This window comes from Lutra lutra, chromosome 4, assembly GCF_902655055.1.
Source record: "Lutra lutra chromosome 4, mLutLut1.2, whole genome shotgun sequence".
NCBI lineage: Eukaryota > Metazoa > Chordata > Mammalia > Carnivora > Mustelidae > Lutra > Lutra lutra.
This window is the reverse complement of record NC_062281.1, coordinates 91767595-91832749: the sequence shown is the minus strand read 5'-3', so window position 1 is coordinate 91832749 and position 65155 is coordinate 91767595. Positions and strand designations below refer to the sequence as shown.

The 65155-nt window shown below is 42.8% G+C and overlaps 4 protein-coding genes, 4 non-coding genes and 1 pseudogene across 12 annotated transcripts in view; 6 read left to right on the top strand and 3 right to left on the bottom strand.

The window, feature by feature from the left end:
- Window positions 1-1978, bottom strand: part of ANKRD34A (ankyrin repeat domain 34A) — a 4629-nt gene extending 2651 nt beyond the window's left edge. Inside the window, exons 1-2 of one of the 2 annotated variants that reach the window (XM_047727804.1) lie at window positions 788-1978; window positions 241-304 (exon numbers count right to left, since the gene is read on the bottom strand). The gene's annotated coding sequence lies outside the window, so the exon portion shown is untranslated. Of the gene's footprint in view, window positions 1-240; window positions 305-405; window positions 747-787 lie in introns of those variants that run through there. The other variant, XM_047727803.1, reaches the window with a different exon arrangement.
- The window catches only part of POLR3GL (RNA polymerase III subunit GL), a 12710-nt gene extending 435 nt beyond the window's left edge, over window positions 1-12275 (top strand). The window contains exons 2-9 of the mRNA XM_047727805.1: window positions 2635-2759; window positions 8754-8921; window positions 9237-9366; window positions 10205-10273; window positions 10853-10909; window positions 11150-11223; window positions 11355-11468; window positions 11772-12275. Coding sequence (XP_047583761.1) covers window positions 8796-8921; window positions 9237-9366; window positions 10205-10273; window positions 10853-10909; window positions 11150-11223; window positions 11355-11468; window positions 11772-11858 — 657 coding nt within the window. The 5' untranslated portion in view covers window positions 2635-2759; window positions 8754-8795 and the 3' untranslated portion in view covers window positions 11859-12275. The remainder of the gene's footprint in view (window positions 1-2634; window positions 2760-8753; window positions 8922-9236; window positions 9367-10204; window positions 10274-10852; window positions 10910-11149; window positions 11224-11354; window positions 11469-11771) is intronic.
- A 9787-nt stretch (window positions 12276-22062) lies between these two features.
- On the bottom strand, window positions 22063-26229 carry TXNIP (thioredoxin interacting protein). The gene is made up of 8 exons (XM_047726135.1): window positions 25693-26229; window positions 25135-25207; window positions 24866-25013; window positions 24570-24672; window positions 24171-24427; window positions 23920-24076; window positions 23668-23819; window positions 22063-23522 (listed from the first exon to the last, which is right to left on the bottom strand). Exons 1-8 carry the CDS (start codon window positions 25940-25942, stop codon window positions 23487-23489), a joined length of 1176 nt encoding a protein of 391 aa, XP_047582091.1. The 5' UTR covers window positions 25943-26229; the 3' UTR covers window positions 22063-23486.
- Window positions 26230-37997: 11768 nt separating this feature from the next.
- On the bottom strand, window positions 37998-42307 carry HJV (hemojuvelin BMP co-receptor). 4 transcript variants are annotated; one of them, XM_047726131.1, is made up of 4 exons: window positions 42148-42306; window positions 40707-40878; window positions 39732-40312; window positions 37998-39254 (listed from the first exon to the last, which is right to left on the bottom strand). In XM_047726131.1, the coding sequence occupies exons 2-4, from the start codon at window positions 40786-40788 to the stop codon at window positions 38634-38636; spliced, it is 1284 nt and encodes a 427-aa protein (XP_047582087.1). In that variant the 5' UTR covers window positions 40789-40878; window positions 42148-42306; the 3' UTR covers window positions 37998-38633. The 4 variants fall into 4 exon arrangements, with proteins under 4 accessions (XP_047582087.1, XP_047582088.1, XP_047582089.1 ...); XM_047726132.1 differs by having other exon boundaries at window positions 40707-40896; window positions 42148-42305; XM_047726133.1 differs by lacking the exon at window positions 40707-40878.
- A 2498-nt stretch (window positions 42308-44805) lies between these two features.
- Window positions 44806-45163, top strand: LOC125097921 (cytochrome c-like; annotated as a pseudogene).
- Window positions 45164-59572: 14409 nt separating this feature from the next.
- Window positions 59573-59644, top strand: TRNAE-CUC (transfer RNA glutamic acid (anticodon CUC)). Its single transcript has one exon. It is a non-coding gene; the product is annotated as a tRNA-Glu (tRNA).
- Window positions 59645-60707: 1063 nt separating this feature from the next.
- TRNAG-UCC (transfer RNA glycine (anticodon UCC)) lies at window positions 60708-60779 on the top strand. The gene has a single exon. It is a non-coding gene; the product is annotated as a tRNA-Gly (tRNA).
- Window positions 60780-61524: 745 nt separating this feature from the next.
- On the top strand, window positions 61525-61596 carry TRNAH-GUG (transfer RNA histidin (anticodon GUG)). Its single transcript has one exon. It is a non-coding gene; the product is annotated as a tRNA-His (tRNA).
- A 995-nt stretch (window positions 61597-62591) lies between these two features.
- On the top strand, window positions 62592-62664 carry TRNAK-CUU (transfer RNA lysine (anticodon CUU)). The gene has a single exon. It is a non-coding gene; the product is annotated as a tRNA-Lys (tRNA).
- The last annotated feature ends 2491 nt before the right edge of the window (window positions 62665-65155 follow it).

Genomic DNA, 65155 nt, shown 5'->3' with positions numbered 1-65155 from the left:
CCCAGCGCATGCCTGAGAAGGTGGGAAGGGTGCACCCGCATTGAAGGACGAGCGCGCGTGCAAATGCGTACGTGCACGCGCAAGGATACCGCAACCCCACCCTCACCCCACGGCTTATCAGACCTTTCCAGCATCCCCCTTTTCTTATCCGCACTTGGAATACCCCTTTCTAGGATGCTGAACGCCACCCACCCACACACATGCACCCATACATTCACACACATAATTCCCATTCCTAACCTCTTTTAGGTTGCCACAGCCCCAAAAATTGAATGGGGGGAGGGAAGCAGCTTGCGTTTGGGACCTAAAACGGGTGGGGGAGAATTGGGGGGTTTCTTTTGCCCCTGCTATGTTCCCCATCACTCCTTGCTCTTTCCCTCCCAGGCTGTGCGCCCAAATAGATACCTGAATTTCCGCAGGATCTCCGCCGGGCCAGGACTGAGGCCAGGGCCATGGGGCAGCCTGGGTGGCGGAGCTGGGTTCCCGGGGGCCCACATGGCGTGGGGAGGGGCACTCGGATTCCCTTGGTGTCAGTATCTGCGCCCGGGCACCGAATCCTGGTCCCTCCTCCCGGTGCGCCCCGGGCAAGGCGCCGGCTCGGGAGGAGAGAAGCTGGGGGGGGGGGGGGGGGCGGAGCTCTGCCTTGCTATTTATAGCCTAGTCTCTGCGGGTGGGGGCGTTGGGCACCAAACCGTTCCCCCACCCATGCACACATAAAGCCTCAAACCCTAGAGGCTCCAATCCTGACTTCTCTTGCTCAGCTGACCTCCCCTCAGCCCCAACAAACCTAAATGTTTCTTAGGAGACTCCTCCGCGACTCAGACTGGGACCATCCCAATTCTTCGTCGAGCAGAGCCTCATTCTCCGCGATAGGTGTGTTTATGCGCGCCTATGCGCCCGCTCTGACCTGCCACACACAGCACATGGCACACTGTGCAGAGGCGGAGAAAGGCGATTGAGATCCACAGCCGGAGTCCATACTGCGCAGAGAGAAGCAAGAGATCTGGCTGCCTTCTTGTAGTTTACATGTCAGGGAGAACTGGAGCCAGGCACAGTGGTACATCCTCACTCCACCTCCGCCCAAACGGAACACACAGCACACGTAAACTTGAACCTCAGATCCCTTGTACAGACCTCAGATAAGTATGAGGAGAGTGGATATACTGGGTCATTTTTAGCTACACCAGGGAGCATTCCCAGATGCCTTCCTCCCCATATTCTTGGAGGGTGAGAGGGAGAGAGAAAAGGGGCAGAGAGAAGAGCGAACCTTGTAATACATCCCTTTCTCATTGCATCTCTTTACACTCAGTCTTGCTTAGACTCATTATTTTTCCAGGTTGCTTGAGGGTCTCTGTCCAATCGCTCCTTAAGTCTTCTCTCTGCTTATCTGTCGCAATCGTAATCGGTCTCTCGGCTGCCTGTCTCTGCCTCTCCTTGCCACCTGCCTTGTCTCCATGGTTACCATGCTTCCATCTGCATATTTTAGGAAGGAGTTTGTGTCCAGCTGGAAGGCATGAGGGGAAGTGGAAGATGAGGAAAAAATCCCAAGGATTTAGAAAACTCACCTGATATAATTCAGACTGGAAGCCACCAGACACAAGATACTAAAAATAGTGTTTCTGGAGAAGGAGGGGGAGAAATATTGCAGGGAAGCTACCCATTTGCACCAGCTACATTTGTTGGACACCAGCTATATGCTAAGTACTTCACATTCGTTATTTCCAATCCTCAGAACAATCTTGTAAGATAGGCATCTTCTTGTTATCTCTTGTTATAGATGAAGAAACTGAGACTTACTAAAGTTAAGCAAGTTCTCCAAAGCCTCACAGCTTGGTTTCTGTCCTTTTCCAAAGACTGGGCACTTGCCACTACACCTATAGCCTTCCAAGTCCAGAGGCTTCACTCCCAGGGCCATTTTCTCAGACATGTGGGACAGTCTTGACTGACTCCTAGGTTTTATCACCACTCTGAATTATTTTCTCTCTCCTTTTCTGGGGTTGTTTTTGTGGTGTGTGTGTGTGTGTGTGTATGAAAGTAGGATTCCTCTCCACCACCACCTCCCATCCACCCCCACCACCGTGCCCCCCTTCACCAAGGGCTAGGAAGAACTGAAAGGCAAGCGAAAATGCAGGAAACACTGGGCTCCTGTCCTGCCCCAACTCTGGTTCTCTGATTCCTAATCCTTCCTTCCCCAAACTTTTCTCCCAACTTCTCATAGACATGGCAGCAACCCACAAAGAGGGGAAAAATAGAAAAGAGGTATTCATTGGTGGTGCTGGAGGGAAGCCGTGTAGGATTAGAGGGAAGGCTGGAGTAATGGAGGGGCCAGGCTGTGAAGCCCGAGTCACAAAAAGACTGATCCTAACGAACAACAGTTTCATTTTTCTGTGGGAGCTTCCTCAACAGAGTCCCTCGGTGAGATCTAAGTGTCAGGTTCCGTCTGCGGACTCTCGCTAGCCAGCAGATCCCCCATCTGAGATGAGGTCGGAAAAAACCGACCCCTGGTTGATTTTGCAACCCCATCTTCCTTCGCTCCGCCGGCTGCTTCCCAAGCCCGGGTTCAGGTTGAACTCTCCCCCTCCCTACGTCTCCTAGGCTTCAAGTGGGCGGATCTCCCTCCTGGTCTTCTCCTAGATTGGCCGGGAGAACTCACCAATGGGGAGCTCTGAGAGGCGGACCTACAGCGCCACCAGCTAGAGGAAGACCAGCAAATTTCAAGTTGGCTGCGACGTGGGCTCCGCGTGGGGGAGGGGCAGCAGGTAAGGCTCGGTCCGGGTGGCCCTGACCTGGTTCTGTCCCACACCTCTCGAACTAGTTCACAAGGGCCAAGCTGCGAAATAGACAACGCTTTCCCGCAGCCTGTTGGATCTAGCCCCCTCTAGTTTCCTACTCTTCTTTCCCTTTCTCTCCAGGGCTCCCATTGCTGGACTGTTTATACACCAGAAAACTGCAGTTTTTCTTTCGTGCATAGAGAGATTAAAGCACAAAGTGAGGAATGCTCACTCTTGTATCTCTGACTCTTTGCTGTGGCATCAGCCTCCCTGGAATCTATTCCTGTTATTCTCTTGTCTAAGAGTCTGACAAACTCCTGTTATCCATCAGGACTTAGTTGAAATATTACCTCCTACCTGTAGCTTTCCTGGACTACAATCTTCTTCTTCTTCTTCTTCTTCTTCTTCTTCTTCTTCTTCTTCTTCTTCTTCTCCTTCTCCTTCTCCTTCTTCTCCTTCTCCTTTTTTTCCCCCCTAAAGAATTAACCGTTCCCCAGTCTGACGATAGTGTTTTATGCATATCTCCGTTAGAGCCCTTAGTGGGCTCTCTAATGTTTCTGTTCTGAGAATATAAGGTTTTGTAAGCAGGTTCTTGTACTAATAGCAAGTGCCCAATAAAGGTTAATTGAATCGAATGGATTGGGAAGGCAGAATTTAAACTCCTAACGTAATTGGGGAACAAGTAATAAAAGACAAAATACAACACAATATCTAATTAAGATATCTTAAATTAGTGGCTTGTAATATAATTGCTCCCACAATCAAGAGAAGGGAGAAAGCTAGGAGGAGTGGGACGGTAAGGGGAGACTTGATGAATCACAAGGTCTTAAGTTTGGAAGAGCTCTCAGAAATCATGTATTCATTCATTCAACAGATATTTATTGAGCACCTACTATATGCCAGACATATGCTAGACAATGGGGATCACAGTGAATCCTCTACTTTAGATGTGCATCCTTCCTCTGATAAACTGTATTTAGTAAATTGTTATCCAGCTTCTGTTTTAAAGAGGACTCCCTCTCTCACTTCGCAGGTCATTCCATTTTTGGATATTTGTTCCTCAGTTAATATCCAACAAATATTCTAGACAAATATATAGCTCAATGTAATGCATTCCTCACTTTCATTGTAAAAGAGAGGGACCTGTCCTGATTAAGAACATGGATTTGAATTCCAGTAGTATTCTTAAAAATAAAGAAAACCATCCCTTATGGTTTCTGATTAAAGAAGTAATATACATTTATTCTAGAAAATTTGGGAATACATTAGGGTGTAAATCAAAATGCCTATTATTCTAGAAAACTTGGAAACACATAAAGGTATAAGTCAAAATGCTTTTTATTTAATGACCATGATCTAGTGATAACCATTATTATTACTTTAATATTTATCCTTTCAATTTCTTTTCTGCATACATATATATGTATATACGTGTGTGTGTATGTTACATAAAACAGGCTATACAACAAATACAATTTTATATGTTTCCCTCCATTTTATACTGTGAACATTTTTTTCCTTTTTTTTTAAAAGAGATTTTATTTTTATTTATTTGAAACAGAGAGAGAGAGATCACAAGTATGCAGAGAGACAGGCATAGAGAAAGAGAAGAGAAAGCAGGCTCCCCGCTGAGAAGAGCCCGATGCAGGCCTCCCGATCCCAGGACCCTGAGATCATGACCTGAGCCGAAGGCAGAGGCTTAACCCACTGAGCCACCCAGGCACCCATTTTTTTTTTTCTTTTAAAATATTACTTGAAGTCATTTTTCTTTCTATATAACAGTCTAAAATGGATATTTGATTTTTTTTGACCATTCATTGTTCATTGGACCATTTAGGTTATTTCAGAAGTTTTGCTCCCATAGATAGCTCTATAATGACCATCCTTGTATTTACAAATCTGATTATATATATGATGATTTCTTTGGGACAGATTTTTTTAAGTAGGGTTATTGGATTAAGGATATGAACATTTAAGAGGCTGTCGATTCAAATGACCAAATTGCTCCCCTGACAGACTGTGTATAAACACAATCCTTCCAATCAGGTATAAGAAGTTCCACGTCAAAAAAACTGGCAGCCTGATTATTTATTAAGTCTTTGTCAATTTGATAGGTGAAGAGTGGTTTTATTAATCATTCTTCTGTCAATTACCTATTCATGTCCTTTGCACATTTATTCTATTGGTATGATTTTTTTTCATTTGGATTTCCATGAGTTCATATAGTTCATATAGAACTGTAGTTCATATAGTACTCATTTCCATGAGTTCATATATATATATATATATATATGTATATATATATATATGGTTAACTCCTTGTCATATTAATGATAAATATAGCAAATCCTAAATATTAGAGTGCTCTAGGCCTCAGTCTCTGGATCTCTTCTTTTCTCTGTTCACATCTACCCCATTCGGCATTCCACCCAGTCTTGTTGCTTGAAATATTTGTTATTGGTAACTCTATGAGAATGTAAGCTCCATTTCAAGTCCACGGGCACAGCAGTTTTTGTTTGTTTTGCTCACTGCTATATCCCTAGCACTTGGAATAGTGCCTGACATATAGCAAGCACTTAGTGAATATTTGTTGACTGAATTAAGATGGTATTATTATTATTATTATTCCCATTTGTAGATGAGGAAACAGGTTTAGAGATATTAAATTAATTGCTGGAGGTTGTGTAGCTGGAAATGACAGAACTGGAATTCAAATCCCTGTTCTTAACCACTACATGTACTGCCTTTCTGGAATTTGATGTAGTGGGTTTTCTGTATGTTTTGTTGAAACCTGCTTAATAATTTCCACCAGAATACAGTTACTACAGTGAGTATCATGTATATGAGATGTTGTTTGGGAGAAGGAGAGTACAAGGATGACCTCTAGGGAAGGTTGACTATAAGGAAAAGCAGTTTAGGTCCAGATTATAGAAGAACTTAAATATCCCCAAGAAGTTAGACTCAATCACAATCTTAAATAGAAGAGACACACCGTAGCTTCCTGACCTGAGTTTGGTAGATATGGGCAGTTTATAGTTTTCCAATCACAAGTATATTGCCTCAGTTAAGTAAAAATATTGTCTTCCTTTTACCCCATATCCTTGGGGGTCACTTGGTTAGTGTCTAGAAATGGAGTTCGATTTGTCTAACCTCAAAGCTCACAGACTTTTCTTGACTCCTTACTGCTTTGCAGTCAAACCAGCTCCCATCCCCACTGCTAGAACTGTGTATGTCAGGTGGAAAGAAACCTAAACCATTGGTTAGAGTGTCCTTCCCTTGAAAGGACCTGAAGACATGCTCACAAATTCATTCTTTCTCTAGTGTTTATGAGACATCCTTTCTCCCCTAATATGCTCTCTCTCTCTCTTTTTTTTTTTTAGATTTTATGTATTTATTTGACAGAGAGAGAGAGAGAGAGAGCGCGCACAAGCAGGGGGAGTGGCAGGCAGCCAGGCAGAGGGAGAGGGAGAAGTAGGCTTCCCGATGAGCAAGAAGCACCATGTGGGGCTTGATCCTGAAGGCAGCCACTTAACTGACTGAGCCACCCAGGTGCTCCTTAATATGCTCTTTCAATCAAATCACAGTTTAATCTATTAACTGACAGCCATTTTTCCTCACATTTTTTGCTGAGCCTAAAACTTTCCAAATTCCTCAGACACACATTTTCCACCCTCTCCTTCCTGCTACATATTATTAATCTCATCTACTATTCTGTTGCTATATTTCTAAATTATTTCTCTTATTAAAAAAGCAATATTCAGGGGCGCCTGGGTGGCTCAGTGGGTTAAAGCCTCTGCCTTCGGCTCAGGTCATGATCCCGGGGTCCTGGGATCGAGCCCCGCATCGGGCTCCCTGCTCAGCAGGGGGCCTGCTTCCTCCTCTCTCTCTGCCTGCTTCTCTGCCTACTTGTGATCTCCATCTGTCAAATAAATAAATAAAATCTTAAAAAAAAAAAAAAGCAATATTCAGGGGCGCCTGGGTGGCTCAGTGGGTTAAGCCTCTGCCATCCGCTCGGGTCATGATCTCAGGGTCCTGGAATGGAGCCCCGTATCCCTCTCTCTGCTTAGCAGGGAGCCTGCTTCCCACCCCCTCTCTCTCTGCTTGCCTCTCTGCCTACTTGTGATCTCTGTCAAATAAATAAATAAAATCTTAAAAAAAAATAAAATAAAATAAAAAATTAAAAAACAATATTCAGTATAGAAAACAAACTTTAAAATATACATAACCCCCCCCCCAAAAAAAAGCCCCACAAATCCCATCACCTCAGATTAGCCAGTATTAATTTTCGGTGTGTATCCTTCAAGAACAACTTTTTTTTCATCATAAATGTATATGTATATATAAAAAATGTATATGTGTGTGTTTGACAAAATAGATAACCTTATACATATTTCTAAATCTTTTTTTTTCACCAACTAGGGCATTTTGTTGAGCCGTATATTTCTTGTTTAGAGTATTTGTTGGATATTAATTGAAGAACAAATACCCCAAAATAGAATAACTTGTGAAGTGAGATAAGCAATCCTCTTACTAAAGATGGGTAAATAGAAACTATATAACAATTTACTAAAAAAAAAAGCAATTTACTAAATATGGTCTATCAGAGGAAGTCTACATGTCTAGAGTAGAGGATTCACTCTGATCCCTGTTGTCTAGCACTGTGTCTGGCATATAGTAAATGCTCAGTAATTATTTGTTGAGTAAATGAATACATGATTTCTGGGAGCTCTTCCAAATTTGAGACCTTGTGATTCATTAAGCCTCATTTCACCATCCCATTCTTCCTAGATTTCTCCCTTCTCCCATCTTATTAAGGGTATATACCCTTACTAGCAACATAATTTAATATTGTTGATGTTGACCTTGGTCACCAGACTGAAGTAGTGTTTGTCCATGTTCTCCACTATAGAGTTACTCTCCCCTTTCCTAAGCTGAATTAGACAAAATTCCCTATATATAGTCTACACTTAGGGAGTGGAAAGTTATACTCCCCTCTTCAGGGTAGAGTCTATATAATTTATTCAGAATTCTACGTGAGAAGTTTGTCTTTTCTCCCCCATGTATTAACTTACTTAGTCATTTATTTATATCAGTGTAGACTCATGGATATTTGTTTTATACTTCGGGGTTATAAGCTAATACTACTTTATTTTATTTCTCAAATTCTTCTAGCTTTGGCCATTGGGAGCTCTTTCGGTTGACTCTTAGGCCCTTTTGAAATAGCTCCACCAATGTATGTATGTGTGTTATTGTTTTGAGTACTTCTTTTCTTTCTGGCACTAGAAGATGCTCCTGGCTCCCCTTATATATTTTCTGCCCCAGCCCTAGAATCAGCCATTTTTCTAAAAAGATGTTCCTTTTGCTGGAAAATGGTATTGGAAACCAAGATCTGGGTGCTAGGTGTGCTCTTTGTCACTGGAATATCATTTCTTGCAAGTTTCATTTTCATTTGGTAACTTTATCTTCTAACCTATCTGCCTCTGACTGGCCCCTCAAAATCGATAACAAGAAGCAGAGTTCAGTAGTCAAGGGTCTAATCACTTACCCCCTTTTTAATTTTTACTTGAGAAAGAGAGAGAGAGTAAGGGGGGGTGCAGAGGGAGAGAGGGAATCCAAACAGACTCCCCACTGAGCAAGGAGCCAATGCAGGGCTCCATCTCATGACCCTGAGATCATGACCATGAGTTCATGACCTGAGCTGAAATCGAGTCGGACGCTTAACCTACTGAGTCATCAGGCACCCCCACTTTCCCATTTGTTCTACAGTTACACCATATTGAAATTATCTATCCTGTGGGACCATGTCTCATCCATGTCTGTACTTCCAAAAATATCCTGACTGGTACAGTGCAGCCTACCCCATCAAAATATGTTGAATTACACTGGCTATTTGGGTCCTAAGGAGAAAAGATTGAGTGTCTTGTACCTCTCTGGCTTCCCATGATTCTACTATACTTTTCATTTTGTTTTTGTCTTTATCAGGTTTTTCTCACTGGATCACTGAATACCCAGGCCCCTTCCACCATGGCCAGTCGGGGTGGGGGCCGGGGTCGTGGCCGGGGCCAGCTGACCTTCAACATGGAGGCTGTGGGCATTGGGAAGGGGGATGCTCTGCCCCCACCCACCCTGCAGCCTTCTCCACTTTTCCCTGTGAGTATCTTCTCCCCTTGTGTGCCCCTGGCTGACTGTATATGAGCCTGGATTCCTCATGGGCCAGCATAAAACTCAGCTTGCCCCTTTCTGTCTCTATGCTTTCAACTCACATGGGATGTTTTCCAGGCAAAGTAGTTTCTTACATCCCCAGCTCCCCAGCTTTCAAAATGCTGTGTTGTTCCCCCAATTTTTCTCTGGATTTCTGGTCAGTGGGAACATTGGATTGAATTGGGAGGAGAGACTGTTCTAAGTTTGTACTCTAGTGTTTGTTTTGTTTTTTCCCTGAACTGACCACTGCCCCTGCTTCCTTAGCCCTTGGAGTTCCGCCCAGTGCCTCTGCCCGCAGGAGAGGAAGGGGAGTATGTCCTGGCACTGAAGCAGGAGCTACGAGGGGCCATGAGGCAGCTCCCCTACTTCATCCGGCCAGCTGTCCCCAAGAGAGGTCAGTTGGAATGCTAGCATCATGTTCTGAATGCCTTTCATGAGTAGTGCCCTGTACACAGCACCACTGGGGGGCCAGAGAGGCCAGAAGAACCACAGGAAGCTGACTGTTTAGCTGGGGAGATCATAACAATTACCCCTGTATTTGAAATTTATCCATGGTTTGTTCTGAGTCTCACGACAGTCTCACGACAGTAGGAGATTAAGCATCACGGTGCTAATTTCATAGGTATAAAGGGAATATATTAACATGGTTGACAGGTTGGATATTACAGGCATCAAACAATCAGAAAGGAGGCTGATGCTGGGTGTGTGAGAAGCCCTCCTAAGGTTAACAGGATTCTAGAGAGGTCAGGGAGACCAGGAGGGACCAGAGAAGGGGAGTCACTTGGGATGCTTGGGATAGTGGACATTTACCAGCTGGTGTGGAAGTGCAGTATTTGAGGGTACTGATAAACAGTGCTTTCCAGCGAAAGCCTTAGAAGCTGAAGCCCAGAGGGATGAAAGACTTGCCTGGTAGCCGCCCCCCTCCATTAACTTCACAAAGAGTCCAGAGAAGACTGAAACCCTGATCTCTTGCTCTTTAGTATCCCTTCCTTTCCATACCTCTCAACATGGCTTGCCTTTGGGTTAAGGGAGATGATATTATAATTTGGGGTGACCAAGGGACAAGGTAGAAGAATGTTGAAGGTCCTCATGGAAGCTGACCCCCTGGGTTCTGGGTTTGGGGTGAAGGAACAGACAATGCCTGAGTATCGAGTGGGCTGGGCCCTCAGGAACAACCCTGTTCTAGGGCTCTGAAAGGATAAAACTTTGACCCTTGGCCTCTGACCCCTCAGATGTGGAGCGTTACTCAGATAAATACCAGATGTCTGGGCCGATTGACAATGCCATCGACTGGAACCCTGGTAGGTGGTGGGCCCTTTCATTTACTGCCCTTTTTTAAATCCTCAAAATGCCACAAGCCACCAACCTGTCCACCTTTCTCAGCCCACCCCCCACTCTATTCAGTATTTACAAACTGGAGCCCAAGATGTGTTCCAAAACACTCTCTCACTCTACATGGAAACCTATTAAATAGCCCCGCTTTCTGGAGGTTTCCAAGACACAGTTTTGTTCTAAGTAACTATGACCCAACTAACCCCTTCCTTCCTCACCATTATTCTGTCTCTTACCTCTCCTTTTAAAACCAGTTATTCAGGGGCACCTGGTGGCTCAGTGGTTAAGCCTCTGCCTTCAGCTCAGGTCATGATCTCAGGGTCCTGGGATCGAGTCCCACATCGGGCTCTCTGCTCTGCAGGGAGCCTGCTTTCTCCTCTCTCTCTCTCTGCTTGCCTGTCTGCCCACTTGTGATCTCTCTCTGTCAGATAAATAAAATCTTAAAAAAAAAAAAAAAAAGAGAGAGAGAGGAAAAAAAAAAAAAAACAGTTATTCATAGGAGACCCCAGGCAGGGTCTTATTGACGTTTACCTTCCCACTGTTCCCAGATTGGCGACGTTTACCCCGGGAGCTAAAGATCCGAGTGCGGAAGCTACAAAAGGAACGTGAGTGTATCTGGGAAAGGAGGCAGAAGAGAAATTTCCTTCACCAGCTGGAGGGCCCCCAAGGCAGTTGGTGGTCTTGCCTGCCCTCCCAGTTCCAACCCACTCCACCCACTATTGTAGCTGGATGCCATGGTGGCCACATGAGGGCAGCAGAGTGACATCATCTCTGGGAGAGGGTGGGGTAGAAAGCTAATAAGGAAGTTTGCTCTCTGATGGTTCACCTTTTGATTCCTTGACCAGGGACCACCATCCTAATCCCCAAGAGACCCCCTAAGAACACAGAAGATAAGGAAGAAACAATACAGAAACTAGAGGTAAGGGGGAAATGTGCATAGAGACCACTTGGACCCTGGACTCATTGCCTGTCCTTTGGCCTCTGTGTGCTTCTCTCTTTCCCTTCTCTGAGCTGAGTCTGAGTTTCTCCTTCTGCTCATCTCCACATAAGACCCTGGAGAAAAAGGAGGAAGAAGTGACTTCAGAGGAAGATGAGGAGAAAGAAGAAGAAGAAGAGAAGGAAGAGGAAGAAGAAGAGGAGTATGATGAAGAAGAACATGAAGAGGTGAAGGGGCTCTCCTTCCACCCTCAGTCCCCGTGTCTTCCTCATCAGCTGTGGGGGTCTCGACTCCATCCACCAGCGATGTTCTCTCTAGAGGGTTGGAGAGCCAAAGGAGATGTGCCCCAGAGGATTGTGCCCTCCACTTCATGTGTCCCTAGGGTCTTCTCAAGAGCAAACTGCAGCCAGAAGGGACTTCCCAGGCCCGGGATGGTTTTGTGGGGAGGGGAGTGGAGGGGCCTGACACACCGGGAGGAAGGAAAAGGCCGAAAGCAAGCCTGACTTGGATTTCTATTTGTTCTGTTTCAGGAAACTGATTACATCATGTCATATTTTGACAATGGAGAGGACTTTGGGGGTGACAGTGATGACAATATGGATGAGGCTATATACTGAAAAAGGACCCTGAACAGCACCCTGGGCCTTTGGATCTTTTTTTGATTTAAGATACAGAGAGTAACTGTCCCTATTATTTGGTTTTGTGGACAGGCAGATCATTTGCTGAGAGCCCAGATGAACTGTTTGGCCTTGGGGATAGGAATGGACAATGCTGACAGCTAGCTCTCTTTTGTACCCTTCCCCTCCTGACTTCCGTGTATCACCTCTGATAGCTTGGGCAAAGGGCAAAGGACCAATGGCTTAATTGTATGAAAGAAAGAAAGGAGGGTCAAAGAAACACTGGTGTCGCTGGAGCCGAGACAGCTGAACATATGTCCCCACCCACTTTCTTATAGTGAAAGATAATTGGGGATGTGTGCAATTAGGAGGAATAAGACCAGCTTTATATTTTTAAATAAAATGTTTTCATCCGTCTCTCTGTTCAGGGTGAGGCTGGTGGGAGATGCCTGGAGGAAAGAAGGGAGTGCCTAGCTGGGCCATTCTTTCCTTAAGCATCAGAGTCCACCGTGACACAATGGGGGTCACAGCCTTCCTGTCCTTTACCCCTCACCTCCCACTCCATTGGTGGGACACATACTCCCAATCTAGCCCTGCCAGGGAACAGTCAGGAACTCATCGAGGAGGCTGCGCAGAGAGAGTAGTAGAGAACAGCCCATTCCCTGAAGCTGGCATCTGAGCCTCTGGTCCTTGGGCCATGGGACGCCTGGGGATTGTCTCTTTTCACATGTGTTCACAGGGACATGGGCCCTCTCTTTCCCACACTTGACCTTAGCCTTGTTTACAAGGAAAGATTGCAGCTATTTTTGCGAGAGAGTCAAGAAAGCCAGGTACAGGGAGGGAGTGGGGAGGAGGTGCTGATTCTTCGTCATCGCACACCCTCTTCCAGGCCCCTGGGGACCCCACATTGAAAGCTAGATCTGTGCAAAGGGAACCCCTGTTCTCCACTTCCGGAAGCTGCTTTGTGGCTGAGTTGCAGTTTCTCTTTTGATTCTTCCTTTGTGGAATTTAGTTAGCCTTTCTTACTCCCTTCTTGGAGTAGAGGGGGTGGGTGGTATTGCTTTACAGGAAGTAAAGAGGGTGGGGAGGAGGGGAGTGACTTAGGGACACTCACATCTCGGAGAGAGGCTTTCTCGCCCACACAGCTCTCCCTGGGGTGAGGTCACTTCCCTAAGCTCTGATTGGCTTCCGATGAAGCCCTCCATGAGCTGATTGGTTTCAGCCACTTGCCATGCAACGGTCACGGGCGAGCTGCGTGTCCAGAATAGGGACTGAATAAGGAGGCAGGCACAGATAGCTGGCATGCTGTCATAGCGACCCTACTAAACATTTGAAAATTATAAAGAGGGGACGGAAGAGAACCTTCAAGAAATTCTCCAGCCATCTTCAGGCATAGTGACTGGCAATCTCCTGTTAGGTATTTCTGACCCCGTTGTAAAAAATGAATAGGGGCTGTGACTCCGTTGAAGGAAAGCACCTTGAAAGCCTGGTTTGTCTGTGGTAATTGGTATTAAGGTAGAGGCAGCCAAGAGAACAGAGGAAGAAGCAGGAATTGAAAGAGAACATTCCAGAGTTATTAAGCAATTTGTGGTGACTGTTATGTTTCCTTTTCTAGCTCTCCAAGGTGTTAGGTGAGTAGAATGGTGGGGGAGGGGCCGTGGGACCTGTCACTGGGGTTTCCCATGGTCACACTTAAGCCTGTAATTGTGGCTGTGGAGAAATCAGCACAAATGTCTTTCACAAATGTGAAAGACACTGAAAAATCTTTTGCCTCCTGTCCCCCTCTCTCACATATACCAGTCCTAATCTGATAAACTGTATCTGTGTCTATGTTGGGGGCATAGCCATCCCCCCAGATCCCACCTAATGCCAGCCTAGGACCTTAAAAGAGTAGGAGCAAAGAAGACTCTGGACAAAAGTGAGTAGAGGAGGACCGGGACACAATCCTCCCCCCTCCACTATATATATACATCTTTTCGCATGAAATGGAAGAAAGGAGGGCAAAGGTTAGAGTGATCACTTGGGTTCGGTTGCACTGCTTCAAAAACAAAGCGTCAGAAAGATCAGACCATTCTTGGATTCTTTCCTATCTGGCGTCCAGCCACTCCTGGCAGGTGACCTTGCTGAACAAAGCCAGAGACAGGAGATCTAGCAGCTTCCCCAGATTCCAGAACTGTTCCAGGCAGAGTTAGACTGTTTCCATTGACCTCTCCCCTACTTTCCATAGGTTCCATCAGGCAGGCTGAGGCTGAAGCCTAAGGTCTAGTAACCAGTCACGACTGTTTATTTCTCTGGAGGACCAGCTGAGAAGTTAGAGGTTGAGGATCCGTCTGCAGACATTTAGAGAGGACCCACAATGTGCTTGCTCAGCCCTCTGCTACCTGCCTGCTTATGTTGAACAGATTGCTCCCACACCCATAGCCAGGCCTATGCTGGCCTCAGGCAGGGTGGGTTCTCTGGCAAGAATCCTACCCTTCCCTGCTCTTCTGTTCCATCCTAGTAGCTCCTAGTGCCCTCCCACGTTGGGCAAGAAGCTCGAGAGTGGGGTCTGCAAACTTCACAGGGACTCCAGTGGTTTGAGGGACAGCTGAATGGAAAACCTGGATGCAACATGTTACTTAGAAGATTGGAAACCCAAGAAAATTGGAAGGTCAGCAATCAGGTGGATAGGGTGCCCATGGCTTAGTGAGGAAAAAGCAATTATTTCCAATTCATTTTTATTGCTGCGTAAACTTTGAAAGGAAGGAAGGGTGGCCTGTAGGCATGGGCTGGTTAAGAACTAATCCAAAAGGAAAGTCTGCCATCTCCACTGAGCAAAGCACTAGTTATGGTCTGATGTTTATGGAGTTACGGATTATGGAATTTCACCACCCCACAGCCTTGTGCCCTTGGAAAAATCATGACAAGGCTTCAAGCCTCAAATGAAACAGAATTTGGATTAGCGATCCACTAAGAACACTTCAGGCTGATGTTGATCCACCTGCAAGAGTCTAAATGGTTTTGAGAACAAAGGTTAGGACGTGTCCAGCTTTTCCTGAACTCATTCCATCCCCTGGATTTCCCCACCTATTTTCAGCCTGGGCAAGCTAAAGATACCTCAGGCATACAGCCAGTCCTTTCCAAGAAACAGCCTCAGCCCTGGTAGGTAGCAGGAGGATCAGCAATTTTATCAACTATTCAGGGAGATGACAACCCCTGCATCACAGGTCAAGGTCACAATCTGCAGGTCAGGACTCACATCAAGCAGTGTGGAGAAATTTCTGACTGAGGAAGGGACTGGTGGGGCAGGGCTTCTTCATCTCCCCAGACATATTATGTCTGGCCAGAGGACAGGGAAGAGATGTGAGCTAGACAAGAATAGCTCAGTTAGCTAACCTGGCCAGACCAGTGGTGACCCCTTCTCCGTTGACCTTTCCCCTACTGAGCCTCACTATCTCCTCAAGGTCATTTGGGATCAGAAAGCTGAAAATAAGAAGTTCTAGTATCACCTCAGAAAGGCCTTTGCTTTACCTCCAACAACTTAGTTTGCTGTTTTGCATCGTAAAGGGAAGGGAAGTTCCCCCCGGGGCACCCTAATGGGACACAGTGGGAAGACAGTGATCTAGCCCTAACTGCAGGACCTGAGAGGCTAAGGCCCAAGACTTTTAAGACCTTTTTAGGGTCCAAGGATTCCTCAGACCCAGATCTGACTAACACAGGGAGAGGCTATGTCGCCACGACCTTTGGGTCTGAGACTGTTCTCCATTCTTAAACCCCTCCTCCTCCCTGGATCCTCAGCTGTGAGATGGCTTCCCAAAACTTGGACCCCTGCCTCTCCCTGAATCTTCCCCATCCTGTGATTCCATTTCTCTTGGTACACAATGGTCAATGGGAAATATCCAATTCCTGTCTTTGACATTCTTTGTTACATTCAGGGTAGAATTGAAAGTACTGGAATAGGAGGGAGATTAGTTATACCTGTCTTTGCCTTACCAAAGAGGGTGGGGGTAATAAACTCACCCAAGTCAGGAACACTGATCTGGGGTATTTCCTATCTTGGGGAGAGAAGAGATGAAATCCCATTTGGACAGGGAAAGGAACCCTGGTACTCATCCTCCTGCTCTTGTATGGCGGAAGATGTAGCCATTCTGGAAAGAAGATTCCCTCATATAAGGAGGTCAAGGCAACTCTTTCACTTCATTTTTCTGAGGCAGGGGAAGTAAGAGGAAGTGAAACAAAGATGGGCTTAGTGGGAGAAAGGGCAAATGCTGACCAGCCCTTTTCTCAGCCCTCTGCTTCCTGTCTCCAAGCCTCTCTCCTGGCCCCTAGACAATCTTTCCCGTCTGACCATACTTGGCTGCTCTTAGCCCCTCACCTCTCCCTTACTTGGCCTGGCTCCTGTATTGAGACTTGCTTTTCACCCTGAGCCACCATTCCAACACCTGTCCAGAGATATCAGGGATGTCTACAAATTTCCCAGGAGCTGGCCTGGGCCAGGTCAGGAGGTATGACTTAGGGCCAGAAAGAGCTTATCACTCACTCATTCTTATTGTCTTTCATATTCTTTTCCTCTTGTTGACGCTCTCTCCGTGTCTTTTTTTCCATGTCTCTCTTTGCCTTGTGTCTTTAGCACTGTGGTGCCTAACTTGGGTTATTTATGGGTGATGTAGTGAGGAATATTTGGAGTTGCAGACAGTATATCTTCCAGTGTTTCAGTTTAACTTTTAGGATCTGGTGGAGGAAGATAAAATTATTTTTATGCTACACCACACAAATGTACTGTGTGGTATAAATCAAAATTTGCCCTTTTTAAACATAAAATAGGCGCTTCAACAGCATTTTTGGCTTCTGACAGGTGACTTTGGAGTGTTCCAGAAGCCCCAAGGGAAAATGGTTCATTCTCCCTAATCTTAGGGGTCCCTCAGAGGAAGTATTTGAGAAGCTCTCCTTAGAGGAAACAACTTAAGACAAACCTAAACACCAGACAGGAGTCAGGCAGACATACAGGGGTGAAGCTGGGGAATGTGATATAACAAGTAGTGATAGAAGCGAGCAAACGAGAGCCTGCCTGGTCCCTTCAACTCTTGCGGGTGGACACCATGAAGGAATGTGGGCTGCTTGTTACCAAATATAATTGCCTTTTTTTTTTTTTTTAGATTTTATTTATTTATTTATTTGACAGGCAGAGATCACAAGCAGGCAGAGAGAGCCTGCTGAGCAGAGAGCCTGATGCGGGGCTTGATCCTAGGACCCTGGGATCATGACCTGAGCCGAAGGCAGAGGCTTTAACCCACTGAGCCACCCAGGCGCCCCAAAATATAATTGCTTTTTAAGAGGAGCCAGAACAGTAGCTTTTGGTGAAATCTGATTTTTTAATCTTTACCACCCATTCAAATTTTTAGGAAGAAATTGTACTGGTTTCTAAACATCTGCAAGATCATTGCACCAATGGCCCCCTGGTTTGTAGGCCCTGATCTCAACTAATATTTCCTCAACTTTCCAAAGCTGTATGAGACTCACCTGAGCTTTCAAGATCTCAAATTCTATTCCCAAAAGTTGAGGGCAGTGAGGTGCGTGAGGTTGCAAGTAAATTTGGAGCTCTCCTACAGGATAGCTTGAAGAGCTAGGACTGAAGAGAAGCCTCTGGGTACCACTGACGGGCTTCTTTCTCCAAGAAAAGCAAAGCAGGCTTTGGCCACAATCCTACCACCCTTTCCTTGATCTACAGAGATACGGAGCTAAAAACATCTTGGGGACTTGAACAGAAAGCAAGGTCTCCTTAGAGTGGGAAGGTAAGACAAGCATGAAAAACTAGAAATGGAGTGAAATGGGAGAACAGGAGACAAAAGCAGGATTCACTGTGAATCTGGGTAGATGAAGGAGGAAGTCAGAATTTAGATATGTGAAGTGGAGAAGGAGGGTCTTTAGCCACAGAACTGTATAAGGGAAACATAATTCTCATGCCCCTGACCTCCACCTCCCCTCCCAACAACTGAAATCCTTCCTCTCTCCATCTGTCCAGAAAGTTAAAAATATCAAAGCTGGGCACCCAGCCCTGCCAGGACATTTCCAAGAACCCGTTTACCGACCCCTTGATTGACTTAGAGAGCTAATTAGCAGCTCCATCACACCAAAAAAGAATGAGAATGGACCTTGCTTGACATCCTAGGACTCAAGGCACATGAGAGCCACAATCTAGGACCCATGCTCTTTCTGCCTCCTCCTCCTCCCATCACTCCCGTTGCTTGGAGATGACCAACCAACTGGGAGTCAGAAAAATCCCAGCCTTCAGAACCAGTTCATTCTTTTCTCCTTACGGAACAAAGGGCCCAGGAAAGAATACAGCAGGGTCAAGTTCAAGAAGGACAGAAATAGACGAAATAGGCTAAACTGGGCCTCAACAGAGGGCTCACCTCCACTGGGTTTGTGCCACTCAGTGTAGACCACCTCAGGAAAAAAACTCGATTACATTCAAATAAGGAGTCTGAGAGTTCTTCATCGTGTCACATTGTTTGCCCAGGACTCTCTGTTCCCCAGTTTATGACTTTAAATGGTGGGAAGCTTTCTCCTGAAGTTGTCTACTGAAAAGTTAAGAAAGCTCAATTAATTTCCAGAAAGTGATAGGGTTAATCCAGAAGCCTGTGAGGCTCTCTGGAATTATGAGAGAGAAAACTCTAGGACTTCCTGAGCTATACCGTGCAATGCTGGCAGTGTTCAGAGGGCCTGTCCTGGTCCGAAGATGGGAGTTCCAACCTTTCCCCTACCACGATTAACTCCAGGCTGAGTCTGCGGCCATACATAGACCTCTTCTCAGACTGTTTTGTTCCCTTAACACAGGAAGGGAATCAAGAGGAGCAAAGAGAGAATGGCCTTACTTCTGCTAGGTCACAAAGGAGGGACCATTTTGGAGACATGCCTGGAACTGAACTAATCAGGGTGGTGAAGGATATGCCTCCTCTTTATTTTAGATAACAAGCTCTTGTTTGCCATTGTTCTAACACTTCACATTTATTTTTAAAACCCCGTCAACAGTCTTCTGAGGTAGGTATTATTGTTGTCCCCCATTTCACAGATATCAAACGGTAGCTCCAGAAATCTTAAACAAGTTGTCCAAGCTTGAACGGCTTGTTAAATGGTGGAATTAGGATTGGGGTTCAGATAGTTTGACTCCACACTGTATTATTTCTCCTAAATGGTATAGGAAGGCTAATCTCTGAACTTTTTCTAGGCTGTAGACTCACCTGTTGGGCCAGGACCTACAGTCCTGGGTCTGCAGCCCCTCTACAGGGTGGTTTTCAACTTAGGAAATGGAAGTGAATGAGGGTAAGAATAGAGAATGGGACAAAAATGTCTGCTCTTCTAGTACAGAACTGTTGAGGTCAGGGTGCTTGGGACAGGGGTTCCAGCCATTGGAGGGTCAGTAAAATATTTTCATTGTCTCCCTTATGAATTCCATCACCTAGACGTAGACAGTCCAAGGAAAATGCTAGGGAGGGTGGTCTATAGGCTGTTGAGGGAACTGGGCAAAGGACACTCCTTCACCCCACTCCGTACCTTTCAGTTCCTGTGTGATTATTTTTGTTGACCAGGTGTTCGGACAGATCTTTCCACGCTTTCCCTCCCAGAGCTTGACCCAAATCACACCCTTGTGTTTTCAGTCTGCTCAGAGGTATCGAGGTAGCCAAGGACCCTGGCTGTGGAAGTACCTGCACTTTTTTGTTAATTTTACTTTTTCTAGTTCTTTTCTCCCTTTAAATTGTTTTCTTGGGACGCCTGGGTGGCTCAGTTGGTTAGGCGGCTGCCTTCAGCTCAGGTCATGATCCCGGCGTCCTGGGATCGAGTCCCACATCGGGCTCCTTGCTCGGCAGGGAACCTGCTTCTCCCTCTGCCTCTGCCTGCCTCTTGGCCTACTTGTGGTCTCTCTCTCTCTGACAAATAAATAAATAAAATTAAAAAAAAATTGTTTTCTTGCTCTCTTCTCTCAGATCTTTGTATACCAGATTGGACCTAATGAATAAATGATACTAAGAACTAGATCTCCTCTAATGGCTGTACATGTAGGTTTTGGCTCTTTAAAAGTTAAAAAGCATGTGAGAAGAGCACGGGAAAGATTGGCCCCAAATCTACCCAGTTAAGTGGAGAAACAGGTAGGCCAGTACCCAAGGAAGTGCACTTAAAGGAGCCTATATACAGAAAATGTCCTGAGGTAAGGTAGAAGTTGTGTGTAAAAGACAAAAGGAAGTCTGAGGAGCGCCTGGGTGGCTCAGTGGGTTGGGCCGCTGCCTTCGGCTCAGGTCATGATCCCAGGTCCTGGGTTCGAGCCCCGCATCGGGCTTTCTGCTCAGCAGGGAGCCTGCTTCCTCCTCTCTCTCTGCCTACTTGTGATTTCTGTCAAATAAATAAATAAAATCTTTAAAAAAAAAAAAGGAAGTCTGAGTGGAGCCTTTGGTGGTCTAGGGGAAGGGTGAGTTTCCTCTGAGTGAATAGCTTCCTTCCTTCTCATATTTTGCTACACTGTTCAGTATTGTCATTTAATACTAGTCACACACAGAGCTAATTAAATTTAAATTAAACAAAAATAAAAATTTAGTTCATCAGTCACACCACCACGTTTCAGAGCTCAATTGCCAGTGGCTAATGGCTACTGATATAGTGAACATAGCAAACATTTCTATCATCACAGAAAGTTCTATTGGACAGTGCTGAATTTGAGGTATTTTGGTAACAAGAGGAGATGCATGTGCTGTGGCTGCTAAAGAATCAGATCTCTAGCAGAACTTAGGTGTAAGTTATCTACCCTCTCCCTGCTATCCTCTTCTTCTATCTTGTTACATTAGTCAGCCATTTACTCCCAACAGGCAGGCTTTCTCTCCATCTCTCTCTCGTGCCCTCTGGCCTGCTCTTGTCCTTGCTCCACCCCTCCAGTCCCTGGAAAACAAGCTGCACAAAAAACTTTCCATCAACTTTGACCTAGTTTCCTGGTCAAATTCAGTGAAGAGAGGAGGAGCCACCAAACTCTCTTCATACAGGTAAGAAAAGGAGGCAGCAGAGGTAGTCTTAAAGGAGAGAGTCACCAGGACTACAGGAAGCTAGAGCCAGACACCTTGGGAAGGAGAAACTAAGAGCCAAGAGAGGAGAGCTCCTAAGATTGAAAGACAGATAACAAAGACTGAAGTGGGAAAGAATCTTTTCAATCTAATTTTCTCCTCAATTCACATTGATTTTATGAACTTCCAGGAGTCTGAGATTTGGAATTATGTGGAAGTCCACAGAAAAGTCAACCCCCAAATCCCCAGTTAAGGGCCTGGATTAACTGTCTGCAAAAGTTTAAATAACCCAGAAACCAGAAAGTGCATTAACCTTCGAAGTCTCAGCGTTGCTCATCCTCATCACCCCTTTCAGAATAATAAAAATCATTTCAATTAGAGGGGGACTTGTGGTATCCATTTATTGTTCTCACCCTATAAAGAAGAAATAGGTACTGCAGAAGCCTATCCTAAGGGATGAGGGTGGGGTTAAATATTCAGCAAACATTTACTGAGTTACGATAATGTGGTTCTTTGATAGAAACTGCAATAGGAACAGAAGAGATTGTAGCTGCCTTCAACGAATACTCACACATCTAAATCCTTCAGTCTTAAATAATTATCATCTTATGTCTTACTGTATATAAACCAGGTTTAGCTGAGAAGAAACCCTAGGATGAAACCAAATGATAAAACAGGGAATCATAACCTTTCCTTTAAAACCTCCTCTCCAGTCTTAGTTCTGTGTATCTCAAGTGCTCATTTTATTTTCAAAAGATCTTATTTTTAATTAACCTCTATACCCAAGAAGGGGCTCACGCACACAACCCTGAGATCAAGAGTCACATGCTCTCCTGACTGAACCACTCAGGTGCCCAGAGAGCTCATCTTTTAAAAAGACTCATGCACTCCAAAATTGAAGGTGTTTCCTCATGAGTATCTACAGTTGTGGAAAACTAGTCTATACCACCAGAATATCCCACCCACAGTTCTTTAGTTAATTGGAATTAAAATGTAGCTCACATTCCTTCCCTTTTCACCCCAACCCCCACTCTGACTATAATCTTTAGGGTCCTGTCACATAGGTAGTGTTTTCCCCCAAGATATCCAAAACCAGGAACAGTGAAGTACGGGCAAAGCTCCCTCAGGCATACTTAGAAATAGCTTCAACAACATCTCACAGACAAGAAAACCATTTCTGTCATTAAAAAACTTTTATTTTTATTTTTTTTTTTACAAAGAATACCCCCAACTGGGGTGAAAATATATCTGGTTAAGTACAAAATATAGTTTTTATCATACAAAAAGATAAACAGTTAAAAAAACAAACAAAATGAAACCACCTTCAGCCCACATACTTTCTCAGTAAAGGATGGAGCTCAGTGCTCTGACACAGGACAGTGAACAAAGTGCTAAGGCTAAGGGTGACTGACCAAGTGCCAGGGGCTGCAGTGAGAGAGGACTGTTGATATCCCTGCCTCCTAACACTGGGCAGAAAGGGAGCTCTGGGGGTTTTGGTGAAGACCTGCCCTCTTGTTTCTCATGGCAATGTCTGGAAGCTCTGATCACAGTATCAGGGGCATCTCGATCTAGAGTTCCTTCTCAAGTGTGGAGAAGTCACAGTGGCCAAGGCTGATAGCAGCAACCCTTCTCACAGAATTATTAGAGTGTCAGAATGACAGAATTCTGTACACTGGGACAAAGTCTCAAAAGTGAGGAATAACATGATATATATATTTTTTGTCACTGTGCTTACCCCTAGAAACATAGTAGACCAGTTTTAGCTTACATTTGAGATCAGGGGGAAAAAAAGAAACACCCAAAATTTGACAGGAACTAAAGTGCTAAGAATTATCACCTCAGAATCCATTCCAAGGAGTCACATAAGAAAAACACATTCTCCTGCATGAAAACATTTGCCAACAGGAGAACACAGTGCAATAGGCTCTAAAAATGGCTTTTAAGACCTTTGGTGGGGCATAGTTACAACTGCTTTAAGCCAGATTGAAGTACATTCTAAGCAAAGACAACCGTAGAGCCTTTTCTCTTTAATTCACATGGGAAGTTCTCTCCAATATCAAACCAAATCAGCTCTGGAAGGTTTATGCTTTGTTTTTTCTCTCTGTAAGTGTAAAAACAAAGGGCAACACCTATTTTAAGAACCTTCTTGTCCCAAACTTTTGGCCATGATATTTTCCTTTTTGTTTTCCTCGTTTGCTAAATTGGCTCTGCTCCACATAACACAAAAGTTCAAGATACATAATCCTCTCCAAAAAACCTGGGGAAGACCATGTCAGGAGGCCATTTCTGCCCCTTCTTCAAAAACTACTAAAATGCCTCAGTTTTTAAGATCTGAGAAAACGGGATGAGCCCGAGTTTTTCTAGTGTGTTTTTAAACCCATCCAGCAAACACTCCCATATCACAACATCTCACTGCCTGAGGACGTGTGCGCACCATTTAAGGCCCAGGAGATTGCCTGATCACCTCCTACATTGTGGAATCAGAGGCTGGGGTGGGCCCATACCCCACTGTAGAGACTCTTGAGTCTCTGAAAAATTAAGAGTCCAGGAAGAGAGGTGAAAGAAACAAGTTAAGTACAGCTGCTTCTTTTCTTCCACATGTTCACTGCACATTGTTGTTGAGGATGCAGGGATCCACCTGGGGGAGGCAGGGCGAGAAAAAAAAGAAACGACCATTTTAGTTTGGGTAAGAACGAAAAGAACCACCCAGTTTAGCAATCTCTCCCACTCAACTTCCTATAGAAGGCTTAGGACAAATGCAGCGGTAAAATGACAATTCTCACCTCAGTATAAGTAGGTGGTGGCATGAACTTGAACTCGGGAGCATACATAAAAATAGGGCTGTCTTGGGAACCATCTGTGTCATCTAGCAGAGGAGTGGTGGGGCTCTCCAATCGGTGATCTTCAGGAATGATATCCATATAGCAAGGAGGAGCTGGAAAAAACATAGGCATAAGAAATCTGCCCATGAAATACCATCACAATTTCACAAACCCAAGCAGGCCAAAGAAGAAAAGACATTAGGTCTGGCTCACCTTCTGGAGTATCAGGGATGTTGAGATCTACCCAACTCATTTCAGAGCTGGTCCGACTGGCCATGCTGGATGTCCGGCTGCTCAGACCTGACCTGCTACCAATTACCAGGGGCAGATCAAGGATGACCTTCTTGGAGCCAGGGACACTAACATAGATCTACAAAGGAAAATGGTAGTTCATTAGACTAGAGGTCAGGAGAAACCACTGCTATTTTGAAAGATGAACAATTTCTCTGACTCCACCCACTCACCAGTAAGGAGTATTCAACTCGAAGGATGTTGCAGCCCAGGATAGAAGGCCTGATCTTCTGCACCCGAAGACTCTTGCCACGCCATGATGCACAGGTTCCTGAGATGATATGATTGCCTCTGACTGATGACAACTTCTGCGTCAGCACCTTGGTTTGGCCATTTGCAAGGTAAGTGTGGCGGGCTACTATGGCAGCTTTGGGAACCACGATTCGGGAAGATGTATTCTCGAAGTCAGCATGAATAGAAATCTCATCACCTAATAATGAGAAAGATGAAAACTTATTAGCTGATGCTTAGTACAATTAATGGCTTTTATTCTATTCTCTATCCCCTGATCTCATTCCCAAAACCACAGTTTCAGTTTCATTAGTCTACCATTTTAAATTCAAGGTTTTTACCTTCACAGAATCCTTTTCTGTCAATTCGGGCAGAGACAGACACTTGTCCATCCGGAATGAACATGCAGGAAACTTTCTTCTCCTTTTTAGCAGACACAGGGGCCTATATTCAAGAGGAGTAAAAGAAGGCCTTTTGAGAATTTCTAGAGATCCTTCTCCGCTTCTTTTTCCTTTCCACTCCTTACTGAGAATAGGCAACTTTCTCTCCCACCCCTGAGGTGTTTCAATCTGATGCCCAAGACTCTTGACTTATCATCCCTAAAATCCAAAGAAGAGAATTTTAAAATGAATCTCACCATTAAATCAGGAGTATTGACATCTACTAAATCCATCACTTCGAAGATTTTCTTTGTCTCTTGAGATGGCTGGCTGGGGCGATCAAGAAAAGCCTTCACCCAGTAGTTTACACACCCATATTTTCCTTTGAAGGATGTTCCCAAAGGCCTGTGTCAAGAAAAAAGAAGCGATTAATCCAAAAGTCCTCTCCACCAACAGTAAATGATCAAAGGTGGGGACAATTTTGAGGCATTAAAAAAGTCCAAAGATGTATTTAGCAGACACCTACCCCTGAGGAAGCTCAAAGCCAAACTTGTACTCATATTTGTTTCCAGGTCTCATGATCACCATCTCATTCTCACCTAAGAGTAAGAAAAAAAGAGTAGCCCATCAGGTTTCCTGTTACACTTAAAATGCATCCGTGAGATAAGGAATTCTTGGGCAGCATGCAAGCCTATTGTAGCTCCCCCATTTTCACCCCTTATATTCTTAAAAGGAAAGATTCTGATGCATTGTGTTGGACAAAAAGTTACAAAGCCCTGCAATGATGAAAGGCTCAACCAGGACAGAGAAGCTACCATCCCCTCAAACAGAAAACAAGAATTAACTTCTTTTCAGGAAACCTTTTAACAGCTTAAGGCAACATTCCTCAGGATCACCTTCAGAACACAACACTAAGAAATTCTAGAAACCACCCCTTTTGAGGACAGAGTCTGCAAGTTAAAACTAAAAAAGGAAGCAACACGAAATTCAAGCTGCTCAACCTGAGCAACTTCGAATATTTAGCATAAGCTCCAATCATTCGTTTCAACTGCCCTCTGGAATGTGCTTTCAGCCGGCCACTCACCTGTTGGCTGGTCTTCCAGGAGGAGGGTGTCTTCGTAGCGCAGGTACTCAGAAGTCTGCTTGCACTGCTGGGATCCCTGCATCCACAGGACTTTGGCGACTCCGCATGCCAGGATCCTGACAGCTTTAACTCGAGTGACTTCGCACACCTCCACTATCACCCGGCCAGCCACTTTCTCCCCACTGCCGTACACCTTTTCAGGGTCGTTAAAGACCACCTCAAAAGATTTGATCTTCTTGAACATCACCATGATTGGGCTGGGTTGCCTTAACAATTATAAGCAGGGGAGGAAAAAAATCCCAAATTTCCAAATCCACAAACCCCTCTGGAATAAATTATTTCACTCTTCAACTCTCCACTAAGCTTTCAAAACGATGTCAGAAAAACGTAAGCTGTAGATTATGCCAAGGGAGCTCCAGAAAAAAAAAAAAAATCAGCTTTCCTTTCTATCCTCCAAACAGCTGGAGGATCGCTCTGGATCTCGGCGGGGCGGTTCACCCGTCTGGGTCAGAGAAGAGAAAAGGCTACTTGCAAGTAGGAGCCGGAAACTGCTTTATATAGTAGCGCAGTTGAGCAGGGCCACGCGAGCGCCGGTGCGGAGGCTCGTGCTGCCCTCGTGCACAGCCCCCCCATTGGCTGCCCGGTCCTTGTTTACCAGGAGCCCAACCAATCAGCGAGGTCGCAGCGGCGCGTGGACACGGTGTGCTCCTGGCGGGGAAAATGGTTGTTGTGCACCACCGCGTCGCAGGGAGGAGGGGGCTAAGGGGCTGCGCAGTGGCTTCCCTCCGGCCCGAAAGAAGCGGGGGCCTCGCTGACGCTAAGATTTATCGCGGGTTAGTGGCGTCGGAGGGCGGGTGCAGATGCTTCTGGACTGGGAGCAGGGTTTGAGGCAGAAAGAAAATGTGCTTAGGTGGGTATTTCTCGCCTAGCCTTAGCCAGCGCAATTAATTTACAGGCGACCGTTTATTGCCGGCTTGCAAGTCGCGAGTCCTGTGAAAAATAATCCCATAACTCCAAGAATACTTCAGAATTGGGGCGGAGGCCAGGGAGCTCTGGCGTTACTGTTCAGGAGGATCCCTTTTGTCCTTCTGCCCCGCATCTTTGTCCAACCCCCAAACTACTGTGAAAGAAAGGAGAACTTGTGACAGATTGTAAACCTCTCTTCAGTCCTCAGTGGACAGTGAGTATGGGGGCAGGGGGCGTGCTGTTCAGCCTTCTCTCCCCCTTTCTAGTCCGTCAGAGCTCAGGGCCCCGAGCCTGTGCTGTTCTCACCCCCTGTACCCTCTATTCTGTTTTCTCTGTTCTCTGGAACGGAAATAGGGCGTGTTCACATCCTGTAGCTTATCCACTCATCTCTTTAGTTTCTACCTGCAAAGTTGGGGAACACTTTGTTATGTTCCCCCAGTTACCTATTACTCTTCAGTAAGGTGTGTACTTTGGGCTCTGTTCTCTCTCTCCCTCCCTCCGTGCTTCTTCAGGAAAGGACAGAAAAGGAGAAGAGATACTTCACTCTTTCCATTTTGCTTCTGAGTTGTTTGTGCTCTTTCTCGTCCTCATCACCTCTGCGACCCACTAAATCAAAGGCACATCCCTAAATCTGTTGCCAGTACTCCTCACAGCCTAGTTAAAAGTTCTCTTGTTTATAACCAATATGTCAGTGGAGAGACGGCTGTATTCCTGTTTGAAGGAAGATCTTCCCTATCTTTTAAAAGTGTTTTTCTAAGCCCTTTAGAAATCCCGGTGAAGAAAGAAGACAGAAGGGTCACTACGACACTATAAGTTTAAGCTACAAGATACCCTGACTCCTCACTCTGCTGTTATTTGGCTGTGAGGATTTCCCCCAACCTAGCCATAAGATACCTTAAGGAGCTATCTCATGAGAAATTATTCATAAATGCAATTAGAAAAACTTGCAGAGGGGCGCCTGGGTGGCTCAGTGGGTTAAGCAGCTGCCTTTGGCTCAGGTCATGATCTCAGGGTACTGGGATCGAGTCCCGCATCAGGCTCTCTGCTCGGCAGGGAGCCTGCTTCCCTCTCTCTCTCTCTCTGCCTGCCTCTCTGTCTACTTGTGATCTCTCTCTGTCAAATAAATAAATAAAATCTTTAAAAAAAAAAAAAAAAAAGAAAAACTTGCAGAGATACAGGGATTTCCACCCCTCCCCCACCTTGTCTTTGAATTCTGGCACTCTCCTATTTCTGTGTTGAGGTATCAGGAGATTTTCATCCCTATCTCTCTCTCTCTTTTTTTTTTTTTTTTTTTTTTTTTTTTTGGTGTGTGCTGGAAAGAGGAAGACAGTGTTTCCAGGATTGAGATGAGGAAGTAAATAAGAAGCATTAAGATATACAGCAATCTTATTCTCAGCAAAAAGGCGGCTATCCATTGCTATTAAGAATCCTTCTTCCTTCCTCATACACCATAACTGAGTTGACACCCTAAGGCTAACAAGTTAGAACTCAGCCCCACTATTAAGCAAGCTTAAGACTCAGACATCAAAAAACTCTGTTGGAAAACACACCCACTATCAACCCCCAGGAACAAAAAGGGGAACATGTTGATCCTTAGGGTGTGTGAGTTTGAGGTGGCACCCTGTTTTAGAAACCTAGTCAACAAGGTTTGAGTTGTTTTTTAGTGGGTCAGCAATATTGATCGAATTATCAGGAGCAGGCAGGGTAGGACTCTCGCCAAAGTAATTTTAAAAATTCAGAACTGTGGCTTTGGGGAGAACTTCCTTTTTTTTCTTCTTCTTCTTTTTTTTGAGATTTTATTTATTTGAGAGAGTAAGGGAGAGAAAGAGCATGAGTAGGGAGGAGAGAGGGGGGGAGCAGCAGATGCCCCACTGATCAGGGAGCCTGATGCAGGAATCAATCCTAGGACCCTAGGATCATGACCTGAGCCGCAGGCAGACTGAGCCACCCAGGCACCCGAGAACTTTCATTTTGATGGGTATGAAAGTGGACATGAATACAAAACAGCAAAATGTTTACAAAGAAATAGATGAATCCGGGGTGCCTGGCTGGCTGCATTGGTGGAGCACGCAAATCTTTATCTCTGGGTTGTTAAGTTCGAGCCCCACATTGGGTGTAGAGATTACATTTAAAAAAAAAAAAATATTAGTCAATATTGTTAAACAGTGTGTGATATGTAGCTACATAGTTTTTGAGAGGAAAGAAGGAGAGGTGAATAGAAATAGATCAGGATGGTAGTGATTCTGGACATCTTAGAGAAAAAGAGAATGCTGATATTTGTTTATTTGGGCACATATATGAAGGGACAAATTTTTTGAGCTTTTTAAAATCAAGCAATTCTCTCTTGCAATAAATTCCTCTCTGGGCTCAGGGTTTTTTTCTTTCCCACTTTGCAGAACTCAGTACAGACCACTTGTTTGCTCTGTGCTATGTCTGGATTCCCTTAAATGCCAAAAAACTATTTAGCTTTGGCAGTAAGCAGCTGCTTACCAGGCCCCTGGCCAAGGCATGTTCTGAAATGAAGCCCTCTTGGACAGAGTTGTTTACGACCTTTCACCTTATAACCTGGTATTGAGATAAAAATTTGCTCCCTGATTCTTCTTTTTCGGTTCCTGAATCAAAGGAAGAAAAAATCGTGTAAGTTCCTGTCCTGAGAACAGGGTACAAACACTTGTGGAATGCCGGGGCTGGGGGTGGGAGGGGTCCAGGAGGGACAGCCTAGTCAGGTTAAGTCAAGGAGTTTTCAAGTGAGATCGTCTTTACCTGTGCCTTCCCCACCCTCTTCAATCTTTGTGCCAATAAAAATCAAAAGGTGATAGTTTGTTTTACTGGAGTTGGTTAAGTAAAGCCAAAGCTTTCAGGGAGAGAAATGCCCTCACTACTCTGTTACCAGTCCGAGTCAGAGCTGGTTGTGTTTCTTTCCTTAGCTTCTGGTCTGATAAACAAATTAACCCCTTTGTCACCTCCACTCTGTGAACTTCCCTTTACTCTAACCTATCAGCTTTTCCCATTTTCCCCCTAGACAATGTTAGGTTAGAGGCAACTAAAAGTAGAAAGAAGTATGGAATTCCAGACTGCTCAACTGTGTGTATGCCTCCAAGTCATTAATAATATTCAAAGTGACTTTTTTGTCATTTATTGAGCACGTATAATGGACGAAGTCCTTAATATAATTATTTCAATAACATTTTATTTATAAATGAATCTGTCATCTGTATGTTCCAGAAAGGATTTAAGGTAGATTATTTCATTGAATTCTCACAATAACCCTGTGACTCAGGGTTGATTAAGTCAGGCTCAGAGGATTAAGTAATTTGCCTGAGGTCATAGATTTTGTTAATAGAGCAAGATCTTGAACCCAAGTTTGTCTGGACTGAAGTATGAAGTCTTTCTAATGTGTTGTCCTGTCTCTCAGTGCTTTAACACATTGTATCTTATTTGATCCTTGCTATAAAGGATAAGGATTCAGGGCAAGACTCACAAAATTTTAGAGTCAAAGCAAACTCTACCAGTCTTCAAACAACCACCACCACCACCCCACAAAAGAGACACACACACACACAACCTACCCCTAGGACATACAGCTGGTAACCGGTGGGGCCATTCTCCAAATCCAGGATCCTTAACACTTAATATAAAGCTCTTGTCTCTAGGATGCTTTGCAAGCATTCTTGTTTTTTTAATTTAGGTTTAATTATTAAAAACACCTTATCTGGAAGCCCACACTTCATGTTTATTGGAGTCTGTTTTTCTATCATGTGGAGGAAAGAATGGACATCTAGGAGTTGCCCAACTTCAGGGAGAGATGGGGAGAGAAGGTAAATTAATTTGTTCAGAACTACTGTAGACTCATTTAGATACTTCTTAAAATTGCCTTATTATATAAGAAATGTAGTTCCCTTCTCATGCTATTACTCCTCTGTTTTCTTTCCTGTACTATTATATTTCTTAAGAGAATAACTTATACAGGCTTTCTGCATTGACTAAGTTTGTCTCTTTGTAGTCTGGCTTCTGCTACCACTGAAATGGTTTTCTTCAAGGTTTCCAGAGGAAACCAGAATGCTTTTTTGGCCTTATTCCCTTTGGCTTCTATATAGTTTGAAATTGACATCTTTTTAAAATGTAGACATTCATCTTGAGTTTTGGACTTTCTTCTTTTCTGGCAATTTTTTATTTCTCTGCTCCCAAAAGCTTTTCTCGAGGACTTGTCCTTGGCCCTCTCCTTTTCTTCCTTTAAGCTTTGCTCTTCAGTTTGCCCATCTGCACATCACTTATGTAAAATTTTTACTATATCTTTAGCCTGTTTCCAAAGCTTCAGCTAGCATAGCAAATTCAACTTGTCCAGTATAGAATTCATAATCTTCCCCCTGTGTTCAAACTCAGTTCTTTCCTTTGTTTCTTTTAATGGAACCATTATACATCCCCCAATTATCAAGGCTTAAAATCCAGGAACTGCTTTTGATTCCATCCTATCTATATGACATTCCCCACATCCAATCAATTGCCAAATTCTGTGGAGGCCATCTTTCTAGGGTTTCTAGAATTTACCTCTTATTTATTATTCCACTGCTAGCACTCTGATTCATGTCCTTGTTCCTTTTGCCTAGATTATTTTAATACCTTGTAACTGACCTTTCTGCTATAATCAATAGACCATAATCAGATTAATCTAACAAAATTGAACTCCTGTCTGTTCCTGTGATGCTCCAAAACCCATTGATTACTAAATCAAATCCAAATGCTTCAACCTAGCCTTTAAAGTCTTCACAAATTGGCCTTAACCAAACTTTCCAGTCCCGTTTGCCTCTACTTCCTCATCTATGTACCCTATACCTCAGCCAAACCTGAGTACTCAGTGTTCCCCAAATACATCCTTCTCTGCCTTTACGTCTTTGGTTATGCTTTTCTCTTTACCTGGAATGCCTAACCTTCCTCCCCCATCTCTGCATTTTGAAATCCTACCCACTCTTTTGTTGATAGCCAAATGACTTTCCTCTATGAAACCTTTCTTGATTCCCAGGCCTCTCATCTTTCACCTTGCCATCAAGTAGAATTTCACTCTTTTAAATGCTCCGTGACACAAATGTTACTTATATTTCTTATATTTCCTCTTTTCTCTCCTGGACAATGAATTCCTAGAGAGTCTTTTTTTTTTTTTTTTTTTAATCTTTGTATTCTTTATAGCATCTTGCAGAGTACATTTCATAGGTTAAATATATTATTAAATATAAATTGAATTGGTAGGTTGGGGTGTGTCTATAGAATAGAATATGCCACTAATCAGAATCTAGTATTGTTTCTTACCAGTATAAGACTTTAAATTTCAACCTCACTTCCTTCTGCTGTACTAGAACATATGCAACCAGTCCTTTCCTCAAAGCCTATGGCCCAGTCGTGTATCAGAGCAAGCGTGGTAAGTCAGTGAGAGGCGATGATTTGTTTTTCTGAGGGGAAAATTGGACTATGTTGATATTTATAAACATGAGAGATTTGGGACATTGTGTGCTTAGCCCAACTTCCTCTTTTCTGAGAATTTTTTTCTTACACAATTCAGTAATCCATTTGCTCAGCCCTGCCACCTAGTGGGTGGACTAATGTATTGTCAAGATCCTTAGTCCAAGAATTGTCTCAAATGCATGGAAGATTTTCTGAGACCTGAAACCCTGAGTGACAAAGATGATTCTTTGATTGTGAGAAGAAGGAGCAAAGGAAAGAATATGGTATTCATGCCTGAGAGGAAGAAACTATATATTAAGCCAGTTTTCTATTTTTTACCCAGACTAACATTTAACAATACGTTCTTTGTTAATAGCATTTTATAGTGTATATAGAGCTATTTATGCATGTGCATTAGTAAGCAATTCCATTAACATTTGATTCTAACTAAATAGGCAGGTAGATATTTTGCAGAAGAGGATATTGTGATTCAGAGAGTTCAACTGACTTGCCTAAGGTCACACATCTAGGATAAAATTCATCTGACTTATGGCTGAAAATCTAAGTAGTCCATCTCTGCTCCTTAAACAAAGAAAATTAATCTCCCTTATAAAGATTGATTTCTACTAGCATATTTAATTGCCACCTTCTTTGTATTCCTACAGTATGTTGGACATACTTTTAAATATTATGAATATTGATCATTTATCTTATAATTATCTGTGTTTCTTCCCACCTAAACCAAGTTCCCTGAAGGTAAGAACCATGTTTGTCTTATGGCCTGGCATAATTTAGGTGATTCAAAAATTCTAAAGAAGGGTCAAAATCAATCAGTAGGATTATTTTAGCCTGATCAGCTAATGTGTAGATAGATAGCCCCTCCCATGACTCGTCCTTCTTGTTCTTGTCTGTTCTCCATCACTACATCTCGAGGCCGAAGGCTTGTCTGTGGTAGGTGCAGGGCTGTATTCTCCACACAGAGAATACCACAGCAGAATATTTTCTGTTTTTGATGCTATAGTTTTAACAAAGGGACTTTCAATTCTTGGCCAGGGTGAGGTGGGCTGGGAGGGCAGGATGAAGAAGCTGACTGATTTTTTAAAAATCTGACCACTCATTTCTCAGAGATAGGAGTTGGAGAAAAGTGCTGTATCAAAGACTGATTACATAAAGATGTGGTATATGCATACAATGGAATGTTACTCAGCATTAAAGAAATGAGATCTTGCCATCAGTGACAACATGGATGGACCTACAGAGTATTATGTTAAGTGAAATAAGTCAGAAAGAGAAAGATAGATACCATATGATTCCACTTATATGTGGAATCTAAAAACAAAATGAATGAACAAACAAAAAGAAATGGACCCTTAAATACAGAGAACAAACTGATGGTTACCAGAGGGGAGGGGATGAGGGTGGGCAAAATGTGTGAAGTGGAGTGGGAGGTACAGCCTTCCAGTTACAGAATGAGTAAGTCATGGGGATGAAAAGTACAGCCTAAGGAATATAGTAAATGATATTATAATAGTGTTGCATGGTGACAGATGTTGACTACCCTTGTGGTGAGCATAGCACTAAACTGTAAACTTGTCTAATCACTATGTTGTACACCTGAAACTAATGTAACATTGTGTCAACTATATAGTTATATATATATATATATATATATATATATAATATATATATTACATATATATATATATATATATTACATATATACATATATATATATTACATAATATATATATTACATATATATATATATATATATTATATATATATTATATATATATAATATATATATATAATATAGGTTCTTTTATATTTGGTTCTTTGAACCAAGAGCAGATAATGATTCCAAAATCATTAGCCCTGTAGTGAAGGCAAATTCCAGTTATCCTGCCTGATTTCTCTTTCACTTTCTGAAAGCCCACCTTACATTCACACGCAAGTTTTATCTCAGGAAACATATGTAATATATTTCTTCCTGTTGGGAAGGATGATGAATAATTTGGTTTGGGAGTAGGCAGAAAAATTGAGGAAGGCCTTTTATTTTCTAATGCTTTGCCTTCTCTCCTTTCCTTTATGCTGGAGCAGTTTTCTGGCACTGATTTTGGGAACCATAATTACTGCAGCACGGAAATTATCTCTATTTCCTTGAGAAGAAGTGTGGGGAGGAATTTGCCATAAAGCACACAAAGTGGGTGAAGTGGGTTGGGAGGTGTTGGGTAGACCTAAGAAGTGTGTGAGGTGGCCACAAGTTTGATAATTAAGAGGAAAAGCTCAGGACTGGCCAAAGTGGTAATGTCTTCCCTTTTAAAAAAATCAAAATAATGTTGCTTAAAATCACATATTTAGGGCTTACACAAAAAACACCAGTTCTAATGCCCTCCTACTGAGACATTCATTAGAGTCTCTTCCAATTCAGTTAGCTTTTTTATCTGGCATTCACTTCCTATTTCTAGGTGAAATGTTTCTCCTTTGACTTCTTAATTTAGAAATAGTAGACATAGATTTTACTTTTTTGTTATAGTAATTGAAATGTCAGCTTTCACATCATGTTGTATATCTGCCTTCTCTTTCCTTTTACCTCATTCTCCTAATACTTATAGCACAGTTTGGGCTGTATCAATAGTTAGTGTTTACATTAATGTCGCTGTGTAAATAATATCCACTGTGGAGCCAAGTAATATATTTTCATTGTTTCATGTCTTGAACAACCCTTTGTTTGTTGTGAGGTTATATGTAATAATTTATTTAAACAATTTATTTAACTGTGCCACTACCTCCAATTTATTCCTGAAATGCCTATTCCATCAAATATTTATTAGAATTTTCTCTCAAATGACCAACATACCTAATAATCTAAGAAATCACATTTCCTTTTCTGGGAGACTCGCCCCAGCCCTAGTGAGTAATTCTTTTTAGTCACCATCGCCATCTGCTGACCATTGGTGGAATTGAAACACAGAATTATGAGGTGCAGGGCTGATGTTTTTAAGCCAGAAAATGTGCTTTCTATGGTATTTGACCTTTGGAATGACAATCTGGAGGAAGGAATATGTCCCTGTGATAGGAGTAGAAAAGAGAATATAAAATCATGAAATACTCCCTCTCCCTTGCCCCGTCATCCTCTTCTTTTCTGTGTTTTCCTAGAAGAACAAGTCTGTTCTTATATATCGTACCTTATGATGCTGTGGTCATTCTAAGCCTTTGTCAGATCCACCAAAGGAAAAGGGAAAGATGGGTTACCTGTTTGTTTGTTTGTTTGTTTTTTAATTTTAGCTTTATTGGGTATACTTGATGTAAGATGAACTACACATATTTAAAGTGTATAATTTCATGGGTTCAGGGGTGCCTGGGAGACTGATGGTTAGGTGTCTGCCTTCAGATCTGGTCATGATCCCAGGGTCCTGGGATGGAGCAGGTCCCCCAGGGGGGACTCTGCATCGTCTTCTCCCTCTGCCTGCTGTTCTGCCTGCCTGTGCTTGCTCTCTCTCTCTCTCATTCTCTGTCAAATAAATAAATAAAATCTTAAACAAAATAAAGTATATAATTTCATGGGTTCTAACATATGTATACCCATGAAATTGCTGCCACAATCAAGTTAATGAACATGTTACTTCCCATATTTCCTCCTTCCCCTTTGTAAGCCATCCCTCCCTCCTTTCACCCATTCCTAAGCAACTATTGATCTCCTTTCTGTCCCTATATATTAGTTTACATTTTCTAAAACTTTATAAAAATGGAAACAACCAATATATACTCTTTTTTGTTGTAGTTTGGCTCCTTTTGTTTGCATAATTATTTTGAGATTCATCATGTTATGTGCATTTGTAGTTTTTTTCATTTTATTGCTGACTGATATTCTATTGTCTATGGATTTATCACCACTGGTAAATTGTGATTAAAATTTATCTCAAATGACCAACATACTAATAATCTAAGAAGTCAGATTTCATCTGTTGGTGGATATTGGGGTTGTTTCCAATTTTTCTGGTTATTTCAGAGAAAACTATAATGAACGTTTGTGCATATGTCTTTGTGCTGACACACATTATCATTTCCCTTGGGTCACTAATTAGAAGTGGGATGTTTAGATCATATGGTAGGTATATGCTTAATTTTAATTTAGAGAAAAACTGCCAAACCATTTGTACAAACTAGTTGTAGCATTTTACATTTCCACCAGTAGGTTGTGAGAGCTCCACTTCTTCCAACACTTGATATGGTCAGTCTTTTTAATGTTAGCCATTGTAGTGGTTGTGTAGTGTTTTCTCACTGTGACTAATTTGGTTGGCATTTCCCTAATGACTAATAAAGTTGACTTTTCATGCGTTTATTTTGAACTACCCATTTTTTTTTAAAGATTTTATTTTACTCATTTATTTGACAGACAGAGATCACAAGTAGGCAGAGAGGCAGGCAGAGAGAGAGGAAGGGAAGCAGGCAGAGAGAGAGGAAGGGAAGCAGGCTCCCTGCTGAGCAGAGAGCCCAATGTGGGGCTCGATCCCAGGACCCTGGGATCATGACCTGAGCCAAAGGCAGAGGCCTTAACCCACTGAGCCACTCAGGCGCCCCTGAGCTACCCATTTTTAAATTTTTTATTTATTTTTTATTTTTTTAAAGATTTCATTTATTTATTTGACAGAGATCACAAGTAGGCAGAGAGGCAGGCAGAGAGAGAGGGAGAAAGCAGGCTCCCTGCTGAGCAGTGAGCCCGATGCGGGGCTCAATCCCAGGACTCTGGGATCATGACCTGAGCCGAAAGACCTGAGCCGAAGGCAGAGGCTTTAACCCACTGAGCCACCCAGGCGCCCCTACCCATTTTTAAATAAACACTTCACTTGTACTAGGGCTAACCTTAAGTTTGGGCAAAAGAAACAGTGTTACATGACAGGTACCATAGAAAAATCTCATTCATCAGTTGGCCATGAAATTGTTAACTGACTTGATATTCCCACATCTGAGGGATAAAGTTACTCTTTTGAGTTCAGAGAACCAATTTAAAGAGCAGTTAAGAAGGAAGTCACTTGTGTGGAGGCAGCCACACAAGCTGCACTCCTTGCCCACCTCCACAACCGGAATCTTCAATGGCTCTGTTTCCTTGACAACACAGTGTAGTGATGAAGAGTTAAGGCTCTGGAGCCCAATCACCTGGGTTCAATAGTTATTGTCAATTACTGAATTAAATACTGTTCAGCCATTTACATGCTATGTGATTGTGGGCAAGTTGCTTAATCTTGCTGTACCTCAATTTCCTTATATAAAAGTGAAGATGACACTATTACCTTCCTTAGAGAGTTGTGAAAATTAAATGAATTAATATGTTAAAAATGTTTAGAACATTACCTGGTAATATTAAGCTCTCAGTAAATGTTAGCTATTAATTTAAATTCCTTGGACTCACTTTCAAGGTCCCTCATAATTTGGCCTCTGCCCATCTTCTATGCCATTCCTTCCTATCTACTTCATTTGAGTTTTGCTGGTTTCCTCATTGAAGAATGAATTTATGCACAACTCCAGACAGTCTTCATTGCCCTGGAAGGCCCTTAACAATTCAAATCTTTCCCAGTCTTCAAAGATCACTTCAAATCCCATCCCTTCTATTGCCTCTTATTATTTCTTTAATTCTCATCAACTATCTTCCATTATTTCATGTGTCATCTATCTTCCATCAACTAATTCCCATCTGAATTCATTGCATCACAGAATTTAGGGAATAACTGCACTCTCATCACTCCTCCATGTCAATCAGTTTTGTTTCCCTAGTAGCCTGTAAACATCCCAAGGGCAGAAATAGTATCTGATACTTCTGAGCCCTTTTTCGATGGAGTAAATACGTCGTCTTTACTCCATTTCAAGCATCTGTAAAGAGATTCACCAAAGGCAGCAGAAGAGGATGTGAAGAATTCATAGCTTTAATAACAGATTATGTAGGGGTGGGGATGCTAGCTGCTTTCCTATCCATGCCATGCTCCAAAGGTAGAGTTTCCCTTCTCCTAAGATCCAGACAAGCCCTGTTTCATTTCTGAGCCAGAAAGAGCACATCTTACCGACTTTTATTTATCAGATAGACTCCATCCTTAATCATTTCCTCCTCTTTCCATCTTCCAAGAGAAAATATTGTTGGATTTTTACATCTCTCATAGGTAATGGTCATGTCTTCCTCTTTCAATTCTTTCATCTTAAGTCTCAACCCTTAAGTTTTCTACTGGTCATCAAGACCCCTATAACCTCTAAGTTTGTTGGGGTGATTTCAGGAGTAGATGAACTAGAACAATCGTTTATCATAACTGGGACTGGGAAAATGGACAAAGAGCCCCTACAGAAGTCTAGATTACAGAAGCTTTGCCCAGAATCCTTACTCTGTGATCATTTCAGTCCTGGACTACAACCTTGTCTGACTCTGGTTAAATGTCATTATTTCATGTGTCTTCTAGTTCCCTCTGTTTCCTTCAGGGATTCTTCATGTTCTTCCCTGCCTGTCTCTATCCCCTGATCATTTCAAACCAGTCATGGGGTTGCTGGCCTAGTTACTGAATGCAAAGCCACAGAAGAAGGAGCCCAGATAGTGGGGCCAGGAGGGTTCCTGAGGAAAGAGTAACTCCGGCGTCTGAGGGGAAGAGATGCAGCTTTTCTAAGTCTGGCAGGAAAGCTCGGGCATCCTCCAAAGCTGCCTGAGCTGCCACCGTGAAGTTGGGGTCACCAGAGATCAAAACATCAAAGACACAAGAATGGAAGTAAGCGTCTTCTACGGGCAGCCCTTCCTTGCACAGCTGTTTGGCCGTATCAATGGTTATAGCTCCACGACGACTGCGTTCTGAGCGAGAGAGTCGCTGACTTGGGGGACACCCCCCAACACAGAGCTGCAGGTCCTGCTCAGCAGAGAAGGCCCTGGCCACATCCTCTGCTACCTTGATGGAGAAGGAGAGCTGCCCAGCTGTCTGCCGAATGATTATAGTTGTGCCGATATAGGCAGCTCGGATCTCCACATGATTCCCAGGATTAGCAGTTCGAATGGACAAACTAGAGCCCCCGGGTCGGTCACCTCCATTGATAGAACCATCTTCGAAGGCTGCTGGAAGATTGTCCACCTCAGCCTGGTAGACCTTCTGATCAATGCATTCCTGCATGTTCTTAAATATAATGGTGAGCTGTGAGGGCAAGAGGGAAAACAGTTCATTTGGGGCTCAGTACTTTGTCCCCTTACCACCAGCGGGCTCACACGCAGTCAGGGATCTGATCTGGGCCTCCAGAGTGGTCTTCTCTCACTCTGAACTCTTTGTATTCTAGTATTGCCCGGCGGTCCCTTCAACCCCTCCCTCTCCTTTTTGGTCTCAACCTCAGCAACTCACAGGAGAAATAAAAGTTTCCCTTCTGTAACTCCTCAACCTAGGACTCCTCAGCTTTCCCCTCAACTTTCTTTTATGTTTTCTGCATTTGAGTGAAATTCCCAGGGAGGGAAAGTGACTTAAGGAGCAAGTGTTGGTGGGAGGGAGTGGCGGGAGATGTCGGAGAAGTGGAGGAGGAGGAAAGGGAATGGCAGCGTTGCCGTGGAACAGTGAAGATGGGAGGGAGTGGTACCGTGGGGCGACCATGAGAGGGTTTGGAGGAGCTGCTGAGTCCCTGACCTTCCGGGTGGCGGTGGCGTTGGCCCCCGATGCCACTGGGGAGCTGGTGGCCTGGACAAAAAGGAAGTCATTATCCAGCAGGGGCCAAGCTCCTTGGACACGGCACGTGTGAAAGTGGTGGTGGAAGCTGCGCACGTGGGGGTCCCCAAAGGAGGCGCAATGCAGGAAGCGCGGGGGACGACCGTGCAGCCGGGAAAATTGGCCTTCATAGTCACAGGGGTCCGGGGCTGGGGGGCCGGAGGAGCGGACAGGGCCGGAGCCTGGAAGGGCGGGGCCGCGGGGCGGGGGAGGGGCCGTGGGGCCCTGGCGGGAGCAGTTGTACTGGATCATCAGGTCTTCGATGCCGTGCACCGCCGAATGGAAGGCCAGGTCCCCGCGGCAGGTGCGGGCGGTGCGCCGAGTACAGAGAGCGTAGGAGCGGAGGGCTCGACAGAGGCCACCGGAGCCCGCGCCACCCCGGCTCCCTGCTCCGGCTCCTGCTCCTCCTCCTCGAAGTGCTCCCGGTGAACCCCCACCTCTAAGGCTCAGGGTGGATGATACATACTCAGCATTGCAACGGAGGATCTTGCATTGAGAATGAGCTGAGGACAAAGGGAGAGGATTGTGAGAAGGCTCCTAGATCCCGGCTCAACTTCCCCAAGTCTGATGGAGGGGGTGGATTTCAGCTGCTCCTAAAACCCAAATGAGCCCGAGTTCCAGTCCTATCCCGGGTCCCCAGGCCCCAGCTCCCTAGTTCCTGTGTTCGCTGGGTCTTGATGAAAATGTGTAAGCCCGCTAGATCTCTTCTTCCTCTAGATGAAGCGCTTTTCCAGTGCCCTTCCCCAAGGCGAATGGGAAATAAAATATCTGTTGGAGAGTTGGGAGAGTGACTGGAACTCCCCAGCACCCATCCCTTCTCCTCACACATGCTCACCTGCCCACCCTTGCACAGCAGAGGACCCTCGGTTCCCCAGCCCTTCCCTAGCCCTTCCTTACCATGTCCACAGAGGAGCAGCAGGAGGGTGAGAGTGCTTAGAGTTGGGGGGCTGCCATGGGGGGACCAGCCTGGATTCCCCATACCTATCCGGCCAGGTCCCCCCAGGCTCCGGCTCTTTCCAGCTGATGACCCTCCTACCTAGTGAATTTTGACCGGACCTCCTGTAAGGGACTGAAAAAAGAAATTTGGCTGGGCATGGGGAGAGAGAAGAGTTGAAAATCATTCAGGATGATGTGAAGAGAATTTGCGAAGATCAGGAAAAGGATGAGCGGTCAGGAGTTGGGGAGAATAGGGTTCCCCAAACGAAGTGTGGCTGTTAAGCCTCTGTGCCCTGCTCTTGTGGCCACTTATGCAATACCCTGAGGTGGGGGTGGAAGGAAAGTTGACTGGACTGGCGGGGGGTGGGGGGACATGGGCAGAGTCCACTGTATTGCCCCATCCTGAACTACCAAACAACAGAAATATCAAAAAAGGAGGAATCATGTGGATGGATCAGACCCTAGTCATCTCAGTGGGCTCCTCAATAAGATTAGGATCTGAAAATACTTCAGAAACATACCTCTTATTTGCCCTTCCCCGTCCAGAGGGGATACCCTCCGGGGATCATTCATTTCTTTTCCTTCTTTGTGTCAGAATTTTTTGCAAGGAGTGAGGGTGGAATACCCGTTCCCTCTCTAGAACATCAGTATTCAAAGGGAAAGGGACCCATCTCATTAATCTGCTAGAGAGCTAAGAGTATAATCCCTCTCTCTTAACGAGTAACGGGATGCAAACCAAGCATGCAAACCAATATTTGTGCTGAGTCAACAGTTTTTGTATTTTTTTTTTTTAATTTTTCCAAATCTGACTGAAGAACCACTCTTTTCATCTTCCTTTTGCAAATTCAGAAGTTCTCAATCTTTTGATGAGGACAGGCCTTGGGGAGGGCCTAAGCCCCTCTTGCCAAACTCCCATTTCTTGGGGTTAAGATACGAGTGGAGTCAGAGTCATGCAGGAGGGAGAATAGGGTGGCAAGACTAGAGTGTGGGGATAAACAATTTACAAGGAGTAGCCCCACCCTTGGAAGCCCAATGTGAAGGGCACCGCTGAGTACAAGCAGGGTGGAAGGGTACCAATGACTAATCATCTGAGGCTAAATTTGGTCTTGGTGAGAAAACCACAGAATAGGGGATATGCAAAACTCCTAAAACTTCATCAGAAGTCTGAGGCAACAGGGTAAGGAGAAGGCTAAAATGGCCAGAGGAGAGATGGAAGATTAAACTTCAAGAGGCCAGTGGCCAGCAACCAGAAATAAGACAGGAGAAATGGAGATGGGGCACCTTGGTATGAAAGAGATCCTAGCTTTTGTACAAGAGACATTCAAGTAGGTGTCATAATTTTCTGAAAGTCTAACTTCATTCCAAAAGTTACTAAAGGAATTGCAATTTCATTTTGACTTACTGTTTCCAGAGGTCAAACATTACTCTGATATCCAATTCTCCAGCCATGACTGCCTACTCTGTCGGTCAGCTCCAGCCAGGGGATCCCCCGTCTCTTTCTCCATGTCTCCGCCAGGTTCCCACACCGGCTGCAATCTCACTGAGGTCAGGGAACTGGAGAAGTTTTGGCGTGGGGGGAAGGGGGAGTAAATGGCTGGCCAGAGTACTGGACAGCTGAGCGGGGGAGGGAGGTGGCTACTGAGTTGACTGTTTTAAAAATAGCTAAGTCCAAAATTCCAGGAAGGTTAGTTGGGGGTAGGGTATGGGTGAGGGGAGTGGGGAGGGTAGGAGGATTAGAAAGAATATGGAGTATAGGGTGCCAAGTGGGGAAGGGGAGACAGAAATATCATAGGCAAGTCAGATATCCACTTCCAGGTTATGTGACTAGTCACTGCCTACTCCAGGCAGCCCTCCAGCATTCTCAGTAAAAAACTCCCAGCCTTTAAAAACTAGAGTAGGTAATTACATACCTTTCTTTCACCACCCTCACCCCTGCTATATTGAATACTGCATTTAGTTTCTACTGAACACATCTAAGAGGTAGCTGACTTCAAATAAGGTCCAAGCAGAGGTAGTTCACAGCCCCTCCCTCATCTTTGCAGAGTATTTCAGAAGGACTAAAAAAGCCAGCTGTCCAGAGAAGAAATCTGAGCTCTGAGTTGCTTAGGAGGAGGGTTTGTTTCAGTCTACCAGCCCAGATCCTTGCAGCTGTTTATCCCCCTACCTCATCCATTTAATTCCCTTAGTTTATACAGCCATTCCTCTTCCCTCGCTCTCACCAACTCACACACAAAATATAAGCTTCTGCATTGTTAGAGGAGGAGGCTAACAGCAGAGGTGAAGAAGGAATAGAGACAGAGTTTTTAAAAGGTTACTCATCCACAGGGGAGGGGGACTTGGAGAGATAAACCGAGGAAAAAAGAGATTCAGAAAGATGCTTTTGTAGAGTAACATAATCTTGTGACCTTTTAAGATATTGCAACCAAGGGATTTAGCCATGTCGTATTTTTGCAGCCATAGGCATCTGGGATCATCATCTCTTATACTTGCCATGTGAAGTGACTACAAAGGCTGATTCCAAATAATGTCACTAAGGCATTTGATTAATTGGCTTTGCATTTAATTCAGAATCTAGAGGTCTACACAATATTATTCTCTTCATTATCCATATATTTCTGAAAAATTTAGATTTCTCTCAACCACATGAGTCCATAGCATAAGGATTTTATTACAAAAATGTAAAATGCCAACCAAACTATTCAAATGACTTTAAAACACAGTAATTTGACTAGGAAGCTCCTTTGAAAGGAGCCCCTTAGAGAAATGGCTGATTTCAGGTATGGGTCAGGAATTGCTCAAGATAAGCAAAGAAGCCTTCAAAAACTATTAGAACTGTATCAAAAGGACTCAGAGCAATTAGAATAGTTTACACTGGCTAATTTAAGTGTCAAAATGGATACTATTTGCATATTTGATATTTCAACTATCATCTTTGTATCAAATATACTTAAATCTATGAATTTGCTGCAATACTTAAAAACACAGACTCATTATTGGAGAGCGCTGGGGGATCAACTCATTATTTTGAAAACTGTTAATAATTGGAAAGAATCAAACATTTATCTTATCTTTCCTGTGGGAATTCAAGAGGAGGGGGAAATTTCTCTTTATAGAAGTTTTCCAGCAGATAAATGAAGAAGGAATGGCATAATTAGAAAATCAACATTTATAACTCCTAATACATTAATGTGTCTAGGTGATGATCAACAATGGCTACTATCCATCATGAAGGGAGAAACAAAGATTGTGTCCTCCTGATCACAGGTGGATTATAAATTCCACCTATTGAAGCAGGCATGCAAAAAAGCCCTTTCAGTCTGAATCTGATCTAGTGTAGAGCTAACTACTAATTTACAGGAAATACAGGAGACATCAAATGACACCACAGAGGCACAAATCCAGATTGTGAGAATTCTCTACAGGACAAAATGACTTGGATTGTTCAACAAATTCAAGAAAAAGAAAAAGAAGAAAATGGAGAGGGAACTTAGGCATTAATAGAGACTTAAGAGACATCAAACAGTTGCAGAGTATGGATTTTATTGGATTCTAATTCAAGAAAACAAACAAAAATTATGAGATAGTTGGGGAAATTTGAATGCTAATGAACAATTCATGAATACTTAATGATTTATAAAGTTAGTGTGATAAGTGGTACTTCTTAAAAAGCAAGAGCTTATCTATCTTGGAATATTTGCAGATGAAATGATATGATAGCTGGAATGCTTATAGGCATTCAATCTTACAGAAGATTGAAACATGCACTGATAATTGTTCAGACTGGGTGATAGATAACTCAGGTATTCATTACCCTAGGATCTTTTCATAAATGTTTGAAATTTTCATAACAAAATTTTAAAGTCAGAAATTATCTGTGAGCCCTTTGTGTGTGTATGTGTGTTTGAGTATGTGTGTTTAATCATCATCCTTGTCAAAACCTATCTACCAAACGCCACCCAGAACAAATTTATAGTCAACAAAGTTGAGTTTACAGAGAGAGGGACCTCTGACTTGTGAATGGACCTCTTTGTTTCACTTGCAACAGAAGAGTGATTTAAGAATGGGTGATGTTCAGAAGGGCAAGAAGATTTTTGTTCAGAATTGTGCCCTAGTGCCATACTGTGGAAAAGGGAGGCAAGCTCCATGGTTTATCTGGGCAAAAGATAAACCAAGGGCCTGACTTGTCTTATGCAGATGCCAACAAGAACAAAGGCATCACCTGGGGAGAGGAGACACTGATGAGTATTTGGAGAACCCCAAGAAGTACCTCCCTGGAATAAAAATGATCTCCACCGGCATTAAGCAGATGAGGGGAAGAGCAGACTTGATAGCTTTTCTCAAAAAAGGTACTAAGGAGTAATAGTTGTCCACTGCCTTATTTACTACAAAACAAAAATATCAGATCCACCTGGACAAGGGTACTCATCATAGTGGAAATAGTTTAATTATTGTTGAACATCTGTTGGTGCCACATGCTATGCTGAGTGATCTGGTGATAGCATTTCTAATCCTCACAACAACCCTGAAAGGCAAATTTTATCCCCATTTTATAGGAACCGAAGTGCTTGAAGAGACCATCTTGTCTCAGGTTGCCTAATTCAAGTCCAGATTTATCTGCCCCAGAAGTCAATATTCTTTGCATTATAGCTTCTTCTATAGGCTCCCAGGTGGCTGAAATTAGATGGAGAAAAGGGGAAAAAGAACAAAAGATACAGATTTAGGCAGGATGCGAGAGAAGGTAGACCAGAGAAAACAGTCCCGAGATCTTCAAGTTAGAACACTGGCTCAGAGAATGAGTCCACCACTGAGGGTAAGAAGAGAGATGGCTGGCAACCAGCTTTTATATAACCAAGGAGTTAAACAAAATTCTAATATAGTTCAACACGTTTGAACTATTTTATTACTAACCCTCTAACTTCTACCAGTATGTTGAAAACATAGAAGATCATCATTGGATAGCCTCTTTTATTTCGTGTCAAATGAAAGAAACAACAAGGAAACAAGATACTTTTTCAAAATTCATTTCAGATAAACCTAGTGATGGTCATTAGGTCATTAATTGTTGTGGTAGAAGGGCCTATTTGAGAAGTTCACCATTTAAGGAAAGTTTGACTTTTTTTTGATATGTTTCCTTTTAAGAGGCGGTGAGAATGCTATAACTCATTTTCTTTCTCTTTTGGTTTTAACTGTTTTGAAGTTCAGAGGAAAATATAATCTAGTTATAGTATTTATATACACTTGGGTTTTTGTTATTTTTTTTCTATAACTTTTGAATTTTCTATCTTTATGCTAGTTTTTGTTATATTTGTTTTGGTTGCATGTGAGGTGTTGCTTACATTTTTGCAACTCTCTTTAAACTTCTTGTAGATAAATTAAAGTTAAAATGAAAACAAATAAATATTTTTGGAAGTGTGAATTTAAATTAAAGTTAAATAAAAAGGCGTCATTTTTCATAGCTTGGAATTTTACCATTTTACCCATTTGGAACTATTCCATAAAGACAGACTCTTTACTTTGTACCACCTTTACCTACACATTTGGTGTTTTTATCATTTCCTGGAAAGGTGAAGAAAGCGGTGCTTGCCCTTCCCTGCATTAAGAAAAGAGTTCCAAAAATAAAATGCTTCTAAAATCAAAGACTGCTAATGCAGTAAAAGATGGGTTTCTTTTGGTTGAATTTATTAGGGTGTTAGCAGTATGGGATTATTTGGGATTGAAAGTTTATAAATCGGTGGTTCTTACTTTGGAGGATCACAAACTCCTTTTGAAAATCTAATAAGAGATATTAGCCCTGTCCTCAGAAAAATGTTCAAATATGTGCCTTGACCTTTTAACTACAATTTCTTGAAGGTACATATACCTCCTGCAAGGGGGGCTGGAATAGACATGACTCTTCTTCACTGCAAAAGCCCTCAATCCTGGCCACCAGACCACCAAGGAGCTACCTCTTTACTATGGATAGTGGAGAGAGCAAGGCAGACACTTCAGTAAGGCTCTCAATACCCAGCTCAAAGCAGTAATGGAACCATGGGCAGATTCTGCTCTTCCCACTCTAAGAGTGTTTCACTATGGCTTTGAAGCAATTCTATTCTGGCCATCAAGTAGTTCTGAAAAATATCTGAGTTGCTATAGCCCTTACAGATTAAGTTTTGTTTATTTGGTTTATATTAATTTCTATCTTGAAGTCTTACAGAGGGGAAAAATCTCTATTAACTCTTTGGATAAGAACTCAATTTTGTCATGTTGCCATAAAATATTTTTATGCTTTATTTCCCCCCACCTTCAGGTGAAGAATTAGGCACACTATTAAAAAGACTTTATTTTTTATAGTGGCCTTGATTATGTTCGTGGCTCCTGGCCTCCTGGGAGCTACAGATCTTCTAACAACTGGAAAAAAAAAAAAAAAGGATTAGTCTCCTGAATGAGAAGGTGAATGTGCATAACTGGTGAGGGTAGAACAAAGGCAGTGAGAGTAATGAGAGAGAGAGATTAGGGTTCAGGTGTGGTGGAACATAATAAGGTGTATCATGGGGATCTTTTTTCTTTTTTTAGCCCATCCCCTGCCCATCTCCCCTCCAGCAGCCTTCAGTTTTTTTCTCTATAGTTAAGGGTCTCTTAGGTTTGCCCCTCTCTCTTTTTTTTGCCCCTTCCCCTATGTTCGTGTGTTTTGTTTCTTACATTCCACATATGAGTGAAATTGTATGGTATTTATCTTTCTCTGACTAATTATTTCACTTAGCATAATACACCCAAACTCCAATCATGTTGTTGCAGATGGCAAGATTTCATTCTTTTTGAGGACTGAGTAAATATTTCATTATAGTATGTATTTTATATGTATATAATATGTGTGTATGTATTATATATAACACATATTCCATTATATATTCCATTATATATAATATGTATTATATATACACATATTATGTACATATAATATATACATTATACACACACACACCCCACATCTTTATCTGTTCATCAGTCAATGGACATTTGGGCTCTTTCTGTAATATGGCTATCGTTGATAGTGCTGCTATTAGCATCAGGGTGCATGTGCCCCTTCAAATCAGTATTTTTTTGTCCTTTGGGTAACTATCTAGTAGCAATTGCTGGGTCATGGGGTAGTTCTATTTTAAAATTTTTGAGGAACCTCCATACTGTTTTCCAGAGTGGCTGCACCAGTTTACACTAACAGTGTAAGAGGATTCCCCTTTCTCTAAGTCCTTGACAACATCTATTGTTCGTGTGTTATTAATTGTAGCCATTCTGACAGGTGTGAGGTAGTATCTCATCATGGTTTTGATTTCTGTTTCCCTGATGATGAGTGATGTTGAGCATCTTTTCATGTGCCTGTTGGCCATCTGGATGTCTTCTTCGGGAAAATGTCTATTCATGTTGTCTGCCCATTTCTTTTTTTTTTTTTTTTAAGATTTTATTTATTTATTTGACAGACAGAGATCACAAGTAGGCAGAGAGGCAGACAGAGAAAGAGGGAGAAGAAGGCTCCCTGCCGAGCAGAGAGCCCGATGTGGGGCTCGATGTGGGGCTTGATCCCAGGACCCTGGGATCATGACCTGAGCCGAAGGCAGAGGCTTAATCCACTGAGCCACCCAGGCGCCCCTGTCTGCCCATTTCTTAACTGGATTGTTTTATAGGTGTTGAGTTTGATAAGTTCTTTATAGATTTTAGATACTAACCCTTTATCAGATATATCTTTAGCAAATATATGCTCCCATTCCATAGGCTGCCTTTTAGTTTTGTTGACTGTTTCCTTCACTATGCAGAAGTCTTTATCTTTTTTTTTTAAAGATTTTATTTATTTATTTGAGAGAGAGAGAGAGAGCACAAGCGACAGAGAGCACAAGTGGGGAGGAGAGGGAGAGGGAGCCTGATGCGGGACTCCATCCCAGGATTCCTGGATCATGACCTGAGCTGAAGGCAGACACCTAACCGACTGAGCTACCCAGGCGCCCCAGAAGTTTTTTTGTTTGTTTTGTTTTGTTTTTATTTATTTATTTGACAGAGAGAGAGATCACAGTAGGCAGGCAGAGAGAGAGGGGGAAACAGGCTCTCCGCTGAGCAGAGAGTCCGATGTGGGGCTCAACCCCAGGAGCCTGAGATCATGACCTGAGCCGAAAGCAGAGGCCTAACCCTCTGAGCCACCCAGGCGCCCCGCCCCAGAAGTTTTTAATCTTGATAAAGTCCCAGTAGTTCATTTTTGCTTTTGTTTCCCTTGCCTCCAGAGACATGTCTAGCAAGAATTGCTGAGGCTGAGGTCAAAGAGGTTACTGCCTGTGTTCTCCTCTAGGATTTTGATGATTTTTATCTCACATTTAGAGCTCTCATCCATTTGGAGTTTATTTTTTGTGTATGGTGTAAGAAAGTGGTCCAGTTTCATTCTTTCACATGTTGCTCTCCAGTTTTCCTAACACCATTTGTTGAAAAGACTCTTTTTTTCCTGCTTTGTCAATGATTAGTTGACCATAGAGTTGTGCGTCCATTTCTGGGTTTTCTATTCTGCTCCATTGGTCCATGTGTCTGTTTTTGTGCGGTACCATACTGTCTTGGTTACTACAGCTTTGTAATACAGCTTGAAGTCCGGCATTGTGATGCCACCAGTTTTGCTTTTCTTTATTTGGTTACTTGGGATCTTTTGTGGTTCTATACAAATTTTAGGAGTGTATTATCCTCTGTGAAAACGTGTCATGGGAATCTTGGGTATAAAGTAACCCAAATCTTTTAGGCTTCCTTGCCTGCAGTTCTTCTCAGTGCGAGCTCTATTAACATTAGAGAAGGGACAATTCTTTGTTTTGTGGAACTGTCCTGCCTAGTGCAGGACAGTAAGCATTCTTGTCTCCTCTCTCCTGCTAAGTATCACTTGCATCCAGTTGCCACTTGCAACCCAGTCACTGTAAATTTTTAAATACCCCTGCATATTTCCAAAGCCCCACTCCTACCCCAAAGATACCACCATGATTGAGGAAACCTTCTAGATATTCTCAATCCCAAGTGGTTTCACACTACCATGACCTACACTGGATAAACTGGATTACTGAAAGTGTTTTTTTTGTTTTTTTTTTTTTAAAGATTTTATTTAGGGGCGCCTGGGTGGCTCAGTGGGTTAAAGCCTCTGCCTTCGGCTCGGGTCATGGTCCCAAGGTCCTGGGATCAAGCCCCGCATTGGGCTCTCTGCTCAGCGGGGAGCCTGCTTCCCTCTCTCTCTCTCTCTGTCTGCCTCTCTGCCTACCTGTGATCTCTGTCTGTCAAATAAATAAATAAAATCTTTAAAAAAAATAAAGATTTTATTTATTTATTTGACAGAGAGAGAGAGAGAGATCACAAGTAGGCAGAGGCAGGCAGAGAGAGGGGGAAGCAGGCTCCCTGCTGAGCAGAGAGCCCAACGTGGGGCTCCATCCCAGGACCCTGAGATCATGACCTGAACCGAAGGCAGAGGCTTAACCCACTGAACCACCCAGGCGCCCCCTGAAAGTGTTTTTACGTTATGGATCATCCTTGCTTTGGAAACAGGTTTGGGGTGTGTGTATGTGTAGCTCAAGGACACGACCTTCCCAGTACTCTCATATAAGAGAGATGGTTGATTCCTTTTACTTCACATTCTTGGTTTCTCTCTGGAGCCTCCCAAGCATGGGGCCACACAAATTTAACCCTCAGCCCCTTTCCCTGTAGATTTGAATTTCAAAGCCATGCTCCCAGAGCTGTAGGGATTTCCTACACCCCAGTCCAAACAGAGCAGCTCTGGTTTGAGCTGTTTTACATTTTGGGATTTGGGGCATGCTTTCATTAAGAAAAAAAGAGTTCTATTGCTTATGTGGATTGAAAAGCCAACAGATTATATGTTTCTAAGTATCTCTTTTGGTTCCAAGTCTTTATAATTACGGCTGTTCCCCAGTCCCATCGTTTGAGCAGAACTTAGAAACTGAGTGGGCTCTAGAGACATTTATACTGTTAAATCACACAGCAGGATATCTCCTCCGTGTCAGACATTGGGTATAGATTATTGCAAATTAGCAGAGCTCATGAGATACTTCAAGGTGAGTTTTCAGTCTGTGAATTACTACTCCTTTGGGTCTACTTGCTGGATTTTTAGTTATACAGAGGTGATATTCCCCTGGACTGTTCCTCAAAAGGACTTTGGGTATTTTGAATGATTCCTGTACTCCAAGCATACACAGACTCCTCTGTTTACCAAAGAGCTTTTGGCATACTTAGATGATGTCATTAAAACAAATCGAACTGGTAGAAGAATTTGTCATGAGAGACAATTAATAATTAGGGTTAATGATTGTTGCCTTGTGTTTTTTTTTTTTTTTTTTTTTTTTTTTGTTTTTGTCCCTGGACATTTATTGCTAATCAGGCGAAGATTTCTCAGTTATTTAGGCCTGGACTTCAGCCAATCCTGTCTGTATCAGGAATAATGTCTGTCATTGTCCCCAAATGTTAGATTTTATCTCCTTCCTTTGTTACATCTTAGATTTGTACTGTATTAATCGGCCAAAACTAACTTGGATCCTGGTGCCAACCCAAGGAACTTTCTCAGCTAGTTGAGAATTCAAGTGTTGATGGAGCACTTAAAATTTGCTAGAAATATTTGATAGAATGAAGGCCTTCTAGGAGATTATACAGTTTTGCCGTGGAGATGAATATACACAGATGAAAAGTAACAGTCTAATGCAAAGTAAATGTAATACAGCACTCAATGGAAAAGTGTATATTCAGTGCCTGAAGCAGCAGCTCTTGACTTTGGCTGCATGTTATAATCATCTGAGGAGGCTGAAAAAATTCTGATGTTCAGAGAATACCCCAAACCAATTAAATCAGAACTTCTGGGGGTGGAACACAACCGCCAGGATATTTTTGTTGTTAATACTCCCTGTGCAATTTCACGTGTGGCTGAAGTTGAGAACCACTAGTCTAAAGGGATGATGAAGACAAGAAAGTCTGTGTAGACAGGAATTTCTGTGGGCAGTAGGAAGAGTTGAGATTGATGCCATCTGGCATTGTGTGGGAAAATCTGGTGTCACAAAGGGGCTAGGAGATCCTATGGATCTTATAAGTATATTTTATTTATTTGTCAGAGAGAGAGAGAGAGAGCACAAGCAAGGGGAGTGGGAAGCAGAGGGAGACCCAGGCTCCCTGCTGAGCAAAGAATCCTATGTGGGACTCCAACCCAGGACTGTGGGATCATGACCTGAGCCAGAGGCAGACACTTAACCGACTGAGCCACCCAGGTGTCCCAATCCTATGGATCTTAAAGCTCCAAGTAAAAGACAATCTCAAACAATTTGGAGAGGAGCTACTGCCAGCTTTGCTACTGGTGTGCAGCAGAGTTCCCAGAGTTCCCAGAGTTTCTTCACTCCCTCTGGTGAAATTAATTGCATTTTGTCTCATTCAGTTCTAGTTTTGTTTGTGTGTAAAATCTTTCTACTCTTTAGTTACTTTGTTGTTTCTCTATAAAATTTTTAATTGTAGTAAAATACACATACTATAAAATTTATTATCTTAACCATCTTAAAGTGTACAGTCCGGTAGTTTTAAGTATATTCACATTGTGCAACGAAATCTCCAGAACTCTTTATCTTGCAAAACTGAAACTCTGTACTCATTAAATGTAAACTTTTCCTTTTTGAGGTAATTATAGCTTTATATGCAATTGTAATGATACAGAGAGATCCCATGTACCCTTTACACAGTTTCTCCCGATGGTAACCCCCTGGGAAATGTGGAGGCCAAGAAAAACAAGACTGTACCTACCTTGAGTCTAGCCCTGACATAAGTACAGCCATCTTGACAAAGCAAAAGCTGGCACCTTGCACCCCCTCTCCACCCGCTCCCCTCCCCTCGGTAGTATGTGTGAACAAATAGTTAACTTGCAGAAATCACAATCCTGCAAGACAGGAGTCTCCCTCAGTTTACAAATGTCCCAGTGCTAAATCTCACTAAGAAGGACGCTTGATAGGAGGAATGTGACATTCCACCAAGAAACTCCCAACTGTCTTCGTGTTAGTGCCTCACTAGAGGGAAAAACGGCCTTGGCTTGGTAATAACCAGGCCTCCAATATCCTGACAGTCTTCTTTACCCTGATAGCCCTTCTGAATATCCCCTTTGTCCTCACCCCCCTCTGAGTCCACACCTACTCTGCCTTTAAAAACTCTGACTGTAGTCTGGTTCAGGATCCAAGTCCCTACTCCGCTGCGTTGGGGATACTTGGGCCCAAGCTTAAGCTTGTCAAATAAACCCTCGTGTGATTGCATTGGTGTTGGCTCCTTGGTGGTCTCTCAGATGCGAAAACTCGGGCATAACAGGAAACCATAGTGCGATATTGCAATCAAGATAGGTTACTCCATCACAAGGATCCCTCATGTTGCCATGCCTACTTCCCTCCCATCTCCATCCCTACCTTAAAATTAGTAAAAGCTCATCTTCTCCATTTGTATAATTTTTGTCATTTTAAGAATGCTATATAGGGGCAACTGGGTGGCTCAGTTGTTAAGCATCTGCCTTCAACTCAGGTCATGATCCCGGGGTCTTGGGATCAAGTCCTGTGTCAGCCTCCCTGGAATCTGCTTCTCCCTCTCCTGCTCCCCCTACTTGTGTTCCTTCTCTTGCTATCTCTCTCTGTCAAATAAATAAATAAAGTCTTAAAAAAAGAAGAAGAATGTTATATAAACAACCATACAGTGTGTGACCTTTCAGGATTAGCTTCTTTTTTTTTTTCAAGATTTTATTTGTTTGACAGAGATCACAAGTAGGCAGAGAGAGGGGAGAAAGCAGGCTCCCTGCTGAGCAGAGAGCCACCCCTTTAGGATGTTTTTTGTTTAATAAACTGCCAAACTGTTTTCCAGGGTGACTTGCACCATTTTACATTCCCAAAAGCAATGGATGAGTAATCCAGTTTCTCTGCATTTTCTGCATTCTCACCAACATTTGATAGTCATTTTTTTTTAAATTTTAGCCATTCTGATAGGTATCTAATTGTGATTTCAATTTGTATTTCCCTAGTGGCTAATAATGTTGGACATCTTTCATGAGCTTATTTGCTCTCTGTATATCCTCTTTGGTGAAATGTCCCTTCATGTCTTTTGACATTTTCTCATCAGACTGGGTTTTTTTACTGTTGAGTTTGAGAGTTTTTTAATATATTCTAGGTAATGGTCCTCTGTTGTGTATGTGGTTTACAAACATTTCCTCCCAATCACTGCTTGTCTTTTCATCCTCATAGCAGGGTCTTTTGAAAAAAAAAAGTATTTAATTTTGATGAAGTCTAATTTATCAGTTTTTCCCTTTTATGGATCATGCTTCTGGAGCCAAATCTTTGACTAGCCCTAGCTCATGAAGAGCTTTTTTTTCTTCCTAAAAGTTCTACACTTCACGTTTAAGTTGTTGATCCACTTTGAGTTAGTTCTTATATAAGGTGTGAAACTAAAGTTGAGAGATTTTTTTGTTTGTTTTTGGGTTTTTTGGCCTATGGGTGTCTGATTTCTTCAGCAAAGTATACTGAAAAAGCTATTCTTTCTTCATTTAATTGCTTCTGTACCTTTGTAAAAAAAAAAAAGTCAGTTTGTCATATTTGTTTGGGTCTATTGCTGGGTTCTTTTTTCTGTTTCATTGGTCTGTATATTTATTCTTCTGCCAATACCACACCATCCTGACACTGTAGTCTTATAAGTCTTAAAAATGAGTAAGCTGATTCTTCCCAGTTAATTCTTTTTTTTCAAAACTTTCTTTAATTTATCTTTTAAAAAATGTTTCTATTAACATATGTATTATTTGCCCCAGAGGCACAGGTCTGTGAATCATCAGTCTTACATAATTCACAGCACTCACCATAGCTCATACCCTCCCTACTGTCCATAACCCAGCCACCTTATCCCTCCCACCCATCCCACTTAATTCTTCTTTTTCAAACTTCATTTTACGTAATCATTCTAGCTCCTTTGCCTTTCCATTTAGCTTTTAGAATAATTTTGTCTATATCCACAAAAAATCTTGCTAGGATTTCTCCTTCACTGTTTTTTTTTATTGTATAAATACACATATAACATAAAGTTCACAATTTTAATCATTCCAAAGTGTACAGTTCAGTAGCATATAATACATTCGAAATGTTTTGCAGCAGTCACCACTATCAAGTTCCAGAATGTTTTCATCTCCCCAAAAAAGAAACTCTGTATCCATTATTCAGTCATTCCCCAACATCTGGCAATGACCAGTCTGCTTCCTGTCTCTATGGATTTGCCTGTTCTGGACATTTCATGTAAATGGAGTCATACAATATGTGATCTTTTGTGTCTGGTTTCTTTCTTTTAGCATAACGTTTTCAAGGTGCATCCATACTGTAGCTGGTATCAGTACCTCATTCCTTCTTATGTCCAAACAATAAGCCATTGTATTTATATACCATAGTTGTTTATCTGTGACTTTATTGATTGACATTTGGGTGGTTTCTACTTTGGCTACTGTTAATAGCATGCTGCTATGAATGTGCATGTATAGGATTTCTTTTGAGTATCTCTTTTCAGTGCTTTGTGGTATAATGTACCTAGGAGTGGAATTATTGGGTCATATATACTATGTTTAACTTTCTGAGGAACTGCCAAACTGTTTTCCACAGCAGCTGAAACATTTTACATTCCCACCAGCAAAGTGTAACTGTTCCAATTTCTCCTCATCCTCATCAGTACTTGTTATTTTCCATAATTGTAGCCAGCCCCAAAGTGTGAAATGGTATCTTATTGAGGTATAGGCTTGCATTTCCCTAATGACCAATGACATTGAGAATCTTTTCATACGCTTGCTGGTTGTTCTGAGTATCTTCTTTGGAGATGTTCTATTCATTTGCTCATTTGAAAATTGGGTTGTTTGTCTTTTTGTTGTTGAAATGTATTCCCTTTACTCTTGAAGGGTATTTTCCCTGGATATAGGAATCTCGGTGGACAATCTTTTCTTTCAGTGTTTGAAAAATTTTGTCCTCCTTCTTCTGGCCTCCTTGATTTCCAATGAGAAATCTGCCATTGTTTTTCCCCTACAAGTAAGGTGTCATTTTTCACTGCTTTCAATATTTTTTGTTTTTAGCCTTCAGTAGTTTGACTATGATGTGTTCTGGCATGACTTGGTTTGGGTTTATCCTCTTTGGGGTTTGCTCAGCTTCTTGAACACATAGGTTTTATCCCTCTGCCAAACTTGAGGAATTTCCAGCCACTATTTCTTTTTGTACTTTTTTCAGTCCTGTCCTTTTTTTCTTCTCCTCCTAGAAATCCAATGATATCATAGATCTGTTGTTATAATCGCACAAGTCCCTGAGACTCTGTTTTTTTTGTTGTTGTTGTTGTTGTTATCTGTTGTCCATGTTGAGTATTTTTTATTGTTCTGTCTTCTAGTTCACAGATTCTTTCCACTGCTCCCTCCATTCTGCTGTTGAACCCATCCACTGAGATGGTTTGGTTTAGTTTGGTTATTGTATTTTTTAGTTCTAAAATTTCCATTTAGCTGTTGTTGTTGTCAGCATCATCGTTGTTGTTGTTCTTTTTTTTTTTTTTCTTTTTTTTAGTTCTTCTTTTTCTTCTTCTATTTCTTTGCTTCTATGTCTTTGCTGAAACTTAATTTCTCTACGGGGACTTTCTAATTTTTTCGTTTGTTTCAAGCATGTTTGTAATTGCTTGTTGAAACATTTTTATGATGACTACTTTAAAATCTTTTTTTTAAAAAGATTTTATTTATTTATTTGACAGAGAGAGATCACAAGCAGGCAGAGAGGCAGGTAGAGAGAGAGGAGGAAGCAGGCTCCCTGCTGAGCAGAGAGACCGATGTGGGGCTCAATCCCAGGACCCTGGGATCATGACCTGACCCAAAGGCAGAGGCTTTAACCCACTGAGCCACCCAGGCACCCCATGCTTTAAAATCTTTGTCAGAGAATTCTAGTATCTGTCATCTAGGTGTAGTCTGTTTTCATTCAGTTGAAGATCTTTCTCATTGGTATTATGAGTGCTATTTTTATTAAAACCTGGACATTTTGAACTCTGGATCCTATTTAAAACTTCTTAGTTGGCTTTCTCTGCTACTACTGTGGCAGAGGAAGTAAATGGGAGTGTCTTATTACAGCCAAGTAGGTGTAGGCTTCCAGTTTCCCCACTCAGCCTCTACTGACACCTGAGGAGTGGGGCTTCTCATTACTGCTTAGGTGAGGGCAGGGGTTTTTCAGCTGCCCATTAGGCTTCCACTGATACCAACCTGCCTGGGAGAAGTAGGAAGGTCTTTTTACTCCTTCCCACATGGTCTCCACTGATAGTAGGGATGGGGTGGGGGTCACCTCGATATCACTGGGTGTTGGTGAAAGTGCTCTTTATCACATCTCCTCTAGAACTAATCCAGCAGAGAAGAGAAGGAACACCTCCTAAAAGGCCTGGTGAAGGTGGATGTCTAGGCATCCCATTCAACCATTACTAGTGTGTGTTGGAGTGAGCAACAGTTCTTTCTCTGGTGTTTGGCTGGAGTGGAGTGGTTATTATCTAGAAGTTTTTTATTTTGCTAGGCTGCCTCTTTCCTGGTCCTTTGGCTAGAAAGAACAGGCTTGCTTTTGTTTTGTTTTGTTTTGTTTTGTTTTGTTTTTTCCTTTGGCTGTCCCCACTGGCATTTCCAGGTTGCTGGCTTCTTCAGCACCACATGTGGGATTTGTGAGACAAAAAGAAAACCCCAGGAAATCACCAATGTGTGGCTCCTTAGCTTCTTTAGGCCCCTAGCTGGTCTGCCTCCTTTTCTCCACCTTTTCAAGTCTCATGTTTGTTTTATGTACAGTGTCCAAGCTTTTTAGTTATATTAGCAGGAGGAATAGGGAAAAGTACAACTACTCAATCTTCCCTGATCCATATTCTTTTATTCACTTGTTTATTTGGTTTTCCATTTGATTGTGAGCTCTTTTTTTAAAAAAGTTTATTTAATTAATCTCTATACCCAATGTGGAGCTCAAACTCAATAACCCCAAGATCAAGAATTGCATGCTCTTCTGACTGAACTAGCCAAGTGCCCCCTGATTACGAGCTCATTAAGTATATTTTGTGACTTCAATGCCTAGTCTGGCATATGATCTACAAACATATGGAAAAAGGAAAAAAGAAAATAGAAGATGGAGTGAAGTGAAGGAATTGCACTCCTCCCCCATCTTCCCTTAGGTGTGTGATGCCAGAAGAGGAGGAGGCTTAATCCTGTCCTCTGAATGATGAGGCCTCTCCTGGTATTTTGATGTTGAGAAGGGTGACTAGCTCCCAGAGCTTGTACTTTCTTTCCTAGGTTCTCATGTGTTGCCAAAAATTACCAGCAGGTGACAGAAAAATAGATGACAATGGACTGTTATTGACTGAATAATAAGGTTGATTTCCTCTGATATAGAGCAATAAATTCTACTATCCTACCCACCCCTGGTACAATTCCAAAATGCTGAAAGTTAGTTACTTTTTTTCCATCCTTGGGGTACAGATTGTTGTTCAGTGGGAACAGAGCTGGAGTAAAAAGAAATGGCCTCTGTTAGTCTCCATGGTGACATGTGACAATGGGATTACTGGTTTTTGTGAAAATAAACATCTGGCATTTAGTAACAAATTTCTGGCATTTAAACCCACAAGAAGGTGGAGATTGGAAGTCAGGAGGATGAATACTTTTCTTAAACAATATTTTAACATTGATACTTTAAAAACAAAGCAGAAGAACATAAAACCCCACAAATTCCCCATGTCCTACCATCCATTCTTCTGTTAGGCCCTGCTGATATGCACACATCATTAGTGATTCAATATTTAAATTCACTTTTTCATTCATTATCGAAATTATTTTTTGATGTTAATGTGGAGGGGGATTGCTTTTAAAAATTTCGGTTTGAACACATGTCAAAGTTCGTAACATTGGGATCTTCTGATTAAAAAAAAAAAAAAAAAGCCCGAGTGGAGGCTTTTGATTGTTTCATTCTTGTTTTTCTCAATTTTTTGTTTTAAAAATTTTTACAAAAAACTCGAAAGAATAAAATAATGAGCACTCAATTACCCCTCACGTAGATTCATTGTCGATATTTTGTTACATTTGCTTTCTTTTTTCTCATATAGTCAAAAAAATTTAATTTGCATACACTGGTGGGTATGGTTTTAAATGTTCCTTCAGTGGAAGCATGCACCCCATTTCTTTTTTCCTTCTTACTCCCACTCTCCTTTCTTCATATTAAAAAATTTAAAAGCTCCATACCCCTGCCTTTCTCTTAGTCTCCCACCAGAGTTAAGCTCAGGTCCTGCTGACCACCAAGGACCGGTAGGCCCAGTGACTTTCACGTGACTGCAGTATTTGTTTTGGCAAGCAGAATTTGGTCTTAGTTCATAGACAAAAAAAAGCTGCAATAGGATCAATATCTCCGAACGTTGGTCACACCACGACCTTTATATTTCTTAAGGAAAAGTTTCGGTTCACCTGGGCAAAGCTCCAGCTAAAGGTCGTTACTTTTCTCCTGATCACAGTTCAGGAAATCAGGGCAACTATCTGAAGCTGAGAGCTTCTTTTCTGTCTCCGTCTCCTCCTATTATTTATCTCTGGTCTTGGGGACTGTGATCGTGCATTTCTGATCATCCCTCAGCTCTGGGTGCCAGGCTTCCGGGTTCTTTGGCGGGTTTACTAACTTCAAAAAAGAAATGCGAAGGAGTCAATTCCACCTGACGAAGGTCCAGTTTTCAGGAATCTCAAAACCCAAGGCAGTTGGAACGATATACAGAATTTAGGTAGAAACATACATTCAGAATCATATAATTCCTACCAGAAGATTTCTTCAACTTCCCTGGTGGTCTAGTGGTTAGGATTCGGCGCTCTCACCGCCGCGGCCCGGGTTCGATTCCCGGTCAGGGAAAAGTTGTTTTTTAAATTTTTTAAAATTATTCCACAGAATCCTTTTTATGATTAACATCGTTTCTCCTAGTCAGTTCCCCGACTCGCCAAAGCTGAAATACAGAAGTGCAGAGATATACAAAGTAAAAATTGCTCTCCAACCTATTAACTGTTGATGTCCAGTTTAAAAAAAAACAGAATTGGAATTATGCTATTCATACTATTTTATTTCCAGCTATTTTTAAAGTTAATATATTTCCAACAATTGTCAATGGAAATAAATGCTCTTCACTAACATAGTATTTTCTTTCAATTTAATTTAGTTCTTAAAAGGGTAGTGTATTTATTTACATGGCTTAGGATTCAAATATGCAAAGGCTATAACTGACAAACTTAATTTTTATCTCTGCCATATATTTTCCCTCTAAGAAGGCAACCAATGTTACATTTCATATCTTATGCAAACAAGTACATGCACACATACTTATATATTTAAATATACTCCCCCTTGCACAAATGGTAGCAATCTATACACGTTTTTTGGTACGCTTTGCCTTTTTTACTTAACAATGTATTTTAGAACTATATTAGATTATACATCAAGTTTAGACATGAAGAGTTTCCTCATTCTTCCTTATGGCACATAGTATTCTACTGTATTGATATTCCATAATTAATTGAACCAACTTCCTTTCGATGGACAGGTTATTTCTAATCCTTTGCTACTACAAACAATGCCCCCATAAACAATCTACCTTAATGTATTTACCTTAATGCATTTGCCCTATGAAAGTACTCTGAAATGCCTAATAACTTCATCAGGGGAGCCTTAACTTCCTGACTGGATTTGAGACACCTCCTTCAAATCACAATTGAAAAAATCAGAATTGATTTTTAAAACCTGTGAATCAATAAGAAACTACTATAGAATTTTTAATATAACCATAGGAGAAATCATAGAGCGCTGTCTTGTCTGGCTTGGTGTTAGAAATCTCTCTTAATATGAATGTCAGATAAAGAATTGTGTGACCGGAACTGGATAGTTACTCCTCATAGGGAAAACAATCCAAAACTGAAGAGGGTTGGCGTTGGTGGTATAGTGGTGAGCATAGCTGCCTTCCAAGCAGTTGACCCGGGTTCGATTCCCGGCCAACGCAACATTCCTTCAAATTTTCTCCCCTGAAACTTTTAAATAGTTCAATTCAGTGAACCACCAGGGAAGGAAAGGATTTTGAGACTCTCAGTTCCGTGGTGAATCTATCTTAAAAGAGACCCTCTGGGGTTTTTGTAGCTGCACCCTGAGCCAAACCCGTGTGCTGGGTTCCGGCGCTGGCCTCGCGCCAGTATATAACTATCCTTTTGGGGTCTTTAGGGAATTTTTTCGGGGGGTCTGAAATAGAGGCTGCTCGGATTTGATTTTCTAAATCCTCGGATGCGGTTCTGGTTTACTGAGGAATCAGAATAAGGACGTCAGTACAAATCCCGCAGTTCCCGGAGAGACCCCTGTCACTTGGAACGGTGTCTAGCAAGAAGAAACGTAAAAGAGGGCCTTCGACCAGCTCCGCTTCTATCCGGGCTCCACCACTCCAGGGACAGAAACCTCAATTCCAGGGTACAAGCTGGAAATGGAAGGGAGAGAAGCGGCATGAGGAAGAGCGATCCGCGATGGTCCCCGGCCGCAGTCCGCTGCCCAGCGAAAGGGCGATGCTGGCGCCTGCAGGCGGGATTTAGCCCAGAACCAGATTCAGGGGTCAAGACTTCGAGGTTGAGGAGTGGAAAGGTTTGGTGTTTTTATTGCTGCAAATCACTTGAACGGGGCGAATAAAACGGCTGCAGAGGGTACGCATTCCTATTCCAAAAGGCGTAAAATAAAACTGCATTGCGTCGCCTGGCAGGTGGCGCGCCGTGATCGTATAGTGGTTAGTACTCTGCGTTGTGGCCGCAGCAACCTCGGTTCGAATCCGAGTCACGGCATGTGATGGTGACCTGGTTTTTTTCTTGTTTTTTTTTTTTTGTTTGTTTTTTTTTTTTTCCCCCCCCAATTAATAAAGTCTTTTAAAGGGCATGAAAAAAGCTTAATTCTCTTTTCGTTCTAAGCTTCTCGCAGAAGTGCTGTCCACAAACTGGGTGAATTGTTTCTGTTCAGCTCCTTACCCCGCTCGGCCCCCCTAAAGCAAACAACCCAAGCGGCTCTGACACTCGCGCACTTCAGGGCGGTCTGGGGAGCATCGGAGCTGCCACCAAGGCTGCAAAGGTGAGAACCCTGTGCTTCTGACTCTGGAACTCACCGCCTGTACCGTACATTGGAGAAATGAAAGTTGGGAGAGTGGAATGAAATCCCCTAGGGCTCTGACTCCCATCTGACTTGAAATCTCGCTAGGACGTTTACGCGTAACAAATAGGGTCTTTTACTTAAGCCACACAAAATTTTAGTATTTAAATGCGTGCCCCCAGTGACACGTCCCTCAGCCACGCTTCCTCCCACCACCGTGGTCGTCACGGTTTAGGAAAAGAAGGAAACATGGGGCGCCTGGGTGGCTCAGTGGGTTAAGCCTCTGCCTTCAGGAAAAGAAGGAAGCAGGGGCTGGAGCACCAAGGTCCCGGGAGAGCAAGTCCCCAGGCCCCCACTTGCTCCCCCGGCTGTTTGCGACTCTCATCCGGGTTCCCTCGCGCTCTTTAGTCTCCTCAGCAGTTCCGCAAGCCAGACACCGTGCTATCAAAATGATCCGATCCACGCGGACTTTGCGGAAACATGGAGGTTTTAGGACTCCGGATTCCACGTTCTCTGGAAGGCTGCCTGGCCCCACGCAGTCCTCGCCACTCTCTCGGAGCCCCGGTCGTAGTAGTAAAAAGCTACTGTTATGTTCACAATCCCGAGATCTCTTTCACTGTCACTAGTGTGTATCTAGACTATACAGTCTGTCTCTTGAAAGAAATGATATCTTTAAGAGAAACCCCAAGCCGCCAGCGCCCGGCTAGCTCAGTCGGTAGAGCATGAGACTCTTAATCTCAGGGTCGTGGGTTCGAGCCCCACGTTGGGCGTACAGATGTTTTTTTCTCCGCGGTTTCTATGAAATCCTCTCTAGGCAACCAACAATTGTGAATTTGTAATTAGCCACTGCGGCCACTTTTGTTTTAAACTTCGGTAACAACTTCCAGAATATCTTCTATTCTCTCCAAATTGAACACAAATTAATCCGAACCGGGGACCCTGGTCTTTGAGACCAAGGGTCCCTGACCTTCCAACTGAGGGGCGGGAGGAGCTTCTCCCGAGGGGAAGGTGACACTAGTCGGGGCAGCTCCGAGTCCTGATCCGCGGGGCCCCCCTCCGCCCTACCGCGACTCTGCTCCACCGAGAAGACGCCTTAGGACCAGACGGGACCGGATGGAAACACTCTCTTCTGCTTGGTGGGGTTTTTTGAAGGACTTCTTAGCTAGTTAAAATGTTCTTCGCTAGGTGCCAAGGAACATGTTTTTGCTTTTCAGGTTTTGAAGCGTTCATCAGCTGCAAACGGCTGTAAAATACAACTCATTTACTAAGATCCCGGAGGCGGAGTGGAAAGGAGAGTGCCCCGGAAAAGGATCTGGGGAGGCGGAGCAGGGACTGGGAAGAGCCGCAGACGGGCAGGCGTGGCCGGGGCGAGGGCGAGGCGCAGGCGCCAGCTTGCAGGCGGGGAGTGCCCGCCGCACTCCGCTGGCTGCGTGGGGCGGGGTGGGGGCGGCCTACTGCGCTGCGCCCACCGGCTTTGAGGTAGTTATTGATCCAATGGAGAACTTGATTCTTCTTGGGGAAAGCCTGAACTTGTTTGCGCTGTATTTGTCCCGTCCGAGTCTCCTTTCAGTGTTGGAATGGGTGGTCCGGCTTAAGTTTTCAAGGCGAGTGGCAGCCAAGTTTGGCACAGGTCTGGAGGCTTCTCCTCAAGGGCGAGGACACTTAACTCCTTATGCAAGTCGTCCGCCTCCCTTCCCTAAGGATCCTTTAACAGTCCTTTTTTTTTTTTTTAAAGTTTGTAAATATGTTTCAGCCTCCCACCAACCCTCTCCGAGATGATCAATACATTAGGCCAGTTATTCTCAAAGTGTAGTGCCAGGACAAACATGAGCTTCACCTGGAAACTTGTGAGATATGGAGATTCTCCAGCCCTACCTCAGACCTGCGGAATCAGAAACCATGTGCTGGCCCAAAAACCTGTGATTTAAGCTCTGTAGGTGATTTAGGTAAATGGTCGAGTTCAGGAACCACTGCCTCAGGACCTCCTTCCCTGTCAACCAAGATATACTATGTTCTTGGCTGGGAGACTCAATGTCACAAAGGTAACATCTCTCCTTAATTTGCTGTCTGAAGTTAACATGGTTTTCATAAGAATATCGAAACGTTTTTTAGAATTCAAACTGGACAATATAATTTTAAAGTTTAAATGGAAAAGTAACAAGCAGAAATACTCAGGGAGGGGCGCCTGGGTGGCTCAGTTGTTAAGCATCTGCCTTTGGCTCAGGTCATGATCTTGGGGTCCTGGGATCCAACCCAACTTCTGGAGCCCTGCTGGGTGGGGAGCCTGCTTCTCCCTCTCCTGCTCCCCCTGCTTGTGTTCTCTTTCTTGCTGGCTCTATCAAATAACTAAATAAAATCTCAAAAATAAAGAAACGAAATACTCGAAGATCTTTTTCAAGGAAATTCTTTCTTTTAAGGAGAGCAATAGGAAGGACCAATCCTATGAAAAATTGTAGTAATTAAGAATATAGTAAGATATCATGCATGAGTCAACAGTAATAAATGGCACAAGAATCCGGATATATACCAAAAGACATAAAGAAATGTAATACATTAGAAAGAGGGTCTTGAACCAATAATTCAAATGAGCAGTTTTGAACAAATAGGTGTCTAGGGAAAAATAATGGTCAGTGAATACCATGCTCTTTACATAAGGGTAAATCCTAAATCAACCAAAGATTTAAATAACAATAAAGAGGAACATAAAAGTTCTTGTGGAAATATGAAACAATTATTATCTTGGTGTGTATGTGAAAAAAGGTGTTCTACAACATAAACTCTCAAGTCGTGAGAGAAAGTATCAATGAATCTGACTAGGTGAATCAAGTGATATCTGGCTAAGTCAAATCCAAACACAACAAATTTGAGAAAATATTTGCAATTCACATTGTGTTAAAAATCCTCCATTTTAAGTTTGTGCTTTGGTGGTTAATGTCCTCCTCACTGCCCTAATTGTGAACTCACACCCCAAAACAGCTGAAACCCCTTGATAACAAACCCAACACATAGATTCACAGAACACACATATATACAAAAGGCTAATTTCCCTAATATTTACAGAACTACAAACCAACAAGAAATAAGCCAACAACCCTCCCCAAATAGCAAACATATAAAGAATAGAAAATACACATTTCTATTGCTCATAAGGAAAGATAGTCAACATTCAAGGTTGCTATTAACGAAAGCAATGCAATTTGAAACAACACTGAATTAACACTTTTGACCTATAAGAAATGCTGTAATTTTTTAAAGTTTAGC

Coding starts and splice junctions, on each gene's coding strand:
- TXNIP (XM_047726135.1), bottom strand. CDS start 25,942: ATGGTGATGTTCAAGAAGATCAAATCTTTTGAGGTGGTCTTTAACGAC. Junction 24,428..24,569: donor CAGAAAAGGATTCTGTGAAG/GTAAAAACCTTG, acceptor TCTCATTATTAG/GTGATGAGATTTCTATTCAT. Junction 24,077..24,170: donor GAGTTGAATACTCCTTACTG/GTGAGTGGGTGG, acceptor TTTCCTTTGTAG/ATCTATGTTAGTGTCCCTGG.
- HJV (XM_047726131.1), bottom strand. CDS start 40,788: ATGGGGAATCCAGGCTGGTCCCCCCATGGCAGCCCCCCAACTCTAAGC. Junction 40,313..40,706: donor GCTGCTCCTCTGTGGACATG/GTAAGGAAGGGC, acceptor CTTTGTCCTCAG/CTCATTCTCAATGCAAGATC. Junction 39,255..39,731: donor ACGCCACCGCCACCCGGAAG/GTCAGGGACTCA, acceptor TTGCCCTCACAG/CTCACCATTATATTTAAGAA.